Genomic DNA, 61,331 nt, shown 5'->3' with positions numbered 1-61,331 from the left:
GCCGAACTGTGGGGACGTCTGAGGCCCGACCTAGGGGCGATGGCTGGGGACGTGCTCGCCCCCATGCCGAAAAAAATGCCGGCTCGCCCCCAAGCGGCGATTTTCGGCGTGTCTTGGGGGCGCAACGGCTGGATATGCTCTTAGAGAGGGGAGACAGAGAAGGACGCCTCGACCAACACAGTGTTACCAGGGTTTCCTCACCTTTGTCGGATACTCGCAGGGGGAGGGGTGGTGGAAACGACGGGACCTTGTTTTGCGTGTGTCCAATAGTCTAGGCTAGGTTTGTGTCTCACCCGGCGGTGTTTGGATGGTGATGGCATCGGCTGTCGGAATTAAATCTCCCTGGTCTGGCACCCTGATTGGTTCGAAGGGATCCTGAGGCGATTCCAGCCTTTTCCCCGGTTGGGCAAACCACGGGCTAAGTTGCACCTGGGGAAGTAAACAAACCCATTTGGTAGGATGTGAGGGGAGAAGATCCTTGGCCTTTCCACGGCCTGTCCCCGGGTCAGATATCCCGGTGTCGACAGGTCAGGGAGAAAATCCTCGCCTCGTTCGCCTGTGACTCTCCTTGCGACTGAGCTGATGGCCTCCGCCTTCTCCAGCCTCCGTGCTTTGTCATCCAACCAACTTTCCTCAGCATGAAGGTTTCTAGCATTTTTTTCGGGACGTGATCTGATCTTCTCCCCTCTCCCCTATTTTGTCCAAACCAACGTGCTGGTATCCCTGTGCTGGGAGGACAGGATCCCCTACGTCCATGGAAATCCCTTCGTGGGGGATTAGAGCCCTGGGTTACCTCACCCTTGAAACCAAATTAGGCCCACTCTTGAAACCAAATTAGGCCTGAGTGGTGAGGTTGAGGCTGTGAGGGCTGTCTTAGAGGATTTGGTTTACCTTGATGCTACCAACAAGATGACGCCGACAAAGTCTAGGGTTTTTGTTCTCAGGCTTGTACCCTGCTTCAACGATGACTGCACCACTTCGGGTTGACTTCTCCTCGCGCTAGTCCGGCTGAACCATAGCCTCGATGACTTCCCAGCCACAGGCAACAAATCTAGGTTTGCTTCAATAGTGGAGTGGCACTGTCAACGCGCCATCAGTGGAGGTGGAAGACCGTCCGATATCCTCAAAGACCTACATATAATTTCTACTTCGCAAGAAGATTCGTTTTTGGGAGGATCAGTGGTTTGGGAATGCACCACTATCCACTCAATTCTGGGATTTATATTCTTTGGCTAATGAGCACAACATTTCTATTTATAAAATCTGGGATGGAATTGATCTTAAGATCAATTTTAGGAGGTGTCTGAGGGGTGATCAAATCTCTGACTGGATGGACCTTGTCTCCATTGCTGGTACTATTACTTTTAAAGATTGTGAGGATACTCCAGTTTGGAAGTATAGTGCAAATGGGCAATACTTGGTTAAATCCTTTTACAACATTGTAAACTTTAGAGGTATATTCCCTGTCCATACACAGCATGTGTGGAAGCTGAAGATTGTCCCTAGAGTACAAATTTTTCTTTGGTTAGTCTATAATAATAAGATCTTAACCAGGGACAATCTTGATAAGAGGCAGCATGTCCCAGACATGACCTGCGTGTTTTGCTCTGAAGTAGAATCTTGCCACCATCTATTTTTTGATTGTGTAGTGTCGATTGAACTCTGGAGAGCTATTGCGGACATATCAGGAGTTGGCAAGATCTCTAATATTGAGAATCTTGCGACCTGGTGGGTGTCCAATAAGAAACACGCAGTGGTGAATGCTTTACATGCAACTGTGATGTGGGCTCTCTGGAAGATCAGGAATGACCTGTGTTTCAATCGATCTATATGGTGTGGTATGCAGAAAATCTGGAGACAGGTGGCCTTGGAGCTAGCAGCGTGGGAGGTCCTGTTCTCAAGCGATGCAAGAACACAGGTCTCTGCTATGGTGAAAAAACTCGAGAAGCTGGCCAGAGATCCTCCTATGCTGATGTGGCCAGACCCCGGTTGATCCTTTCAAGCTGCACAGGGGGGCGGGACTGATGAGTAAAAAAGAAGAAAGAGGATTGAAAAATGCTGGTGTTACTCTCTTTCTGTCTGTTTGAAGAGTAGACTAGATGAAGATCCCCCTGTGTACCTTTTATATTTTACTTTCTATTCAGTAGACTTGAGCTTGATGTTAGCTGTTTAGCCTGGTGCAGTTTAGTCCCAGGTAGCTTCTATCTTGTGCTGAGACAGCTGTATTGTTGTGCTCCGCGGGCTGTATTGGTGAATGCTTGTCACACTGGTTTCGTTGCTTGCAATGGAATCGGGGCTGCGTGCCCTTTTGCTCTAAAAAAAATTCTACTTCTTTGGAGAGGGGGGGGGGGGGTGTTTGTGTGTGCTTTGTGATGCTAGATTTTGAGTAATGGTATGGTGACTTTTTCCCAAAATAATACAATTAGTTCCACCATAAATCAAAACCTTACGCCCCACTCAACAGGTTAACAATCAATTAGTGGCACCGGTTGGTTGGAGTTTTGACCAAATCTCCCTGCTGAACATTTCAAAAAGAGTCACCACGTTAAAAGGCTGTCCCTATATATGTTCAATTTCCACCTCGTCCCCTTGTCTGGTTACACGCTCGCTTCGCTCCGGCATCACCTCAATCACATCGATCATTGTGCTCCCAGTCAGCCATTACCCCTGGTACGGTACCCACTTCCTTCCGAGATTAGTGGACTTTCTGGATTTTGCTTCTTCTCCCTTTGTTTCTGTTGTTAGCGTTCTAGTTTGACTTGATGGTTTCGATGTTTTCAAATAGCACTCTAGTGTAAATAATATGTGATCCAGTGACTTGGCTCTGATAAAATTGTGGAATCGGAAGTGTCCACAATCCTAATTACTAATGTTCAGAGCTAATTGTTGGAAGCGACCGGTAATAAAGCTAAGAAAATACTAGCATCTAATAAATTCCTAATGTTTAAAGTTCATTTTCCGCTATCTATGTTCCAAAAGTTCTCACCAATTGCAATTAGGACCACCGCAAGCCGCCTTGTAGAGTTGCCTCCCTGACTATGATTAATCATGTAGTACTACAATTTCATTTGGTTCGAACATTAGCAATTTACATGCATGCCATGGAAATTTTAGAAATTGAGAGATAAATATGAAGACACCTTCTAATATATATGTTCTGTGTACTGTCCAAAAAATAATATATGTTTGGTTCCAACATTAGTAATTCACGTTTTGGTTTGGCTTGATAATTTTGATGTTGTGATTCTGATGGCACTTTTTGTTACAACAGTGGTAATTCACATGTCATGGATCTTTTAGAAACTAGGGAAAACTAATTCGTCGTTCCATACAAGGCGTCATATATTTTGGACGAAAGCGGCGCACAACAACCCAAAAGCAAGATGTATTGTTGAACATATAAATGAAATATGAAGAGACCTTCTAATATAATGTATGCTTTGTCTAGTGTCAAAAAGTAATACTCCCCCCGATCCATATTAATTGATGTTGCTTTAGTATAATTTTATACTAACGTTGTACTAAAGGTGCGTGAATTAATATGAGTCGGACGGACTGACCAGAAATTTAACATGCCATTTTTATTTGTAAGATTACTGCTCTTTGATACAAATATTGAAACCCATTCATTCAACCCTGTTCTTATTTTTCAGGTTGTTGTTTCTTTAGCATATATAAAAGTTAAACAAGAACATACACAGGAATTGAAACTTTCAACCTACCAGCCAATTAAAAGTGATAAAATCAAAGTTTTTTCAAGATGTTTTCTGTTCTCCTTTAGCACAACAGACACTTAATTTGGTGACACCAATTTCAGAGAATTAATATGGCCTCGATGATACTGCTCGGCGCCGTTATAATCCTGTTGAACCTCGCATCTATGTCATTGGCGCAACCTAAGCACAGATGCAGAACACATTGCGGTGACATTGAGATTCCCTACCCATGTGGCATTGCTATTGGTTGTGCCATCGAACAAAGGTTCGAGGTCAACTGCAGCAGGACTGTTGATGGAATTGAGAGGCCATTCATTCATGAACAGGAGGTTCTAAACATCTCAGCATCCCGCGGTCAATCCAGAGTTTTAATGACCATCCCATCATATTGCTACAATTCTAGTACAGCAAAAATGGATTTGCGCCCTTGGGATTTTTACTTAGCATGGCCATATCGGTTCTCGGACGTGCAGAACAAGTTCATAAGCATTGGTTGCAACTCAATGGGATACATTTACACAGGCAAATCGAGGTATGTAGCAGGGTGTATATCGGTGTGTTGGAGCCCGGACGAACTGGCAAATGGCTCGTGCGTCGGCATAGGCTGCTGCCAAAACACCATTACCATGGGATTAACAAGCTACCATGCCGTATTCTATGATGTCGACTACCTCAACAGTACGACTAGTTGGCACTTCAACCCATGCGGCTACTCCATGGTGGTGGAAGCGGAGAATTTTGTTTTCAACTCAGTATATAACCACGACAAGGTTCAATGATACCTAAAAAGGGCGGCAACCGGTGGTGCTTGACTGGGCAATTGGAAATGTAACATGTGAGGTGGCGAGCAGAAACATGTCTTCCTATGCATGTCGGACCGGAAACACTGTGTGCGTGAATTCACCCAATGGCTTAGGGTATCTATGCAATTGCTCTAGCGGATACCAAGGGAGTCCTTACCTCTCCAATGGATGCACAGGAAAGCCCCCCCCCCCCCCCCCCCCCCCGGTACACACACCTAGATTGTATTAATTTTCATGTGTACCATTTCCCCTCTCATATATGCATGCAAAAAAATCCGAATAGAGAAATGCAAAGTAGGGGTTATAATATGTAAGTTTTGTCTCTTGAGAATCGAGTACTTATGTAATAGTAGATGAATATGTTGTTGGAAAAACTGTAAAGGAGAACATACCGTCATACTCAAGTCTTGTACTCACTTTTTTTCTATCTCATATTGATCAAATTGTTAGTTTGTTTCATTATACTTGTCTTGCATCTTGAATGCCATTTCAGTTCCATCATTGATTGAAAAATGGTACGTATACCTTTGTTTGTAACTTTTGATGTTGACTGATATATATTCATTTAAGTAGAATTGCAAATCATTTCTTAGAATAAATAAGAAGCCTAGATCAAGTGGTATTCTATAGTTATCTACTAATACCCCAATATCCATATCTTTCTTATCTTACCTCAAAAGTCTCACATGGGATTAGGTGTTTTTTCTTGGATATTCACTGCACATGTCAATGAATGTGAGCATAGTCCAAGTCCCTGCCCTAAGTCTGCAACTTGTTAAAACATAGTTGGAGGATACCATTGTTTATGTCCTTTTGGCGGTAATTTTGCAAAGGAAACAAACTCTTGCACCAATGGATTGATAGGTAAACCTCCTGAAGTTATCACCTTGCTTTATTCGTCTTATAACCATTGACAACATTACAACCATTTTAGAATCTGAAAAGAGATTTTTGCTATTTATCATTTAAATATTATGTTTTGGTGAGAGCAACACGGTAGTTTTCTTTTCATTGCCTGGCAATGTAGAGAGGTTTTGTCAGTTGTCACTGGCCCACTGCCAAACTTTGGTTATTTTTATTTTTAACATCAACTAGGACCAGAGCATTGGTCCGCTGAATCTAAAAACAATGGAATCGAAAGTGTTTTCGGCAACACATAAATAACGACAAAGTAGTTACAGACAAAAAAAAACTATTCACACCCCTCCTCCCTCGACGCGCCCCGCGCGTACGTCACGGGTGCCCTAGATCGACGGCCAGCGACTCGCTCCTCTCCAACGCTTCCTCCCCCCCTCCCGCCTCGCCACCGCCGGAGTGCGTCCGCTGGGCGAAGCCCGTGCGGCGCGGGCGGCGGCGCGGTCTCTTCCTCCTTCCTTTGGTCGTCGTGGCGGCATCATGGGTCGGCTATGCGGCGGCGAGGGGCGCGACGTCTGGCTGGATTCTCGGTGGCGGGGATGGCTGGATTCGGCGGCCTCTTGGCTAGGAGGCAGTGGTGCGTCGTGGTGGCGCTGGTGGCGGGGTTTCGGTCGGGGTCGTCTCGATCTCGATTTGGGACGTCGCCGTCGCCAGGGACGGTGGTGGCGTGGCCGGATCTGTGCCCAGGCGTGGGCTTGGTCTTGGAGTCACGGTCGGCACGGTGGTGGGTGTGACATGTCGGCAGCTGGGCGGATCTACGAGATTCCATCCTTGTCTGGTCCTTGTTAGCGATTGTGTTGCTTTTGTATCGTACCCTCTTCAGGGCATTGTTTTGGAGTTTGCTCCAGTTGAAGGGAGCAGCGACGCCGATAGCGCATGCCCGGTGGTGCAACTGCTGAGGAAAATCACGCCGACTATGGTCATGGCGGACATTGGCGGCGTCTTTGATGTCGTTTCCTTGTCGGGGCATCGTCGTTGCAGTTTGCGTGACCAGGTTCGGGATGCTCTGGGGGAAACCCTAGAGTTGGGTCTCCCAGATCGGACGATGATGGCGTTCTCAGTATCGCTTCTCCTCCTGGGGGCATCGTTTTGGAGCAAGTGATGGCTGGAGGTGACAAGAGGAGGAACGGTGTTACATCTACCGCAAGGCCGACGGCGGATCACTGCGGCATGGCGCTGCGGAGTTTCAGGGATGGGCGTGTGTGAATGGACACGCGCAGGATGGTGGCATTGTCTGACGCCATGGTGGCGTCGACGGTAGGCCTGCCAAGGTTGGTGCATGAGTACCTGCTCTAGAGATGGATACGCGGTTGGAGGTGGCGGCGGCCTATGAGAGTGCGTCAGACCGATGTGTGACCCAATTCCGGCATTGTGGCTTAGTTGGGGCATCCGACATTAGATGTTAGGATTTGATGTGATGTATGTTTGGTATTAGGCTCGGACATTTGGCACATCTTCATCAAGGGGATAGGAGTAGCGACATGTGTGTTGACAAGATGATGGCTTCTAGCATATTGATATATTATTTGTAAGGTCTTTATAAATAATTAATAAAATGGATGCATTCATCGTCCAGATGCAGAGGCTGAGAATATATCCTTTTTTTAAAAAAATGTGTCTAAATATTACGTATATACTTTTGCAGGAGTTATTATTGGACTAAGTTGTGGTACTGGGGTTCTATTTATTGCGTTAATTTCAACCTTGTTGGTCCGAAGTGAAGGAAATATGCCCTAGAGGCAATAATAAAGTTATTATTTATTTCCTTATAATCATGATAAATGTTTATTATTCATGCTAGAATTGTATTAACCGGAAACATAATACATGCGTGAATACATAGACAAACAAAGTGTCACTAGTATGCCTCTACTTGACTAGCTCGTTAATCAAAGATGGTTATGTTTCCTAACCATGAACAATGAGTTGTTATTTGATTAACGAGGTCACATCATTAGTTGAATGATCTGATTGACATGACCCATTCCATTAGCTTAGCACCCGATCGTTTAGTATGTTGCTATTGCTTTCTTCATGACTTATACATGTTCCTATGACTATGAGATTATGCAACTCCCGTTTACCGGAGGAACACTTTGGGTGCTACCAAACGTCACAACGTAACTGGGTGATTATAAAGGAGCATTACAGGTGTCTCCAAAGGTAGATGTTGGGTTGGCGTATTTCGAGATTAGGATTTGTCACTCCGATTGTCGGAGAGGTATCTCTGGGCCCTCTCGGTAATACACATCACATAAGCCTTGCAAGCATTACAACTAATATGTTAGTTGTGAGATGATGTATTACGGAACGAGTAAAGAGACTTGCCGGTAACGAGATTGAACTAGGTATTGGATACCGACGATCGAACCTCGGGCAAGTAACATACCGATGACAAAGGGAACAACGTATGTTGTTATGCGGTCTGACCGATAAAGATCTTCGTAGAATATGTAGGAGCCAATATGGGCATCCAGGTCCCGCTATTGGTTATTGACCGGAGACGTGTCTCGGTCATGTCTACATTGTTCTCGAACCCGTAGGGTCCGCACGCTTAAGGTTACGATGACAGTTACATTATGAGTTTATGCATTTTGATGTACCGAAGGTTGTTCGGAGTCCCGGATGTGATCACGGACATGACGAGGAGTCTCGAAATGGTCGAGACGTAAAGATTGATATATTGGAAGCCTATGTTTGGACATCGGAAGTGTTCCGGGTGAAATCGGGATTTTACCGGGTTACCGGGAGGTTACCGGAACCCCCCGGGAGCCATATGGGCCTTCATGGGCCTTAGTGGAAAGGAGAAAGGGGCATCCCATGGGGGCTGCGCACCTCCCCCCTCCCCTAGTCCTATTAGGACTAGGAGAGGTGGCCAGCCACCCTTCTCCCCCTTTCCCCCTTGGGAATCCTAGTTGGAATAGGATTGGGGGGGGGGGAGTCCTACTCCCGGAAGGAGTAGGACTCCTCCTGCGCCCTCTCCTTGGCCGGCGCCCCCCTCCCCCCTTGGCTCCTTTATATACTGAGGTAGAGGCACCCTAGAACACACAAGTTGATCCACGTGATCTATTCCTTAGCCGTGTGCGGTGCCCCCTGCCACCATATACCTCGATAATACTGTAGCGGAGTTTAGGCGAAGCCCTGCTACTGTAGTACATCAAGATCGTCACCACGCCGTCGTGCTGACGGAACTCTTCCCCGACACTCTGTTGGATCGGAGTTCGGGGATCGTCATCGAGCTGAACGTGTGCTCGAACTCGGAGGTGCCGTAGTTTCGGTGCTTGATCGGTTGGATCGTGAAGACGTACGACTACTTCCTCTACGTCGTGTCATCGCTTCCGCAGTCGGTCTGCGTTGGGTACGTAGACAACTCTCTCCCCCTCGTTGCTATGCATCACATGATCTTGCGTGTGCGTAGGAAATTTTTTGAAATTACTACGAAACCCAACAGTGGCATCCGAGCCTAGGTTATTTATGTTGATGTTATATGCACGAGTAGAACACAAGTGAGTTGTGGATGATACAAGTCATACTGCCTACCAGCATGTCATGCTTTGGTTCGGCGGTATTGTTGGACGAGACGACCCGGACCAACCTTACGCGTACGCTTACGCGAGACCGGTTCCCTCGACGTGCTTTGCACATAGATGGCTTGCGGGCGACTGTCTCTCCAACTTTAGTTGAACCAAGTATGGCTACGCCCGGTCCTTGAGAAGGTTAAAACGGAGTCTATTTGACAAACTATCGTTGTGGTTTTTGATGCGTAGGTGAGATTGGTTCTTACTTAAGCCCGTAGCAGCCACGTAAAACATGCAACAACAAAGTAGAGGACGTCTAACTTGTTTTTGCAGGGCATGTTGTGATGTGATATGGTCAAGGCATGATGCTGAATTCTATTGTATGAGATGATCATGTTTTGTAACCGAGTTATCGTCAACTGGCAGGAGCCATATGGTTGTCGCTTTATTGTATGCAATGCAATCGCGATGTAATGCTTTACTTTATTACTAAACGGTAGTGATAGTCGTGGAAGCATAAGATTGGCGAGACGACAACGATGCTACGATGGAGATCAAGGTGTCGCGCCGGTGACGATGGTGATCATGACGGTGCTTCGGAGATGGAGATCACAAGCACAAGATGATGATGGCCATATCATATCACTTATATTGATTGCATGTGATGTTTACCTTTTTATGCATCTTATCTTGTTTTGATTGATGGTAGCATTATAAGATGATCTCTCACTAAATTATCAAGAAGTGTTCTCCCTGAGTATGCACCGTTGCCAAAGTTCGTCGTGCCCAGACACCACGTGATGATCGGGTGTGATAAGCTCAACGTCCATCTACAACGGGTGCAAGCCAGTTTTGCACACGCAGAATACTCAGGTTAAACTTGACGAGCCTAGCATATGTAGATATGGCCTCGGAACACGGAGACCGAAAGGTCGAGCGTGAATCATATAGTAGATATGATCAACATAAACGATGTTCACCATTGAAAACTACTCCATCTCACGTGATGATCGGTTATGGTTTAGTTGATTTGGATCACGTAATCACTTAGAAGATTAGAGGGATGTCTATCTAAGTGGGAGTTCTTAAGTAATATGATTAATTGAACTTAAATTTATCATGAACTTAGTCCCTGATAGTATCTTGCTTGTTTATGTTGATTGTAGATAGATGGCTCGTGCTGTTGTTCCGTTGAATTTTAATGCGTTCCTTGAGAAAGCAAAGTTGAAAGATGATGGTAGCAATTACACGGACTGGGTCCGTAACTTGAGGATTATCCTCATTGCTGCTCAGAAGAATTACGTCCTGGAAGCACCGCTGGGTGCCAGGCCTGCTGCTGGAGCAACACCAGATGTTATGAACGTCTGGCAGAGCAAAGCTGATGACTACTCGATAGTTCAGTGTGCCATGCTTTACGGCTTAGAATCGGGACTTCAACGACGTTTTGAACGTCATGGAGCATATGAGATGTTCCAGGAGTTGAAGTTAATATTTCAAGCAAATGCCCGGATTGAGAGATATGAAGTCTCCAATAAATTCTATAGCTGCAAGATGGAGGAGAACAGTTCTGTCAGTGAGCATATACTCAAAATGTCTGGGTATAATAATCACTTGATTCAATTGGGAGTTAATCTTCCGGATGATTGCGTCATTGACAGAATTCTCCAATCACTACCACCAAGCTACAAGAGCTTCGTGATGAACTATAATATGCAAGGGATGAACAAGACTATTCCCGAGCTCTTCGCAATGCTGAAAGCTGCGGAGGTAGAAATCAAGAAGGAGCATCAAGTGTTGATGGTTAACAAGACCACTAGTTTCAAGAAAAAGCGCAAAGGGAAGAAGAAGGGGAACTTCAAGAAGAACGGCAAGCAAGTTGCTGCTCAAGAGAAGAAACCCAAGTCTGGACCTAAGCCTGAAACTGAGTGCTTCTACTGCAAGCAGACTGGTCACTGGAAGCGGAACTGCCCCAAGTATTTGGCGGATAAGAAGGATGGCAAGGTGAACAAAGGTATATGTGATATACATGTTATTGATGTGTACCTTACTAGAGCTCACAGTACCACCTTGGTATTTGATACTGGTTCTGTTGCTAATATTTGCAACTCGAAACAGGGACTACGGAATAAGCGGGCACTGGCAAAGGACGAGGTGACGATGCGCGTGGGAAACGGTTCCAAAGTTGATGTGATCGCGGTCGGCACGCTACCTCTACATCTACCTTCGGGATTAATATTAGACCTAAATAATTGTTATTTGGTGCCAGCGTTGAGCATGAACATTATATCTGGATCTTGTTTAATGCGAGACGGTTATTCATTTAAATCAGAGAATAATGGTTGTTCTATTTATATGAGTAATATCTTTTATGGTCATGCACCCTTGAAGAGTGGTCTATTATTATTGAATCTCGATAGTAGTAATACACATATTCATAATGTTGAAGCCAAAAGATGCAGAGTTGATAATGAAAGTGCAACTTATTTGTGGCACTGTCGTTTAGGTCATATCGGTATAAAGCGCATGAAGAAACTCCATACTGATGGACTTTTGGAACCACTTGATTATGAATCACTTGGTACTTGCGAACCGTGCCTCATGGGCAAGATGACTAAAACACCGTTCTCCGGTACTATGGAGAGAGCAACAGATTTGTTGGAAATCATACATACCGATGTATGTGGTCCGATGAATATTGAGGCTCGTGGCGGATATCGTTATTTTCTCACCTTCACAGATGATTTAAGCAGATATGGGTATATCGACTTAATGAAACATAAGTCTGAAACATTTGAAAAGTTCAAAGAATTTCAGAGTGAAGTTGAAAATCATCGTAACAAGAAAATAAAGTTTCTACGATCTGATCGTGGAGGAGAATATTTGAGTTACGAGTTTGGTATACATTTGAAAAACTGTGGAATAGTTTCGCAACTCACGCCACCCGGAACACCACAGCGTAATGGTGTGTCCGAACGTCGTAATCGTACTTTACTGGATATGGTGCGATCTATGATGCTCTTACTGATTTACCGCTATCGTTTTGGGGTTATGCTTTAGAGACGCCCGCATTCACGTTAAATAGGGCACCATCAAAATCCATTGAGACGACGCCTTATGAACTGTGGTTTGGCAAGAAACCAAAGTTGTCGTTTCTTAAAATTTGGGGCTGCGATGCTTATGTGAAAAAGCTTCAACCTGATAAGCTCGAACCCAAATCGGAGAAATGTGTCTTCATAGGATACCCAAAGGAGACTGTTGGGTACACCTTCTATCACAGATCCGAAGGCAAGACATTCGTTGCTAAAAATGGATCCTTTCTAGAGAAAGAGTTTCTCTCGAAAGAAGTGAGTGGGAGGAAAGTAGAACTTGATGAGGTAACTGTACCTGCTCCCTTACTGGAAAGTAGTACATCACAGAAAACTGTTTCAGTGACACCTACACCAGTTAGTGAGGAAGCCAATGATAATGATCATGAAACTTCAGATCAAGATACTACTGAACCTCGTAGATCAACCAGAGTAAGATCCGCACCAGAGTGGTACGCTAATCCTGTTCTGCAAGTCATGCTACTAGATCATGATGAACCTACGAACTATGAAGAAGCGATGGTGAGCCCAGATTCCGCAAAGTGGCTTGAAGCCATGAAATCTGAGATGGGATCCATGTATGAGAACAAAGTATGGACTTTGGTTGACTTGCTCGATGATCGGCAAGCAACTGAAAATAAATGGATCTTTAAGAAGAAGACTAACGCTGATGGTAATGTTACTGTCTACAAAGCTCGACTTGTCGCAAAAAGTTTTCGGCAAGTTCAAGGGATTGACTACGATGAGACCTTCTCACCCGTAGCGATGCTTAAGTCCGTCCGAATCATGTTAGCGATTGCCGCATTTTATGATTATGAAATTTGGCAGATGGATGTCAAAACTGCATTCCTGAATGGATTTCTGGAAGAAGAGTTGTATATGATGCAACCGGAAGGTTTTGTCGATCCAAAGGGAGCTAACAAAGTGTGCAAGCTCCAGCGATCCATTTATGGACTGGTGCAAGCCTCTCGGAGTTGGAATAAACGTTTTGATAGTGTGATCAAAGCATTTGGTTTTATACAGACTTTCGGAGAAGCCTGTATTTACAAGAAAGTGAGTGGGAGCTCTGTAGCATTTCTGATATTATATGTGGATGACATATTGCTAATTGGAAATGATATAGAATTTCTGGATAGCATAAAGGGATACTTGAATAAAAAAAATTCAATGAAAGACCTCGGTGAAGCTGCTTACATATTAGGTATTAAGATCTATAGAGATAGATCAAGACGCTTAATTGGACTTTCACAAAGCACATACCTTGACAAAATTTTGAAAAAGTTCAAAATGGATCAAGCAAAGAAAGGGTTCTTGCCTGTGTTACAAGGTGTGAAGTTGAGTAAGACTCAATGCCCGACCACTGCAGAAGGTAGAGAGAATATGAAAGATGTTCCCTATGCATCAGCCATAGGATCTATCATGTACGCAATGCTGTGTACCAGACCTGATGTGTGCCTTGCTATAAGTTTAGCAGGGAGGTACCAAAGTAATCCAGGAGTGGATCACTGGACATCGGTCAAGAACATCCTGAAATACCTGAAAAGGACTAAGGATATGTTTCTCGTATATGGAGGTGACAAAGAGCTCACCGTAAAAGGTTACGTTGATGCAAGCTTTGACACTGATCCGGACGATTCTAAATCGCAAACCGGATACGTGTTTACATTAAACGGTGGAGCTGTCAGTTGGTGCAGTTCTAAACAAAGCGTCGTAGCGGGATCTACATGTGAAGCGGAGTACATAGCTGCTTCGGAAGCAGCGAACGAAGGAGTCTGGATGAAGGAGTTCATATCCGATCTAGGTGTCATACCTAATGCATCGGGTCCAATGAAAATCTTTTGTGACAATACTGGTGCAATTGCCTTGGCAAAGGAATCCAGATTTCACAAAAGGACCAAACACATCAAGAGACGCTTCAACTCCATCCGGGATCTAGTCCTGGTGAGAGACATAGAGATTTGCAAGATACATACGGATCTGAATGTTGCAGACCCGTTGACTAAGCCTCTTCCACGAGCAAAACATGATCAGCACCAAGCCTCAATGGGTGTTAGAATCATTACAATGTAATCTAGATTATTGACTCTAGTGCAAGTGGGAGACTGAAGGAAATATGCCCTAGAGGCAATAATAAAGTTATTATTTATTTCCTTATAATCATGATAAATGTTTATTATTCATGCTAGAATTGTATTAACCGGAAACGTAATACATGTGTGAATACATAGACAAACAAAGTGTCACTAGTATGCCTCTACTTGACTAGCTCGTTAATCAAAGATGGTTATGTTTCCTGACCATGAACAATGAGTTGTTATTTGATTAACGAGGTCACATCATTAGTTGAATGATCTGATTGACATGACCCATTCCATTAGCTTAGCACCCGATCGTTTAGTATGTTGCTATTGCTTTCTTCATGACTTATACATGTTCCTATGACTATGAGATTATGCAACTCCCGTTTACCGGAGGAACACTTTGGGTGCTACCAAACGTCACAATGTAACTGGGTGATTATAAAGGAGCATTACAGGTGTCTCCAAAGGTAGATGTTGAGTTGGCGTATTTCGAGATTAGGATTTGTCACTCCGATTGTCGGAGAGGTATCTCTGGGCCCTCTCGGTAATACACATCACATAAGCCTTGCAAGCATTACAACTAATATGTTAGTTGTGAGATGATGTATTACGGAACGAGTAAAGAGACTTGCCGGTAACGAGATTGAACTAGGTATTGGATACCGACGATCGAACCTCGGGCAAGTAACATACCGATGACAAAGGGAACAACGTATGTTGTTATGCGGTCTGACCGATAAAGATCTTCGTAGAATATGTAGGAGCCAATATGGGCATCCAGGTCCCGCTATTGGTTATTGACCGGAGACGTGTCTCGGTCATGTCTACATTGTTCTCGAACCCGTAGGGTCCGCACGCTTAAGGTTACAATGACAATTACATTATGAGTTTATGCATTTTGATGTACTGAAGGTTGTTCGGAGTTCCGGATGTGATCACGGACATGACGAGGAGTCTCGAAATGGTCGAGATGTAAATATTGATATATTGGAAGCCTATGTTTGGACATCGGAAGTGTTCCGGGTGAAATCGGGATTTTACCGGGTTACCGGGAGGTTACCGAAACCCCCCGGGAGCCATATGGGCCTTCATGGGCCTTAGTGTTAAGGAGAAAGGGGCAGCCCAAGGGGGCTGCGCACCTCCCCCCTCCCCTAGTCCTATTAGGACTAGGAGAGGTGTCCGGCCACCCTTCTCCCCCTTTCCCCCTTGGGAATCCTAGTTGGAATAGGATTGGGGGGGGAGTCCTACTCCCGGAAGGAGTAGGACTCCTCCTGCGCCCTCTCCTTGGCCGGCGCCCCCCTCCCCCCTTGGCTCCTTTATATACTGAGGTAGAGGCACCCTAGAACACACAAGTTGATCCACGTGATCTATTCCTTAGCCGTGTGCGGTGCCCCCTGCCACCATATACCTCGATAATACTGTAGCGGAGTTTAGGCGAAGCCCTGCTGCTGTAGTACATCAAGATCGTCACCACGCCGTCGTGCTGACGGAACTCTTCCCCGACACTCTGCTGGATCGGAGTCCGGGGATCGTCATCGAGCTGAACGTGTTCTCGAACTCGGAGGTGCCGTAGTTTCGGTGATTGATCGGTTGGATCGTGAAGACGTACGACTACTTCCTCTACGTCGTGTCATCGCTTCCGCAGTCGGTCTGCGTTGGGTACGTAGACAACTCTCTCCCCCTCGTTGCTATGCATCACATGATCTTGCGTGTGCGTAGGAAATTTTTTGAAATTACTACGAAACCCAACACGAAGGTGGAACCAAGGTATTAAAAGTAGAGTTCGAAAGGCGCACTTCCGCAGAAACAAAGGTCTTTTCTTGGAACAACTGATCTCATCGGATGAAAGTGCCATGCATAGCACTAAAATATTTTTTTTGGATGGGTTAGAAAAGGCAACCGGCAATTTTGACTCCACACGCATTCTAGGTCTTGGAGAGCATGGTACCGTTTACAAGGGGATTTTATTAGATAGGCGCGTGGTGGCCATAAAGAAGTCCAAATTGGTTGATCAAATAGAGATTGATCAATTCATTAACGAGCTTGCCATTATGTCACAAATCAATCATTGAAATGTGGTAAAACTTTTTGGATGCTGCCTCGAGTCAGATGTACCTTTGCTTGTGTATGAGTTCATATCCAACGGCGCATTGTCTGAAATCCTCCATGGTGACAACCTCAGTTCCAGGATCTCTTTAACATGGGACGATCGTATTATAATTGCTAGTGAGGCTTCAAGTGCTCTTGCTTACCTGCATTCCGCTGCTTCTATACCAATCTTTCACAGAGACGTGAAATCTGCCAATATACTCTTGACTCATAACTTCAGTGCGAAGGTTGCAGACTTCGGAGCGTCAAGATCCATCTCCATTGATGAAACTCGTGTAGTCACAGCAGTGCAAGGTACATTTGGATACCTGGATCCCGAGTATTACCACACAAGCCAACTAACTGAAAAGAGTGATGTTTATAGTTTTGGTGTGATAATTGTCGAGCCCCTTACAAGGAAAAAGTCGATCTTTCTCAATTCCCATGGTGAAAATAAAAACCTATGCCATTACTTTGTTCAAAGGCAACAAGATAACACCATCAAGCAGATCGTCGATGTTCAAGTTCTTGAGGAAGGTACGGAAAGACAGATCGACGAGATGGCCTCCCTTGCGATGGCATGCTTAAAGCATAGAGGAGAGGAGAGGCCTACCATGAAAGAAGTGGAGCCAAGACTGCAGGCCATGAGAGGGAAGATGGTGATGAAGTGAAAGTGCGTTATATCGACTAGAGGGGGGGTGAATATGTGATTTTGATGAAAGTCTTCAAAACGTGGGAGTTATGAAGACAAACAGCGAAGATATGCCTATTACTATGCAGCGGAAGTTAGATTACACTAGGCAAGCCATGGTCAAGTATTCAATAGAGTGAAAGCACAATGACAAACAGCTGCAGTGTAATAAGGATCAGGTAGGAAGAAGTTATGAAGCCAAACAGATCATACATTCACGTTGTGAAGAGAAAAGATGGAGCAAGCATGCAATGGCTTCACAATGAGTAACAGTAAGAAAAAGGAAGTGAAGATGTAACCAGTGACTCGTTGAAGACAATGATGTGTTGGACCAGTTCCAGTTGCTGTGACAACTGTACGTCTGGTTGGAGCGGCTAGGTATTTAAACCTTAGGACACACAGTCCCGGACACCCAGTCCTGAACACGCAGCTCAGGACACCAAGTCCTCACCGTATTCTCCTTGAGCTAAGGTCACATAGTCCTCGCCCAATCACTCTGGTAAGTCTTCAAGGTAGACTCCCAAACCTTCACAGACTTCGTTCACTGGCAATCCACAATGTCTCTTGGATGCTCTGAACGCGACGCCTAACCGTCTGGGGATGCACAGTCCTCAAGTGTAATAAGTCTTCAGATCACACAGACAAGAAGACTTAAGTGATGCCCAATGTTCTCTGGCTCTGGGTGGTTAGGGCTTTTCTCCTCGCTAGGAATTTTCTCTCAAAGGCTTCGAGGTGGGTTGCTCTCAAACGACAAAAGCCGTGCACTGAAATCTGAGCAGCCAACCGTTTATGGTTGTAGGGGGTGGGCTATTTATAGCCACTTGGCAACCCGACCTGATTTGTCCGAAATGACCCTGGGTCACTAAGGAACTGACACGTGTCTCAACGGTCAGATTTCAAACTCTCATGGCAACTTTACTTGGGCTACAAGCAAAGCTGACTTGTCTGGCTCTGGACAAGATTCGCTCTCATTGTCTTCACTTGAAGACATAGGTTTTTGTTTTAGGCATCACTTCAGTCATTCTGACTGGTTCTCCTGGACCCCACGTATCAGTACGGTGGTTCCTATGACTCAACACAAAAGAAAAAGAACTATGAAAGATCTAAGTCTTCGAGCTCCATAGGCTTCATAACGTGTCTTCTTTTGTCATAGTCTTCAATGTGAATATCTTCATATACCACTTTTGGCTTCAATGTCTTCATACATTTTTAGGGGTCATCTATGGTAGTAAAACCGAATCAATGAGGGACTTCTACCTGTGTTATCCTGCAATTCTCACAAACACATTAGTCCGTCAACTAGGTTTGTCGTCAATACTCCAAAACCAACTAGGGGTGGCACTAGATGCACTTACAATCTCCCCCTTTTTGGTGATTGATGACAAACTAGTTGAAGTTTTCAACGGGGAATATAGTCTGTGAAATTGTAAAGGATAAGGAATTGTCTTCATAAGTTGCAAGGGCTCCCCCTGAAGATGTGCATATAAGTTAATTTGCTTTTGGAATGCAAATGCACATGGCAGGTTGTACTTGGAGATCCACTTCAGCTTATGATGACAATCCACTATGCATGTGAAAGTATATAAAGATAAAGACATGCATAATGGAAAATGGACGTCTGCAGAATGAGATAAGTGCGGAATTTATCTTCGCACAATAGGGTGGCAAACAAGTAGCAGACGACCATCTGGTTTAAGTGTTACAACTCGTAAGAACCAAATGTAGCAAAAAACGAGAGTTGTAAGCACGAAGCAAAATATAACAAAACATAAAGCACCCGCCCATATGGACCCGCTTGAAGACTATCAACCCATATGCTTCTCCTCCTTTTGTCAGTAAGGACCAAAAAGGTTTGAAGACATAGAGTGTCTACTCGTTCCCAGGAGCAGCAGGGTCGTTGGAGGTGTTTGGCGGTGCAGAAGAGCTTGGAGGTGCTGAAGCAGGTGGCGGTGAGGTAGCATCGTCTTCTTCATCAATGATTATGACAGTGACTGTGGCAGCAGATGAAGAAAACTCAGAGTCTTCAAGTGATGGTGTGCTTCGCATCACAGCCCTTCTAGGAGGTGTGGTGTCAAACTTGAATCGCTCAGTGAAGCCATCCTCTTCAAGTTCAGCTTCAGTACACATCATTGATAGCCCTTTCCATGTACGACGACAGGTTTCATGGGTAACGAAAGCATTCTTGGTGGCAAGATTTCGAAGACGGTTGACATCCACCAAGAGGCTTTTCATCTAACGCTTTAGCCAGTCATGATGCCTATCTTGTTTTTGATGAAGGGCCACAAGAAGCTCTCGGTCATTGAGAACACGAGCACGCTTCTTGGGTCTTGAAGCAGTTGCACTATCAGTGGCTTCAGTTGAAGCAGGGTGTGGCGCACGTGTAGTGCCAGCCAAAGGATACACCCTGGAGATGGCTTCAACACCTTCATCGTTCTGAGTGAAGCTCTGGTGTTCTGCATTCTGAAGACTCAAAGGTTGCTTGGCAGGCTCAGGATATATAGCTTCAGCAGAGGTATCCACATCTGGCAAGAAGATCCGATGGTTGCGGGCTGAGGGCTGATATGAGATCGCAGAGTGAAGCTTGATCAGTCTCATTACCCAAGGAGCATAGTACTTTAAACCAAACAGATCTGAGCCTGATGCAGCTAGTTGGCGTATGAAGAGATTCTGTGCGTTGAAGCATTTGCCATGAAGAATACAGAATATCAGAGTCTTCATTGCACCCTCGATCTTGGCATTTGGAGAGTGCCCTTTAATAGGCCAGAGAGTCCGTCGGAGAATGTGATAGATGGTTCTGGGCAGGTACTCAAAGTCTTCAACAAAGAACTCTGTTGGATAAGGAGCATCGTGGGGCAATGGCTTCATCATGGAGAGCATCTGACTCATATTTGGTCCAGGCCTCTGGAATATGCTCTCAAGAGCTTCAGTGTGTAGTGGACAGCCTTCCTCGAAGAGTTCGCCGGGAGTGGGCAGGCCAGTGAGCACAATGATATCGAATGCATTGGCTTCGTGATGGACATTGCCGGTCATCCACTCCAGGGCCCAAGTCTTCGGATCTCTGTTGTATCCTTTGATGTGTAGGGTGGCATAGAATTGCAACAGAAACTCTTCATTCCAGTGCTCTTCATCAGTTATAAACTGCAGCAGACCCACTTGCTTGAAGCAATCCAGTGCTTCCTCTAAACAGGGCAGACCAGCAATGGCTTCAACATCAAGGCGCTTGTGCGGGAAGATGCGACCTTGGTTGTATAGGATGCATGAATAGTAGCTGCGCTGAGGATAGCTCCAGAACCTATCTGATGAAATCCTTTCCCTTGAATAGGGGTTCTTGGAGCTGTTGAAGAACGTATTATCTGCCTTGAAGCTATTGATGTTAAAGGAGCCAGGTGCTGATGCAGGACCTGGGAACCTTGGCAGCCTTGGGGCTGGCTTCTGGACATGAGGCCTATGCTCAACATGGTAATCAAATTGAGGACCTGCAGCAGACTCAGGAATAGAAGTGTCTGGATCAGTAGCTTCACTGTCTTCTGAAGCTTTTGGTGGGGAGGGCTCCACATTGGCTTCAGTGTTGGTTGTGGCAGCCTCAATATTTTCAGCCTCCGCTTGACTAGCTGGAGGGTCAGTCACAAGCACGTTCTCCTAGAGAACTGCTTCTTGGTGGAGCATAGGAGTGGGCTCTTGTGGTGCTTCTTCTGCGGCTGATGCAGCCGGAATGTCTTCAGCATAGAGTTGAGGCCTTGGACCTTTGCGAAGCCTGCGGAATGCAGACGACACCTGTGGGGTTGGTGTGGGCTGGGCCTCATTGTCTTCTTCCTCTTGAGGGCGATCCGCCCATGACGCATCTTGTGCAATTGGCGTCAAAGGACGACCAATGCTGATGAGTTCGCTTTGTTCAGACTGAGGAAGGGCTGCATCATCTTGTACATTGTCCTGATGACCAATGTCTTCAGCAGCAATGGGATCGGCTGCTGGTATGTCTTCAGCTTCAAGAGCCTCTGTGGACACAGGCTCATGAACTGTCAGTTGTCGTTCTGCGTTGGGGTGAACCATAGAAATAGGTTCAACTATCAAGGGCTCTGTGGGAGCAGCCCGAGATTTCTTGATCTTTCGCTTCTTCTTGCTGGGGGCAGTAGGAGAGGCTTCAGAGCTTTTCCTCTTCCTGGCTTCAGCCTCAGCAGTTCTTGTCTTCTTGAGCTCTGAAGCTGTTGACCGGCTCTTTGGCTTCGAGCCAGTCGTTGCAGTTGGGAAGACAATTGGAACTGCTTCTTGCCTAGGTGCCTCTGGTTCAGCCATAGCAGGCTTCTTCTTCTTCTTCGCGGCCATCTTGGGGTCGATGCCAGGACGCCCAAGTGCCTTGCGCTTCTTAGCCTCATTGTAGGCTTGTACACATCTTTCAGCCAGAGACTTCATCCGCTCACGTGAACCCTGAGCTTCTGCACGCTTCTTCAGAAAATTTTCCTTTAGCTCATGCAACATGGTCTTGAAACTCTTCACTTCTTGCACGCTGAGCTTGGCCATATTATTCTTGAACTGAGCCTTTTCATGATCAATTTTCTGCTTCAGTTCAACAATGCGCTGGGCAATTGCAAGTTCTGAAGCAATAGCGCCTTGGAAGGCGACGCTGAGGCCAACGGGCAGCTGCAGATCTTTGAAGCTGATGTTTGGTGTGGCAAACCATTCGTCGATGAAGTTGTGGATGATGGCGACATCAAAGAGAGGCAAATTGTTGAAGATTTCAGCTTCTTCTCTGCTCTTGATGAGCTGCTCTAGAGCGTCATCTCCAAGATGTTCATCACTTGACAGATCAATGGCTTCGCTGCGCAGAATGGCAGCAGCTGTGAGCTCTTTGCCGGTGTGTGGCTGAGGCACCTTGGCCTTCTGGGGCTTGGAGACGCGGAATACGTCTTCAGACTGCACACTGTCTTCAGGAGGTGCAGTTGCCAATGGCTTCGCCCTTGAGATTTTTGATGAAGGGGCCGGCTTTGAAGCTTTTGGCTTCTTCGACTGCTTTGGCTTCAGTACAGCAAAAGCTTCATCAGACTCAGTGTCAGCTGGAGGGTCATTCACGGTAGTCCCTTGGACTAAGATGCGGGTGCTGAGGCCCTCAAGGATGGCATACGGACCGATGATATTGGGTTCTGCGTCGCGTGTGCCATCTGCCCTTGGTGTTGAGGGACCAGGGTTGAAGTCTAACCCCAACTTCTTGTTGTTCTGCTTCGCTGATTGTTGGGCAAACTGGAAGTTGTGCTTGAACAGATTGTCGTCACGACACCAGAGTAGTGACGACGGATGTGCATCATCAGGCTGTGGCCCACGAACCATGCATGGATAGAAGCTTTGGGAAATAGCTTCATCTCTGGACCTGGGTACAAGGTTCTTGTATAAGATGTCTCCCCACGGTCTTTTGATGGCACTTTTCTCAGCATACTCTTGGGTTGTGAAGCGGTATTTGAACCATTGTTCTGCCCAATAGCGTCGAATCCATTGGATTCGGGTCTTGCGCTGCCCATAATTCTTTTCAGGATCTGTTTTATACATTTCTGCCAGGTCTTCAGGCAGATCTTTGGAAGTTCCTCCACGTCGCTGTCTGCCCCCCTTCCTTGCTGCTGCTTCTGAAGCCATAAACTTTAACTTGAAAGGCTTCAAAACTTTCAAAGGCTTCAAAGGCTTTCTTTTGCTGGACCAACAGGAACTGGCTTCAGGAGAATTTATGTGATGCTGTAGGAATTCTGCAAATGAATGCAGACTATGAGAACCAAAGGATTCTCCCACAGACATGTACCTGTGACAGCATTAAGGTGCGAGGGAAGGGGAAGAGGTCATATGCATTCTCAGAAGATTTTGAAGATTAATCAGTTTAGAAGACATTGACCTCATCGTGCGAAGACATTCACTCATAGATAAGAAGTTGGTTCCAGATTTGTACGAACCCACAGATCAGTACAAGTGTGGAATCTAACTACTTCATGAAGCACAAGTGAATATACTAGGCATGTTATGAGATGCAGATTGAGAGATCTAACTTGTGTGAAGAGAAACTTCTTATGGTAGAAAGTGACAGAACCATGAGATCAAAAGGGGCTGTAAAAAGAAGTTTTATTTACCACACTTGGAACTGCTAGATGGAGTGGGAGATGATGCCGAGCAGTTCAATCCTCCGTGCCCTAACTTGGCGACGGAAGACACCTACGGCGACGGCGAAGAGGACGATGTCCGCGATCGGCGTGAAGACGGCGTCGGAGAAGTTGCGGCAGCGAAGCGCTTCGTCGCCGGCGTCGTCGAGAGCTAGCGGTGGCGCTAGGGTTCGTGCGAGGGTGGAAAAAGGAGATAATGACCGCGGTAAGTGTGAATTTATAGGCACAGGGGCGGCACTGTGCTATTACACAGGTGCCCCTGGCGATTCGCATCTGAGGAACGCGTGGCCAGTTTGCGGAAGTTTGGGGTTTGTTCCACATCCCACGCACGCCTGGATTGTCGGGCGGTCGTTCCTGCTTCTCCGGATTTTATGTGGAGGAATGATCATTGAAAGCGGACTTTTATGGTTGTCTCTATATCTTCTGCTGACAACGACGCAGTGAAGACATTCGACAGTTTCAATAGAATGCATATGACTTAGAGAGATAGAGTTTGAGATAGAAAGCATAGAGAAGATTGGGGTCCGATCACATTCACTTAGTTCAAAAGATTCAACACGAAGACATAGCTATAAGTGAATGCTGTAGAAGACAGAACACTAGCATATATATATATCTGTAGTCAACATAGTGAAGATAATCATGAAAATATGTTGAGTTCGAAGCCAAATCAAATGTGAAGACATTGCAGGGTAACGCCATGAGTGAAACACTTCAAAATGAAACGTTTGGTGGTGGCGTTACCCACCGTATAGGAAGTATTAGACCCAGACACGGCGCACAATTATCGTGGCGCTCCAAAGTCAAATTCCACATTAATGTATTCACACTTAGAATGTATGTCTTCATTGATTGAAGATATACTTTACTTTGTGCGTTGTACATCTAAGTCATCATATGCATAAGTGTTAGGATGTGTGCCTGATCACAGGACATTTGAGGATTCCAGGATATTTAGCTCACACCGTAACTTGCAAAACCTCTTCTCATCCAAGGGCTTGGTGAAGATATCTGTCAATTGCTCTTCAGTGTTGACGTGTATGATATCAATGTCTTCCTTCACAACATGATCTCTGAAAAAGTGATGACGAATTTCAATGTGCTTTGTCTTCGAGTGTTGAACTGGGTTGTTGGCAATCTTGATGGCGCTTTCGTTGTCGCAGTAAAGTGGCACTCGCTTCATATCAATGCCATAGTCCTTGAGTGTTTGCTTCATCCACAGAAGCTGAGTGCAGCAAGATCCAGCAGCAATGTATTCAGATTCAGCAGTGGAGAGAGATACACAGTTCTGCTTTTTTGAAGACCAACATACAAGTGATCGTCCCAGAAAGTGACATGTGCCTGATGTAGACTTGCGATCAACTTTGTCACCAGCATAATCAGCATCCGAGAATCCAACCAAATCAAACTCTGAGCCCTTTGGATACCATAATCCTAGAGTTGGGGTGTGAGCCAAATATCGAAGAATTCGCTTCACAGCTAAGTGATGCGATTCCTTTGGTGCCGCTTGAAATCGAGCACACATGCAAACACTAAGCATAATATCTGGCCTAGATGCACATAAATAAAGCAGAGAACCAATCATAGAGCGGTATACCTTTTGATCGAACTCTTTACCATTGTCGTCAAGACCCAGATGATGTTTGGCTGGCATTGGTGTTGTGAAGCCTTTGCAGTCTTGCATACCGAACTTCTTCAGGCAATCTTTAAGATACTTCTCTTGAGATATGAAGATGCCATTTTGTTGTTGTCTTATTTGAAGACCAAGGAAGAACTTCAGCTCCCCCATCATGGACATCTGATATTGCTCTTGCATCATATATCCAAACTCTTCACTGTACTTCTGATTGGTGCAGCCGAAGATAATGTCATCCACATATATTTGGCACACAAACAGTTCACCATCATATGTCTTCGTGAAAAGAGTGGGATCCAGGGAACCAGGTATGAAGCCTTTGCTCTTCAGGAAGTATTTGAGTGTGTCATACCAGTCCCTAGGGGCTTGTTTGAGGCCATACAGTGCCTTGTTGAGCTTGTATACCATGTCAGGATGTTTTGGATTTTTAAAGCCAGGCGGTTGTGCAACATACACTTCTTCTTCAATCTTGCCATTGAGAAAGGCATTTTTCACATCCATTTGATACAGAAGTATGTTATGATGATTTGCATAGGCCAGCAGTATGCGTATGGCTTCAAGCCTAGCCACAGGAGCAAATGTTTCATCGAAATCAATGCCCTCCACTTGAGTATATCCTTGAGCAATGAGACGAGCTTTGTTTCTGACAACTTGACCATGCTCATCTTGCTTGTTGCGGTATATCCATTTGGTGCCTATTATGTTGTGCTTCCGTGGATCAGGACGCTTAACTAGTTCCCATACATTATTTAGCTCAAACTGTTGAATCTCTTCTTGCATAGCTTGAATCCATTCAGGTTCCATGAAGGCTTCTTCAACTTTCTTGGGTTCTGATATTGAGACGAATGCAAAGTGCCCATAGAAATTTGCTAGCTGAGTTGCCCTTGAACGAGTGAGTGGACCAGGTGCATTGATGCTGTCAATTATTCTGTCAATCTGCACTTCATTGGCAACACGAGGATGTAAAGGGCGAAGACTTTGCTCTTGCTGATCTATGTTGTTGTTGGGAGGAATGTCTTCAGGCTGAGCATTGTCTTCATGTTGATCAGGTGCTGAGATGATAAGTTCTTCTTCAGGATGAGCTTCAGAAGGTATAATCTCTCCAGTTCCCATAAGCTTGATTGATTCACTAGCTGGAACTTCATCTAGCACATTTGGCAGTTGCTCTCTTTGTGAACCATTTGTCTCATCGAACCGCACATCCACTGTTTCAACCACTTTGTAATGAAAGAGATTGAAGACTCTGTAGGAGTGCGAATCCTTTCCATATCCAAGCATAAAACCCTCATGTGCTTTTGGTGCAAATTTTGAAGTGTGATGTGGGTCCTTGATCCAGCACCTTGCGCCAAATACTCTGAAGTAACTGATATTTGGCTTCTTGCCAGTTAGGAGTTCATAAGATGTCTTGTTCAGAAGCTTGTGAAGATAAACACGATTGATTGTATGGCATGCGGTGTCAATGGCTTTAGTCCAGAACTTTCTTGGAGTCTTGTATTCATCTAGCATCGTTCTGGCCATCTCAATGAGTGTTCTGTTCTTGCGTTCGACGACGCCATTCTGCTGTGGCGTGTACGGAGCTGAGAATTCATGTGTGATGCCCAAGGTATCAAGATATGTATCAAGGCCAGTGTTCTTGAATTCAGTGCCATTGTCACTTCTGATGTGCTTTATCTTGGCGCCAAAATTGTTCATAACTCGATTGGCGAAGCGTCTGAAGACATCCTGCACTTCAGTCTTGTAAAGGATTATGTGCACCCAAGTATATCTAGAGTGATCATCAACAATGACGAAGCCATAGAGGCAAGCAGTAGTAGTAAAAGTTGAGTAGTGAGTGGGACTGAAAAGATCCATGTGGAGCAGTTCGAAGGGTTGAGTAGTAGTCATGATTGTCTTCGAAGGATGTTTTGCCCTCGTCATCTTCCCTGCTTCACAGGCACCGCATAAGTGATCTTTCTTGAACTTGACTCCCTCGATGCCTATGACATACTTCTTCTTCGCAAGGGTGTGGAGGTTCCTCATGCCAGCATGCCCAAGCCTCCGATGCCAAAGCCAGCATTCTGAAGTTTTTGCAAGAAGACATACTGCAAGTTGTGGCCCTGCTGAGAAATCTACCACATACAAATCATCTTTCCGATACCCTTCAAACACTAGAGACTTGTCAGATTCCATTAGTACCAGGCAACGATATTTTCCAAATATTACGACCATGTTCAAATCGCAAAGCATTGAGACAGACATTAAGTTGAAACCAAGGGATTCAACAAGCATGACTTTATCCATGTGTTGATCCTTTGAGATTGCAACTCTACCTAGACCCAATACCTTATTTTTACCAGTGTCAGCAAATGTGATGTGGCTCTTGTCAGATGGACGTAAGGTTGAGTCCATAAGAAGGCCTCTTTTGCCAGTCATGTGATTTGTACACCCACTGTCAATAATCCATTCTGAAGACTTTGAAGACGCTGGTGTCATACCTATAGTGCAGTTAGGGGGATAGGCTTCACGAAGAGAATTGTGAAGCAAAAACATTTGACGAACCAGTGGGTTATGAAAACTTAGATTCAGATTAGGACTAATAGGGGGAGTAGCATGCGATTCAGGAACGAAGTACATAATGATGCCATTCGGGCATTTTATCTTGCGCCCTACAAGATTTTTAAGGTCCCCAGCAATAGCGTCAGAAGATTTTGGTTTTTTGCTGGAGACCTTTCCCTGCAAAAGAGAGTTAAGCCTTCTTAACCACCTACATCTTCAAGGGTGGCTTAGAAGCAATAAGTCTAAGTGCAGCATCTGAAAATTTTGGCTTTGAAGCCTTAGCAAACAGTCTTGCAGGTGGACAATAGTACTCATAAGAATAAGCAGAATAATTTTTGGTCATATGAACATGACGGTTTGATGAGCTGCTCTCATATTCATATGCCTGAATATGGTTTCCCTGCAAAACATTTGTGTTAGTGTGACTCAGGTGAGTCCTCTGTTTGTATGAAGCCTTTGGACCGTATGAAGCCTTTGGTCTGAGGTTTGTCTTCTTCAAGTGAGGTGTCATGAAGACATTCACAGGAAGATTTTCCAGACACTTTTTCGGAACCCAGATCTTCTTCATAGGCGGTCCATTCCTGCAGTTAGTACCAATGTACCTGGCAAACACTTCACCATTCTAATTCTTAAACAGTTTATAGTTTGCATCAAAGGATTCATCAATAATAATGGGGTTAGCACAAGTGAAGCCAGATAAATTGGATGGATCTGCTGAAAGTTCCTTTGTAGCAACCCATGTGGTTTTGGGGTACTACTCAAGTTTCCAGTAAGAGCCATCTGAATTTATTTTCCTTACGAACCCAACACCCTCTTTCCTAGGGTTTCGGTTCAGAATCTGCTTTTTGAGGACATCACATAATGTCTGATGTCCTTTAAGACTTTTGTACATCCCTGTTTCAAGCAATGTCTTCAACCTAGCATTCTCATCAGCAATAGCAGTGGTATCCTCAGCAGAGGGGTTAGTTACCACATCAACAGTTGAAGATATTGCAACAGCAGTAGCAGTGGAACATTCAGCAACAGAAGTAGCATTATCACGCTCAATGCATTTAAGACATGGTGGTTCAAATCCTTCCTGAGCGGAACTAATCTGTTCGGTGCGAAGTGACTCGTTTTCCTTTTGAAGATCTTCATGAGCCACTCTCAATTTCTCAAGTTCTTGCTTCCTTTGAAGATAATCATAGGAAAGCTTTTCATGAGTTGTTGAGAGAGTATCAAGACGATCTTCAAGTTCCTGATACTTAACGTGAAGATTTTTTATGTCTTCAATTAAGGATTCAAATCGAGTCATTTCAGCACCCAACAGATCATCGCTTCTGTCTAACAGTTTTTGAATATGTTCCATGGCCTTTTGTTGTTCAGTTGCAATTTTAGCAAGTGTTTTGTAACTGGGTTTTGAATCACAATCAGAGTCATCATCACTGGATGTTTGATAGCGAGTAGTGCGTGTGTTTACCTTGGCACTGCGTGCCATGAAGCAGTAGGTAGGAGTGGAGTCATCCTTGTCATTTGCATCGGTGTCGGTGATGAAGTCATTGTCTTCAGTGTTGAAGATGGACTTGGCGACGTATGCTGTAGCCAGACTTGCAATGCCAGAATCAGACTCCTCCTTAGACTCCACCTCTGCCTCCTCAGAAGCGGACTCCTCCTCAGAATCCATTTCCTTGCCAACAAACGCACGTGCCTTGCCAGATGAGCTCTTCTTGTGTGATGAAGACTTTGAGGAAGACTTGAAAGAAGACTTTGAGTATTTCTTCTTCTTCTTGTCGTCAGAGTCATATTTCTTGCTCTTCTTCTTCCTTCTGTTCTCATTGTCCCACTGTGGACACTCAGAGATGAAGTGTCCAGTTTTTTTGCACTTGTGACATGTTTTCTTCTTGTAGTCATGAGCAGAAACTTCATCATTCCTTGAGTTTGATCGTGAAGATTTTCTGAAGCCTTTCTTCTTGGTGAATTTTTGGAACTTCTTCACTAGCATTGCAAGTTCCCTTCCAATGTTTTCAGGATCATCAGAACTGCTGTCAGATTCTTCTTCAGATGAGGAAACAGCTTTTGCTTTCAAGGCACGAGTTCGCCCATAGTTTGAACCGTAGATATTTCTTTTCTCAGAAAGCTGAAACTCATGTGTGTTGAGCCTCTCAAGTATGTCAAACGGATCGAGTGTCTTGAAATCAGGACATTCTTGAATAATCAGGGCTAGGATGTCAAACGAACTATCAAGTGATCTCAGCAGCGTCTTGACGATTTCATGTTTGGTGATCTCAGTGGCGCCGAGGGCTTGAAGCTCATTTGTGATGTCAGTGAGCCGGTCAAATGTGTGCTGGACATTCTCATTGTCATTTCGCTTGAAGCGGTTGAAGAGGTTGCGAAGAACACTGATTCTCTGATCTCTCTGGGTTGAGATGCCTTCATTGACCTTGGAGAGCCAGTCCCAGACCAGCTTGGATGTCTTCAAGGCACTCACACGGCCATACTGTCCTTTTGTCAGATGACCACAGATGATATTTTTGGCAGTAGAGTCCAGTTGAGTGAACTTCTTGACATCAGCAGCAGTGACACCTTCTCCAGCCTTGGGAACGCCGTTCTCGACGACATACCATAGGTCGACGTCAATGGCTTCAAGATGCATGCGCATCTTATTCTTCCAGTAGGGATATTCAGTTCCATCGAAGACGGGGCACGCAGCGGAGACTTTGATTATCCCTGCAGTCGACATAGCTAAAACTCCAGGTGGTTAAACCGAATCACACAGAACAAGGGAGCACCTTGCTCTGATACCAATTAAAAGTGCGTTATATCGACTAGAGGGGGGTGAATAGACGATTTTGATGAAAGTCTTCAAAACGTGGGAGTTATGAAGACAAACAGCGAAGATATGCCAATTACTATACAGCGGAAGTTAGATTACACTAGGCAAGCCATGGTCAAGTATTCAATAGAGTGAAAGCACAATGACAAACAGCTGCAGTGTAATAAGGATCAGGTAGGAAGAAGTTATGAAGCCAAACAGATCATACATTCACGTTGTGAAGACAAAAGATGGAGCAAGCATGCAATGGCTTCACAATGAGTAACAGTAAGAAAAAGGAAGTGAAGATGTAACCAGTGACTCATTGAAGACAATGATGTGTTGGACCAGTTCCAGTTGCTGTGACAATTGTACGTCTGGTTGGAGCGGCTAGGTATTTAAACCTTAGGACACACAGTCCCGGACACCCAGTCCTGAACACGCAGCTCAGGACACCAAGTCCTCACCGTATTCTCCTTGAGCTAAGGTCACATAGTCCTCGCCCAATCACTCTGGTAAGTCTTCAAGGTAGACTCCCAAACCTTCACAGACTTCGTTCACTGGCAATCCACAATGTCTCTTGGATGCTCTGAATGCGACGCCTAACCGTCTGGGGATGCACAGTCCTCAAGTGTAATAAGTCTTCAGATCACACAGACAAGAAGACTTAAGTGATGCCCAATGTTCTCTGGCTCTGGGTGGTTAGGGCTTTTCTCCTCGCTAGGAATTTTCTCTCAAAGGCTTCGAGGTGGGTTGCTCTCAAACGACAAAAGCCGTGCACTGAAATCTGAGCAGCCAACCGTTTATGGTTGTAGGGGGTGGGCTATTTATAGCCACTTGGCAACCCGACCTGATTTGTCCGAAATGACCCTGGGTCACTAAGGAACTGACACGTGTCTCAACGGTCAGATTTCAAACTCTCATGGCAACTTTACTTGGGCTACAAGCAAAGCTGACTTGTCCGGCTCTGGACAAGATTCGCTCTCATTGTCTTCACTTGAAGACATAGGTTTTTGTTTTAGGCATCACTTCAGTCATTCTGACTGGTTCTCCTGGACCACACTTATCAGTACGGTGGTTTCTATGACTCAACACAAAAGAAAAAAAACTACAAAAGATCTAAGTCTTCGAGCTCCATAGGCTTCATAACGTGTCTTCTTTTGTCATAGTCTTCAATGTGAATATCTTCATATATCACTTTTGGCTTCAATGTCTTCATACATTTTTAGGGGTCATCTATGATAGTAAAACCGAATCAATGAGGGACTTTTACCTGTGTTATCCTGCAATTCTCACAAACACATTAGTCCCTCAACTAGGTTTGTCGTCAATACTTCAAAACCAACTAGGGGTGGCACTAGATGCACTTACATGAAGAGAAATCATGAGTTAGAAAGGCATGGTGAAACTGTGACATTGTTACCTTCAAATTATTCCAACTATTTCAGCACTAGTTTTGGGGCTGCTAATTCATCAAATCAATGTGTCACTCGATGTTGTACAATGGAGCGAGAACTAGTTTCTTGGACGGACCTACCTCGCTAAATTGTCACATTTCCCCTTCTTTTGATAGAAAAAAATGCATAGTTTTTTCCTTTGTTCTACTTGCTAAAATACCAATTAGATGAACTTTTTCTACTTTGTTCTATGAACAAGAATAATCTGGGTTTTTTGTAACACGAATATGATTGTATACCAATGTTGGCAACGCTCCAAGAATCATGTCCTCTCCAAAGGTTCGTATCAACTCCCTGTTGTGATCTCTCTTCCTGAGACATGATGAACTCTCCATTTGGCACTATTGTTGGCCAGACCATGGCGATGACAACCCGCAAGGTTGAGATAGCCGAATAAATAGTCTCGACAAAGAAGCATCTCATGTAATGTGATCTAGTAAGCTTATCAAGTGAAGTTTATTCTGAAGAAGGTTATGTAGGCATAGGAGAGCTGTTGGAAGAGAGGGGAGATGGGAAAACTTTTGATGTATGTTTTAATCAGATATAAAGGCATTTGCATGAAATTTGTTTATCTTAGAGCATCTCCAACAGCCGCGCTACACGCCGCGCGCAAAAAAACTACTTTACCGCGCGCCCTTCGCCTGGTTTTGCGCGGCTGGCAGCGTTAGCTCCAATAGCCGCGCTAAAATGCAGCGTGCGCGCGCCACTCCAGTAGCGCGCAAAAAATGCAGCGCGCGACTCGCTGGGGCATTGGATATGTTGCATTTTGGACACAAAATGGATTTGAAACCTTCAAAATGCAATGAACATGACATATAAATTTCACGCAAACAAGTTGATGAATAAAAGTTCATGCCCACAAGTTCAAAATCATGCCCACAAGTTCATCCAACCAAGTTCAAAATGCAAACCAAGTTCATGACACAAACGAAAGACACGTCAAGCCTCGTCCTCGTCTTCGTCCTCATCTTCGGAAGACGATTCTTCCTCCTCCGAAGATGATTCTTCCTCCTCCTCCTCATCGCGCACCGCATCACGTGAAGCTCCGACGGTGTTGGCAAGATCTTCAACGACATCTTCATGGAAATGTGTGTGAGGAGGCACACCGGAAGACATTCCGCCCATCGCGGCTGGCCCATGCCTCCCATGAGAGAAGCAAAACTCATGCCTCCCATGGCGGCCATAGCGTCGGGGGGTGCTCCAAAGCCACCCATGCCTCCCATGGTCTCCATGGTAGCTCCAAAGCCATCCATGGCACCTAAACTGCCCACGGTATCTCCGAAGCCACTCATGCCTCCCATGGCGCCAAAGCCACCGCCACCCATGGCGCCAAGGCCACCGCCACCCATTGCGCGAATCATGGCTCCTTTTTGGATCAAGACTTCTTCACGGGCAAGATTGACATACTCCTTTTGCACCTCATTGAGGATAGATGTGTCCAAGAAGAACAAGTGCTTCTCCCATTCCAACAATCTAGTTCGCTCCTCATTGCTCACCTTCCTCTCCTCCAAAGCCACCTTCCTCTCCTCGGCCGCCACCCTCCTCTCCTCAGCCGCCAACCTCCTCTCCTCGGCCGCGGCATCTTGGTTCCTTTGCTATTTTCCTCACATCGTTGGCTTCTTTTCTTGCCTTCACAATAGCTTCCATATCATTTTTGAACTCATCATCTCCTTTCCTCTTTTCTTTTCTTTTGCGTCTTTCTTGCACCCATCCGGTCGTTTTGGCTTCGAGTATGAAACCGAGTTGGGTGTGGGGCTTCTCTTGCCGTCAGTTGATGCATCATCCTCCTCCTCATCATCATCATTCAACTCAATTGTTCTCTTGCGTTTGTTGCTCAAATGCAAATCATCCAAATCATCACGCTTCTTCCATTTCTCATCATCCTTCAACACTTCATAGCAATGAGGCAAGGTAAATATCCTTCCTTTCTTGATCTTCCCCTTCTTGGTTCTCTTCTCCTCTCCTTTGAACAAGTTTTGTGCAATGTTGTACTACATGAAAACAAAACAAGTTAGCACTTTGAACACCAACAACAAGTATGATGATCATGTATGAAATGCTACTTACTCTATCGTCCTCATTTGTGCCACTTGGGTTCAACTTGTCAACCGCCTTTTGTGCAGACGCCCACCTTTGACAATCCGAGTTAATTGTCGACCACCCGGACCAAAGTGATCTCTCGGAGTGGTCAATTCCACTCACGTTGCAAACATCAAAGTGTTTTTTCATCCGCCCCCAATAAGCATCTCTACTTTGATCACCTCCAACGGATGGATCCCTCGACACTTGCAACCAAGTATTGCATAATAAGATGTCATCGGCGTTGGTGTAATTGCCCGCTTTTCCTTTCGGCGCGTCGACAACGCCCTCACCATCTTCGTCCACCTCGAACTCATGCTCTTCGAAATGCATGTCATTGGTTTGAGACCAATGCGAATTGTTGGAGCCAACACCCATAGTTGGCATGTATGCATCATCGTTGACACTACAAAATATATAGAACAATGCAAATAAGCTATCTATATGGATGCATTCAAAAAATAACAAGAAAAGTTGGAAAAAAAATTCTACCTTTGGGGCACATCGTCGAACACGTTGTGCGCGTCGGCCACCGGCTCAACGAGTGAGCTCGTCGGCGCTTCGGTAACCGTCGCATCCGTCACACGCCCTGCAAGCTTCTTTCTCCTCACCTTCGAGGTGCCGGAGCCGTCCGCCGCCTTGTTCTTCTTCGCGGATGTCTTGCCCTTCTTCGGCCGCGCCGCATTGGGGAGCTTCGGGGGGGGGGGGGGGGGGGGGCGGCACAGGGCGGCGCCGGCGCGACGCCACCCGCCGCCGTGGTCATCCGCAGCGGCATGAAGAGGCCGCGCGCGAGGCCGATGCTCGGAGGAGCTCCGGCGGTGGCGAGGCCAACGCTCCCCGCACTAGGGTTTCCAGCGACGGCGGCGGGAAGGGGTTGCGGCTGTAGGATGGGGTGAGCGGGGTGCCGGCGCGTGCGTCCATCGGGTCAAGTTCGCTGGCGCCGGTGCGCGCGGGGCGAAGGTGGCGGGGTGGAGAGAGTGCGGCGCGAGCGCTCGTGTCTGCCACGCGCGGAAGTCGGCGCCCCAAATACACAGCGCGAGTTGGCGTGTCGGACCGCGCACCCAACTACATATGCCGTGCGCGCGGTTATTGCGCGCCCGCTGGAGCTTGTCTACAGGTTGCGCGCGCGCTAAAATGGCAAAATTTACAGCATGACGCTTGTTTAGCGCGGCTGTTGGAGATGCTCTTAGCTAGTTTAATGACATGCCTGAACAACATTGATTTATCTGCAATATGTTTTTTTTGAAAAGGAGGGTTACCCTGGCCTCCGCTTCAAAATGATGCATGCAACCATCTCTATTAATTTATTCATCATAATTTGACAAATGAATGCAAAGATGAATCCAAAGCCACCTTCGAGGCGAATAAAGTCACTATACCTATAAGTATAAAGATGTGCCCCGACCGCGTCAACTGACACTATCTAATCCAGTGTCCTCCAGAAGCCGCCCGCCTAACAAAGCTGAGAGTACCAACCGATGTAGACGTCTCACAAAATGCATCACATGCGCACGCTCTAGGATCCGCCGTTGTCCCATCTTCAAGAGGGGTCAGGTAATGTTACAATCTAGCTATCTGGACAAACGTAAATGCAGACATGCCTGTCTAGGTTATCTGTGATTTAACCATCCTCCTATACTTCCGTTGCAGGTTCCGTAAACGCAGCAAAATGTTCAGAGCTCACAAAGAAGGCTTCCATGTTGGTGGCGCGTCTCTGAAGCTACGAGGAATCGACATATATTTCATTCGGATCGGATGGCATGTCCTTTTTTACTGGTCTATCTACCGGGGCTATCAATGTTTTATCTTGTCGCGGTTCTTGAAGTAAAATATTTCAGTTTGTGTTGCAGGGTCCGGATCGTACTTCGCCACCATTTGACGTTCCAAGAAATTAAAGCTACAGCCTGATGGAGGTGCCCCGTGTGAAATTAAACCATGATCTGGCACCATATATTTGTCTTGTCATGGACCTTTTGCAGGAGGAAAACAGGAGTTTGCTTGTTGCAACTTGCAATTGATGAATTGACAGGAGTGAGAGCAGTCACACTCACGCCTGAAATAATGCATGTTAGCAGGCACCAACCCGTGGAATTGTTCTTTGGTAAAACCTTCACTTCAGGTGTGAAGCGACAGCATTGACGCGGTGCGCACCTACGTTGCAACGAAAGTTTCTGCAATTTCGATCTACATAGACGAAAGGGAGGAATTATGCCATGAAGGCAAGATTGTCTAAACCCCTTTTTGACACGCAATATCAACCAATATGCCCACTCCACTAAAAAAGTCAACAATTGGCGCCGTCGTAAATCAAACCCTGAACAAGTTACCGGGAGAAAAGTCGCACTAATTAGCCACCATATCCCATATGTCATGAGTGCCACGTTTGGTTGGAGTTTTTGCCCAGTTTAGTCTCCATGTATGCTGAACATTTCAAAACTCAAAAGGAGTCACCACGTTGAAAGGCTGCCTGCCTAGCCTAGAGAAACAAACAATCTTTTACCAGTGACGCCTCTATCACATCATCAGACAACCTCATCCTCTGCTCCGGTTGCACGCTCGATCAACTGCCTCCGGCGCCGGCCCCGCATCGGTCGTGCTCGTGCTCCCAGCTGGCCATACCCCTGGTACGTACCTCCGTTGGAGATTAATGGGATTCACTTCTGCTCCCCTTGTCTACAGCTAGGGCTGGCTCTTTTGCGTTTTGATTTTCACCCTGCTTTGGCCTTCTGATGTTAAGTGATTCGATTCAAATGGCACTTGTGTGTACTAATAGCCTGTGATCCCCTGCCATGAAGGAAGTGTCCGCGAAGAATCAAATCTACTGCCTCTGTACCAAAATATAAGACGTTTTTACCAAAATTTCTACCAAACGTTCAAACTTATGTTTGCGCTATCATTAAGTTCCAAAACAACTTCTTACCATCTGCAATTAGCAGGACCCCTGCAAGCTGCCTGATGGATGGATTGCCTCTCCTTCTCTCCACCCCACCCCACCCCGCCCCGCGTTGTCTTTTGCACGTCCGGCGAGGTGATGACGCAGCTCCGCCATGGCCCAGGTTATCACGCCCTCCGCAGGAGGTGGCGCGGGGCGGCGGTGCCTCCGCGTCCGCGCCAACTCCCCCGGCCCGGGCGACCATGCGCTTCGCCGCCTCGTCAGCACCGCATCCTGCCGCCGCCGCGCGCTCGCTTCCCGCTTCCGGCCGCTCTCTAGGTAAATCCGAACCGAGCGTTCATATCGAGCTTGGCGTATTTTTAGAGAAAATTAGTGGACTGCCATTAATTGATTTCAACATCAGTACACTAATTCACATGTCATGAATCTTTTACAATTTGGGGAAAGTAATTCACCATTCTCTGCAAGGCGCCGTAATACAACAGTCAACAGCCAAAAAGCAAGATGCATGTTGTCGTTTTTTATTAGTACATATTATCATACATTTTTTTTAAAAGGAGGATGACCCTGGCCTTTGCATCTGGACGATGCATGTAGTTATTTTATTAATTATTCACAAAAACCTTACAAAGTAAGTCTGAAACCACCATCTTAACAACATATGTTGCTACTCCTACCTAGTTGATGAAGGGGTGCCGTTTGTCCGAGCCGAATACCAAGCAGACCTCGTACCAAAGCCTAACATCTAAAGCCGGAGGCCCCAACCAAGCCACATTGATGGGTCTGGGGCACACACCGGTTTGGCACAGTCTCAGATGCCGACACTGCCGTCATACGCCGATCCATCTTCTGCAGGTACTGACGCATCGACATTGTCAAGCCTGCCGTCAACGCCACCACGACACCAGACAACGCCACCTCTCTACGCGCGTCCACCATCACACCTCCAGCGCCAAGACCCTGCTGCACCACGCCGTCGAGGCTCCACATCATCGATGCTTGACATGAATCGCCGCTCCACCGCTAAAACCGTCCACTGGTCCCTCGAGGCAATGCACACCTCTAAGAATGACGCCCCCAAGGGGGAACGACACAAGAGCGTTGCCATCACCCGACCAACTGATCAAGGGTTTCCTCCAAAGATAGCAGGAGGAGTTGGGAGCTTCACCTCGATGATGTCTCCATGAAGGAAACGACGCCAAGGGCATCACCATCACCAGCCGAAGACCAGGTTTTCACTCGGATCTGTCCTAAGAAAATCCAACCGACAGCCTGTGCACCATCCAGACCGCCTCAAAGCCCGAGATCTAGCCACCCAGATCCGACGACCATCCACAACAACACTACCACCGTGCGAGCCCTGGCACACTGGCCAATGCCTGTGTGTGCTACTACTGGAGCCTGCGAGGAGGGCTGCCACCCCACCTCGCCAAGCTGCAAGAGCCACCGAGAGGGAACCCGCGCGCTCGTCACCGTCTCTGATCCGAACCAATCCAAAGCCAAAGCCACCAGATCGCCGGCGCAGATCCGCCTTGGACAGGGACAACACCACGCCATGCTGCCGCGAGAGGTCCGAGCTTCACCTGCCACCACCTTCCAGGGCCGCCGCCCCAGGATCCAGGCCGGACGTCGCCGCTGCCACCAGTCACATCCTGCCGCCGCCGACCACCGTAGCCATGGCCGTCGTGACCGCGCGGACGCACTGATCGGCCAGCACCACCTGCTCTTCCACGTCGCCATGCAGCGCCGCCGCCGCCTTGCGCCGTCGCCGGAGGCGATCCGCTGCGCCGCCGTGACCCAAATCCGGGAGATAAATAAATATATACTTATGTTTTATTTGCAAGGTTAGCATATCATTTTATTTGCAAGGTTACTTCCGTTTGATGTAAATCTCTGAACCCATCCAACCCCTGCTATTAACTTCAGTTGTTTCTATAGCATAAGCATACACAGGTGTTTTCACTTTCAACTTTCAGACAATTAAGAAGTGATAACATCGATGTTTTTTCGAGATGTTCTCTTTTTCCTTCAGCATAGCAGACAATTACTTAATTTGACCACACTAATTGCAGTTGCAGGGACTTGATATGGCGCCGGTGCTAGTGCTCGGTGCCATTGTACTCATGCTGAACCTTGCATCTATATCATCAGCGCAGCCTCACCACGGATGCAAAACGCGGTGTGGTGATGTAGAGATCCCCTATCCATTTGGCATTGGTGCTGGCTGTGCTATCGAACAAGGCTTCGAGATCAGCTGCAGCAGGACCGCCGCCGACGGGATCGAGAGGCCATTCATAAATTACTGGGAGGTTCTAAGCATCTCAGCATCAAGTGGCCAATCCCGAGTTTTGATGTTCATCCCGACATATTGCTACAATTCTAGTACAGGAGAAATGGATTCCTACATTTGGGATTTTTACTTAGTTTGGCCGTATCGGATCTCTGACTCGCAGAACAAATTCATAAGCATTGGTTGCAACACAATTGGGTACATCTACAACACCGAAAAATCCACAAGGTATGCGACAGGGTGTGTGTCGGTGTGTGGGAGCCCGGGAGACCTGAAAAATGGCTCGTGTGTTGGTGTAGGCTGTTGCCAGAACACCGTCCCCAAGGGCTTAACGAGCTACCATGTCTACTTCTATGATGTAGACTATGTGGATGTTTCAAATAGTTGGCACTTCAACCCATGCAGCTATGCCATGGTGGTGGAGGCAGAGACATTCACTTTCAACTCCGAGTACATAACCACGAAGAGGTTCAAAGATACCTACGAGGGGCACGCAGAAACATGCCTTCTTATGCATGCCGGAGCGAAAACACCGTGTGCGTGGATTCATCCAACGGCCCAGGGTATCTGTGCAACTGCTCCGTTGGATACCAAGGGAATCCTTACCTCTCTGGTGGATGCACAGGCTAGTTTCTCCCCTTATTTCAAAAGGATTTGTGGAATGGAAAAATGTGTATAATAGCATTTTCTCTCTGAAGAAAATCAGGGGTTAAACTGTGGATTTTATCTCTTGAGCAATGCGGGTCGCAAATCAACTTTTATATATACTTATGTAGTATGTAGACGGATATTAATGGAAACCACCAACATATAAAAAAGGAAATGGAGAACAGACCAGTATACTACAACTCTTTTTTTTTCCATCTCATGTTGATCAAATTGTTACATTAGACTTGCCTTGCATCTTGAATGCCATCTCACTTCCATCGTTGATTAAATATGGTGCAGAAGTACCTTTGTGCTTAACTTTTCACTTTGACACCAGATTACTCACTCGAGTAGAATTGCAACCCAGGTCGTCGAAAAAGAAGTTTAGATCAAATGCCACTTCATAGTTATCTATACTCCAATCTCCTTCAAACGACTCACTTGGGTTCAGATATTTTGTTTGATTTTCACTGCAGATGTCAATGAATGTGAGCACACTCCAAGCCCCTGTCCTGAGTCTGCAACTTGCCAAAACACAGTTGGAGGGTACCATTGTTCATGTCCTTTTGGCAGCAGTTTTGCCAAGGAAACAAACTCTTGCACCAACCAGTTTATAGGTAAACCACCAGAAGTTAGCACCTTGCTTTATTCATCTTATTACAAACAATGATGCACTGTTTTAGAATCTGAAGAATGATCTTTCTATGTAATCTGGTAAAATATTTTGTGTTTTGTTGAGAGTAGCAGAGTTGTTGTTATCTTTATTGGCTAGTACTCCCTCTAAAAAAATATAAGAGCGTTCAGATCACTACTTTAGCGAGCTAAATGCTCTTATATTTCTTTACAGAGGGAGTACTAATGTATAATAGGCTTGTCACTGTTGCACTCTGGCATGGACAAAATTTTGTTTTTTTACTTTAGTGTATACTGGGACCAGAGCATTAGTCCCTGGATTGTAAAAACGATGCAATTGCAAGTATCACCAGCAATCCACACAAAAAAGAAAAGAAAAGTAGTTACCTACACAAGGAAGACTTTTATGCGCCTAACTGTTACATATGCTTACTTTTTCAGGAGTTGTTATTGGACTAAGCTCCGGCATTGGGGCTCTATTTCTTGCGTCAGTTTCAACTTTGTTGGTTCGGATGTGGAAGAGAAGCATGAAAAATAGAGTTCGAAAGGCATACTTTAGAAAAAACAAAGGCCTTGTCTTGGAACAGTTGATCTCATCTGATGAAAGTGCCACACATAGCACTAAAATATTTTCCTTGGATGAGTTAGAAAAGGCAACGGATAATTTTGACTCCACACGCATTCTAGGCCTCGGAGGGCATGGCACTGTTTACAAAGGGATTTTATCCGATCAACGTGTTGTGGCCATAAAAAAGTCCAAAATGGCCGATCAAAGAGAGATCAATCAATTCATAAACGAGCTTGCAATTTTATCACAAATCAGTCATCGAAACGTGGTGAAACTTTTTGGATGTTGCCTTGAGTCAGAGGTGCCTTTGCTCGTGTACGAGTTCGTCTCCAACGGGACATTATCTGAACTTCTTCATGGTGACCACCTGAGTGGTAGAAGCTTGTTAACCTGGGGCGATCGTATCAGAATTGCTAGCGAGGCGGCAAGTGCTCTTGCTTACCTCCATTCCGCTGCCGCAATACCAATCTTTCATAGAGATGTGAAATCTACCAACATACTCTTAACAGATAACTTCACTGCAAAGGTGGCAGACTTTGGTGCCTCGAGGTCCATCTCCATCGATGAAACTCATGTGGTCACAGCAGTGCAGGGCACATTTGGGTACTTGGATCCTGAGTATTACCACACCGGCGAGCTAACCGAGAAGAGCGATGTTTACAGTTTCGGTGTGATAATCGTCGAGCTTCTGACTAGGAAGAAGCCGGTTTTCCTCAATTTCCGGTGTGAAAAGCAAAACTTATCTCATTACTTCCTTCAGATGCTACAAGATAACACTTTGACAGAGATCGTTGATGTTCAAGTTCTCGAGGAAGGCAACGACAGACAGATCACTGAGATGGCTGCCCTTGCGAGGGTATGCTTGAGGCACATAGGAGAAGAGCGGCCTACCATGAAAGAAGTGGAGCTTAGGCTGCAGCTCCTGGGGGGCAAGATGATGATGGAGAAAAAACACGGGTTAGAGAGCGATGGTGAAGCCATGCCATTGTTACCTTCAAACTGTTCCACTTATTTCAGTGCTAGTCCCGGTCCACGGCATGGTGAGTTCTTCTCTGCTGCCAATCATTCAGCTCAGGATGTCACCAGATGCTACACTATGGAGCAGGAGCTTGTTTCCTGGACCGACATACCTCGCTGAATTTTAATGGACTCCCTTAGTTTGCTATGGTAACAATTTTGATCTTTTATGTATCACGAACTGGATTGGTGTGCTTCGATTTCCGACTTTGTTTCAATCTCCGAGTTGCAATTCATATTTGATTGGGATATATGTTTGGCTAGTGTGGGGTGTCAGAGACAATCAGTGTCAGACGTCGTAATCTGAAAGGTCTTCTCTTCTGTGAAACAACTTACCCCCCAAAAATGTATGGTTTTGTGAGTTTCTAGCCATAATAGTTACGATTTTGTGATATTTGCTCCGAATAATTCCTGTCCATCTCCTCCTGCATTTGTAGTGGTCGCCTCTGCTAGTAGTTCCTGAGCAAGCCAAGTCTCATGTCTTAGTGTGCAGTTTCAGAAGAAACCAACAAATAAACAGCTGATCCTTCAATTCCCAAATCTGTGTTTTGGCTCGCTGAATCCTTTCTTTTCTGTCATTTTCCAATCGAACTGGAGTCCAAAAACCAGGCATTTATATATGTGCCCATCTCTGCAAGAGCCATCGGAAAACTTCTCCGGCCGGCGTTTGAGCTGGCGGTGGACGGCAGCAAATTATCCATAACACGACTTGTATTTTTTTTCTTGTTTCTCAACATCTGTGAACTGAAATCGGATCTGAATTTCTGTGACAAAGTAAATGCACATAGTATTTAATTTACACGCAGTGTTTATCACAATAAAAGCCTTAAGAGCATCTACAACCGGACTTGGCAAATTCGGCTCCTCAAGCGCCCGCGGACGCGACTGGGCACACGCGGCGGCACATCCGGACGGGCCTTCATATTTTCTTTCGGGTATCCACATATCTCAAATACGGACTCTCAAATCCATACAAATACATGCACGTCGATCATGCAACACAATGTCGCACGTAAATAGCAATTGTTGGTACCAAGCATAGATAGCGTTTACATAAAATTTATTTTAAGTGTGAAATCAAGCATTGTCTCCTTAGTTACCATTGTGGGTCCATATGTGCTTCACAAGATCATTGAGTAGTTGCGTGTGCACCTGCTGATCTCGAAGATTCTGATGCATCTGCAGGAAGTTCATCAGCTGAGCCACATCTTGATCTTCCGGGATTTCAATTTGTTCTCCAGGTGCTTCGAAATCATGGGTTTGGGCTACACCATCACCCTCATTCTCGACAATCATATTGTGCAGAATAACACAACATGTCATAAGCTGCCACAAAGTTTCTGATTCCCACATCATTGCAGCGCTCCGCATAATTCCCCCACGAGAACCAGTTACTAGGAAAACTCACTAGATCTTTTTTTGACGGGGACACTGGATTTTTTTCCCTTTGTCAGCTTTCATATGTCAGTACTCATGAGCTGGTTGTAGTTTTGCCAAGCCCATGTCCACGTGTATTTGTTCTTTGGCGAGTGAACAAGTCTCCACGTTGAACATTTCAAAAGGGGCAAAACCATGTCCAAAAGCCGCGCGAGAAGAAAACAAGCAGTGCTCTATCACTCGCGCCTCTCTTATCAGACAGAAACGACGTCCTTCCCATTCATTTTGACACCAACTGCCGTTCCTTCTGCCGTCTGCTTCGGCCCCGGCGCGGCCTCGATCACATCTCGGCCGGCCGTGTTCGCTGCACCCAGTTTGGCCGGCCATTTTTCACCCCAGGTAAGGTAATTCTCCAGTTCGGGATCAATGGATTTCCAAACTTCACTTATAGTACTAACTACACATGCTCCTCTGCTGCAAATTAAGTGGCTAGCCAGCTCTTTGATTTCTCTTGGTCGATCATCGTCCTGGTTTGGCTTGGTGATTTAATTAGGTGCCAAATGAAATGAAACCAGTTTGGCTCTGCGTAAGCTCATCTCAGAAGAGTCTACTCTGCTAATGTTTTCTCCAAAACTGAACTCTAATGTGCAAAGTCTGGGGTAGTAATAGTATTTATTTCTGTTTCCGCCGTCAAGTTGAAAAAGTTCGTTTTTGCTATATCTCAAGTGCCTGAATATTTTTTTTCGCGTCAGTCGTTTTTTTTAGTTCATGCAAGCTCGTCGGAGAAAAAGGGATCTCAGTGGAGGAGAGGCACTATGTATCTTTGGGGGAAGCCATTGCCCCATTATCTATTCTTAAGGGTGTTTGGGGGGGGGGGGGGGGGGGGGGGGGAGGACCCAAGGGATCGCCGGAGTTCTTCATTGGGGCGAAGGGGCTTAGAGGGAAGGCCGGAACGGCGACCAACAATAGCTGTGGGAGGAGGTTGAGGGGAGGGCGGGGAGGCGAGGCAGTGTGCAGTAGTGCCCACCGGCTACGTGTGGTGAAGGCCGGCGGTTAGGGCGGGGCAGGCTGGGGGTACCCTGAGGAGGAATAAGATAAACAATGCGCGATCTATTATGGGCAGTTGGATGAAGATCTGATTGTCCATATAAAAAGGTGACTAATGTAATCATATTTTTAAGTACATGACAAATAGAGGCCCTCGAAAAAGTTTCCACCTCTCCCAGTTAGAGCATCTCTAGAGATCCCGCAAAAACTCGCTGACCTGTAAACTCTAGCCATTTTGCGGGATCTCATGTTTTTTCGGTCCGAATAGATCCACTAATTGCCCAACCCATTAAAAAATTAGAAGTGGCCGGCAAAAACATCCCTCTGACGCTATATCTACGGGCCTGGCTAGGATTTAGGGTTACCAAACCCTATCCCTCCGTCGCAAAATCGCCAGCCCCGCTGTTAGCCATCCCGACCTCCAGCGTCAAATCTCCCTTAAATCCGCCGTTTTTCCTCAACCCCCATGGCCGGTGCTGCTCACGAGCGTGGCGGTCGTGGCACGTCGCCGCCGCGCAAGCTCACCCGGCACGACGCCGAGGTCGACAGCTCCAGCTGGCCCGCCATCGAGCCATGGCGGTCTGAGTAGGTGTGCGATCACAGCCGCCTCCCCCGTAGTGGTGGGTAGAGCCCGTGGGCCCGCTTTTACGAGCTCCACGATGTCCTTTTCCTGCACACCCTAAGGTGCCGGGAGGTGGATGTGGAGTTCTTAGCTGCGGAGCGCGTGGTGGCGGCCGGAGAAGAAGGCACCGCCTGCCGCAAAGGAGGATCAAGCTTATGCCCACGCGTGCCGCAAGTCGGCTCGACGTAGAAGTTCTACCTTGGCATCGATGATTGAGTCGGTCTCCCCTAGGTTTACTTTGTAGTATGAACTTTGTATTAGCTATGTACGAACTTGGGGTGTTTGATGAACTTTGTATCATGAACTGGTTTTTACATTTGTTGTACCTCCTGCAAAATCATTTTAGGCGGAATTATACCGGATTGCTAGAGATGCTTTTGTGGGTCTAAGAGCATCTCTAGCAGATCCCGCAAGCCAGACGCGCTACAAGAACATATCCCGCATATGATACAAATTTAAACAAACTATTTCGTGTTAAAAACATGTCGCCGGAGTTCATCAAATCAACATAGCATAGCATAGCATACGGGAGTTCACACACATAGCATAGGTAGTTTTTAGTACAAACCATAATTAAACATAACGGAAATTTAAAAACACATACCTTGAAGATCTACTCGTCGCCGGAGTCCTCGCTGGAGCCGTTGTCTCTACCGTGGTTCGGCGGAGGCTCGTTGCCATGCAGAGTGTTGTACGTCAGCATGGAGCAGAGGGTTGCCTGCAGAACTCCTTCAGGAGCGCCGGCACACCCGCGACCGCAGCTACATCTCCGGCCGTGGCGTCCTCCTTCGCGTTGAACCACGCGACCACCATCTCCCTATGGCGTTGTAGTGCCGGATCAAAGATGTCGCAGAGGTGACGGAAGTTGGCCCAACGCCGGCGCTGCGGGACTTGGCGCCACGCTTGCGCGCCGCCTCCCTCTGCTTGTCCGACACGGGAGGGCGGAGGCCGGAGCCGCCTGCCTTGTCGTCGTTCCTGCGCTTGTGGGTGATGAAGTCGTTGCGGCCGCCGCCTCCACCGCGGCACCCAAAGCCCCGGCGGTCGCCGAAACCCCTGCCGCCTCCACGCTCCGCACCCGCCGTCGCCATCGCCGTGAAGATCCGTTCGAGCAAACCGCGGCAAAACGCTGCCGAAGAGGGATGATTTGTGGCGGAGATGGAAAGGGAAGAAATGAGAGGGATACCCTAAATTGGCAAGTCATCAGCATATATACCCCGGATGTGAGGGCGGTTTACTGACCTCCCGTAAACCTTTTACGGCCAAGCCGTTTTTGCGGTATTTGCTCGGGCCGAATTTTTTGGGCGGTCCCATAAATCGGCCGGAAAAACGTTGTTCGCCGGGCCTTAAGGGATTCGTTAGAGATGCTCAAATCTTTGCTTCAGTAGACCCCTTTCCGGAATTTCTCAAAAAAAAAGTAGACCCCTTTCCGGTTACGCAAAAAAACTAGACCCCTTTCCATTTCCCTCTTCTACCCCTCAAAAAAGTAGAATCCCTCTTCTGCAGCCCTCTTCTACACCGCCGGTGAGGTCACACGGCCTCTCTCCCTCCCGGCACACTACCACAGGTCCGGCGCCTCCCTGTCCAAATCATGCATTCGAAGCTCGCCGCCTCGCCATGGCGCCCTCTGCAGTGGGGCGGCGTCGTCGGCGTGTCCCCGGACACCCACGCGCATTTCCGCCTCATCGACACCGCATCCCGCCGCCGCGCTCCACCTTGCGCCCTCCCTCCGCTTCCCGCCTCCGAACGCTCTCTCTGTAGGTATAGCTCCCAATCTCTCATCCAAATCGAACAATTAATACCGCCAAATGTTTTCTTCTGAGTGTGCGTATTATTTTTATCTTATCGTGCAAAATTACTAAATTAGTGACGAGGGGCATAGAGCAATCCAAAAGCAAGAAACATCCTTGAATCTAGAAATATATAGAAATAGATGAAGAGACCTCTCCTAGTATATGTTGTTACCTGATATCAAGCCCACAAAATCTCTGACCAGAATTTTACCTAGCTTTGCATTCGCAAGATCACAGTCCTCATCCTCTGACATGTACCTTAAACACAGCTCAACACTGTTATAGTTTTCCAGGTTGTTTCTACGTACAATGTATGTATAAACAAAATAATACATAGAATTTCTCAGTTGCAAGTTTTAAAATAGTTAACAAATGACTGTTTTTTTCAGGGAATTAACATGGCGTCAGTGCTACTGCTCGGTGTCGTTGCGGTCATGCTGCACCTAGCGTCTATATCAGCGGCACAACCTGACCGCGGATGCAGAACACATTGTGGTGATGTCGAGATCCCCTACCCATTCGGCATCAGTATTGGCTGTGCTATGGGCCAAGGCTTTGAGATCAACTGCAGCAGGTCCGTCGATGGAAATGACAAGCCGTTCCTTCTTGGACGGGAGATTGTAAGCATATCGCTGTCCCGTGGTCAATCCCGAGCTTTATCATGCATCCCATCATATTGCTACAATCCTAGTACAAGAACAATGGATAGCAAAGTTTGGGATTTTGAATTAAGTTGGCCTTATCGGTTCTCAAACGTGGACAACAAGTTCGTTACCATCGGTTGCAACACAATTGGGTACATCTACAAGACCAACGGCATGACGAGGGATGCAACAGGATGCGTATCGGTGTGTGGGAGCCCAGAAGACGTGACAAATGGCTCGTGCGTTGGTGTTGGCTGCTGCCAAAATGTTGTCCCCAAGGGCTTAATGGGCTACAATGTCTATTTCTATGATGTGGATTATGTCAATAAAACAAATAGTTGGTACTTCAACCCATGCAGCTATGCCGGCTTGGTGGAAACAGAGGCGTTTATCTTCAGCTCCGATTATGTAACAACTACAAGGTTCAATGATACCTACCACGGCCGCCAGCCGGTGGTGCTTGACTGGGTGATTGGAAATGCAACATGTGAGGCGGCACGCAGAAACATGTCTTCCTATGCGTGCCGTGGCGGGAACACCGTTTGTGTGGATTCGTCCAATGGCCCAGGGTATCGTTGCAACTGCTCCGTCGGATACCAAGGGAATCCTTACATCTCGGGCGGATGCACAGGCAAGTTCCTCCTTGCTCAGCATGGATCTTTAGTTCGTAGAATTTTTTTAGAGAAATCTAGAGAACGGATTTCTGCAATGGACAGATGTGTATAATAGTATAAAAAAAGTCCTTCTCAAGCATGCAGAAAATCTAAATAGAGAAAGGAAGTTCTTAACAACGAAGGTTGCAGATCAAGTTATATATGTATTACGTCCGTCCAAATTTTTTTGCCTTAGATTTGTCTAGATACAGATGTACTGTATCTAACAATAAAATGTGAATAGATACATCCGTATCTAGACAAAGCTAAGGCAAGAATTTTGGGACGGAGGGAGTATAATTTTGTTGTAGTAGATCAGTAGATGTATATGTAAATGGGAAAAAAATTAGAACCAACTGCCAAAAGAAGGGAAAAGGAGAACAAACAATTATACTAACAACCTATTGTACTCATCTCATAATGATCAGTTTGTTATAGTAGACTCGATGTTCATTCCACTAGAACTGCAACCCAGTTAACTGAAAAAAAAGTCTAGATAAGTGTCATTTTATTGTAATCTACTGATACTCCAATGTTCGTATCTGTTTATCTTTATTATATTATCTTCGAAATACTCAAGTGGGACAGGTATTTTGTTTGATTTTCACTGTAGATGTCAACGAATGCCAGCGCAGTCCAAGCCCCTGCCCTGAGTCTGCATCTTGCGAAAACATAGCGGGAGGTTACCATTGTTCATGTCCTTTTGGCAGCAATTTTTCAAATGAAACAAACACTTGCACCAACCGGTTTATAGGTAAACCACCAGAAGTTAGCGCTTTGCTTTATTCATCTTACATCCACTGATGCACCGTTTTAGATTCTGAAAAATGATCTCCGTGCTGTAACCTGGTAAATATTTTGTGTTTTAGTGAGAACAGCAGAGTTGTCACTGTTATACTCTGTTGTGTAATCTGGTAAATATTTTGTGTTTTGGCAGGAGCAGCAGAGTTGCCACTGTTATGCTCTGTCACAGACGGAATTTCTTTTTTGCTTTAACTTAGACTGGGACAAGGTGTTAGTCCTTTGATTCTAAAAAAACAAAACAATGCAATTGCAACTATCACTGGCAACAAACAAACAAAAGATAAGTAGTTACATAGAAAAAGGGAAACTTGTATGCCTCTAACTATTATGTATGCATACTTTTGTAGGAATTGTTATTGGACTAAGCTCTGGTATTGGAGTTCTGTTTCTTGCGTCAATTTCAGTTTTGTTGGTTCAGAAGTGGAAGAGAAGTACTAAAAGGCGAGTTCGGAAAGCACACTTCAGGAAAAATAACGGCCTTCTCTTGGAGCAATTGAACTCATCCGATGAAAGTGCCGCACATAGCAGCAAATTATTTTCCTTGGATGAGTTGGAAAAGGCAACGGATAATTTTGACTCCACGCGCATTCTAGGCCTCGGAGCGCATGGTACCGTTTACAAGGGGATTTTATCAGATCAACGTGTGGTGGCCATAAAGAAGTCCAAAATGGTCGATCAAATAGAGATTGATCAATTCGTGAACGAGCTTGCCATTTTGTCACAAATCCATCACCGAAACGTGGTAAAACTATATGGATGCTGCCTTGAGTCGGAGGTGCCTTTGCTTGTGTACGAGTTCATCTCTAGCGGCACGCTCTCTGAGCTTCTTCATGGTGACCACCTGAGTGCTAGAAGCTTGTTAACCTGGGACGATCGTATCAGAATCGCTAGCGAGGCGGCAAGCGCTATTGCTTACCTCCATTCCGCTGCTGCAACACCAATTTTTCATAGGGATGTGAAATCTGACAATATACTCTTGACGGATAACTTCACCGCAAAGGTTGCAGACTTTGGTGCTTCAAGATCCATTTCCATCGACGAAACTTGTGTGGTCACGGCAGTGCAGGGTACATTTGGATACTTGGATCCTGAATATTACCATACATGCCAACTGACTGAGAAGAGCGATGTTTACAGTTTTGGTGTGATAATCGCTGAGCTCCTTACTAGGAAGCAGCCAATCTTCCTCAATTCCAGGGGTGAAAAGCAGAACTTGTGCCACCACTTCCTTCAAAGGCTACAGGCTAACACTATGATGGAGATCGTCGATGTTCAAGTTCTCGAGGAAGGTAATGACAGGCAGATCAGTGAGATGGCCGCTCTTGCGAGGGCATGCTTGAGGCACAAAGGTGAGGAGAGGCCTACCATGAAAGAGGTGGAGCATAGACTGCAGCTCCTGAGAGGCAAGATGTCAATGAAGAAAAACCATGAGTTGGAGGTGGACACTGAAGCCGGGCCATTGTAACCGTCGAATTATTTCGCATATTTCACCATATGCTTGTTTTTTTGGACTGACTTACCTAGCTAGCCGAATTCAAATCAGACTCTTTTAGAACAATTTTTAGTATGTATCACGAATTGGATTGGTATATACCTATTTCAGTTGCAATTTACTGTATAATGCATTCGGACTCTGAAACCATAACCGACTTGGCCCTCCATATACCCGCCAGGTCGGAGTTTATTTTATTTTTTTGAAAACCACCTCATATTGATTAACCAAGATTGTTATTACAATCATTCATTATAAAATTCACCACGCGGGGCGGAACATTATTAACAAGAATACCATCCGTCTATTATCGAAACTAAACTTTGCAATCGTATGGGCCACAACATTAGCCGAACGATTAATCTTGGAGTATTTAAAATTATTTATAAGCTTTGATAAACTCCTCGCTTCCTTTTTCAAATCTGCCATTGGAGACATGTGTCCTAATTCATTTGCAAGGGACGCAACCACAAACGCACGGTCAATCTCCAAAATTATAGGATTGTGAAAGGTATTCCCTTCTTCCGGGTTTATTAGGCCTCTCAACATCACAAGCATGTCCTTTTTTTATAAGGCCTTGCTTTGGAAAGATGCATGCATGCAACCATTTCATTGGTTGTATTGAAAGCCATTATTATTGGTGCCATGGCTGGGAAATTAATACACTTCATGCATATTTTTTCATTGGCTGCATGCATGTGAGAGAGTGCATTGGGAGTGGAATGGAAGAATTAATGTGAGCAAATTACTTTGTGTCTTGGTCTAAGAGAAGTTGTCTTTAGGCCTAATAAACCCGGACGGAGGGAGTAATACCTATATATAGACCCGCAATGCATGCTCGGAGTTCCGCCTCCTCCACGCTTTTACAAAGCCCAATGTAATCCCAAGAAGAGACGAGGACCTTCCCCAAAGAGTCCCTGACCATCACACCCACACTTGCAGCGCTAATGCTCTTCACATTGCTTGCATCGACATTGATCTTAATATACTACCTCCGGTCCTTTTTACTCCGCATATTAGAGTTGTGTCAAGTCAAACTTTGTAAACTTTGATCAAATTTATATTAAAAAATATCAACATCTACAATATCAAATATATATACTATGAAACTACATTTCATAATGAATCTAATAATATTAATTTGACATTGTGAATGTTCATACTTTTTTCTATAAATTTGGTCAAAGTAGAGATGCTTTGACTTCAGACAAAACTTATATGCAGACTAAAAAGGACCGGAGGGAGTACTCCGAAGGAGGGGGTTGCCATAACACCTGAGTTTCCATATGATTAGGAACAATTTTTAATACAGACAACAGATCTTTACCTTTATTTTTGAGTCCACCTCTGGGCAGGATTGAATTGCGACAAATGACGACCAATAATTCTTCACAAAATTAGCTGAGGCCGAGACAAGTTCCTTCACCTTACCAAATATCAAGTCATTCCTCAAGTGCCAAGCTCTTCAGAAAAGGAAAATAATTTGGTTATGCAGAGTAGCATTCAATTGGTCCAAAAGAATAAGAAACCAATCAGACCCCGAATGCTTAAAAACCTCCTCTCCAGGAAGATCCCATATATTCCTCATTGTCATACGCAATGCATATGCCTTAGGGCACTTGACTAGCGCATGAAACTTATTTTCATCTTCCACTCCACAAATAAAACATGTACTAAGAGTGGCTTGGTGGTGCAGGACTCTGTTTACCTGGACGGCCAAGCTGTTCGTAGCGACACACAAAGCAAATATACGAATCTTCTGAGAAACATTGGCCTTCCAAATAATATCTCAAATCTTTCTCTCCCCCAACACCGCGTCACTATATTGCCCTTCATCTTCTTTACGTTCCTTTAAATTAAGCATAAGCATGTACGCGCTTTAACTAAGAATAAACCATTTTTCTCGAAATGCCAAGCTATAAAATCTGCTTCCCCTGACAACTAAAGACGTAGACTTAAAATCTCCTCTGCATTATGTGGATAAAATAAGTGCCTAACCAAATTCTAATCCCATCTCCTCGGTCCACTCAAAATTAAAGCAGACACCCATTTGATCTTGGTCCTGTTCTTTGCAGTAACCTTAAGACCAGAGATTCTTGGTAGCCAATTATCTCTTCAAATATTAATATTAAACCCATCACATACTCGCCAAATAACACTCGATTTAAGGAGGTCCAAACCATGCAGAATACCTTGCCAAGGAAGCGAAGTTGATTGTGGAAAAACAGTGTCAAGGATATGCCCCTGAGGATAATATTTCGCCTTCATCACCTTTGCGCATAAGGACTCGGGGTTAACCACCAATCTCCAAGCCTGCTTAGCTAGCAGAGCTTGGTTAAATAATCTGAGATCGCGGAAACCCATACCTCTCTCACCTTTAGGCCTAGTGAGTTTGTCCCAAGCCAACCAGTGAGTTTTCCTCCTATCCTCCTCGTCACCTGACCAAAAGTTCCTTATAATATGAGACAGCTCCTCACAAAGCTCTTAGAAATACCCATGGCATAAACTGGAAGAGACTGGAGAACTGATTTGATCAACTTTTCCTTCGCCCCACTAGATGCATATTTTTCAATCCAGTCCGATAAAATTTCAAGAGCTTTTTCTTTAGTTGATTCATGATCCCTGATCTCTGCCCATCGATGGAGTCCGGCATGGCCGATCTCGCCGCCCGCCTCACCAAGCGCCTCGCGGACGCGAACAGCGACCGCAACCTGGTCTTCTCGCCGCTCTCCATCCACGCCGTCCTCGCGCTCCTGGCCGCCGGCGCCGGCAGGGACACCCTGGAAGAGATCCTTCGAGTCCTGGGCGCACAGTCCCGCAGCGAGCTAGAGGCCTCCGTGGCGCTTCTCCGGGACGGGCCCCTTAGGGACAGATGGGAGTCCGGCGAGCCGAGCGTGGCGTTCGCGTGCGGCGTGTGGAGCGACCTGACGCAGCCGCTCAAGCAGGCCTACGTCGACGCCGTCGTCAGCAGTTACAAGGCCGATGCCGCCGCCGTCGACTTCCTAAGAGCTCCGGAGTAAGCGACGGCGCAGATCGACGCGTGGGCCGCGGCGGCCACGAGGAACCTCATCCGGTCCGCCGTCCCCCCGGGAGCCATAAACCAGGACACCAGGCTCGTGCTGGCCAACGCCATCTACTTCAGGGGCAAGTGGAGCCTGCCGTTCTACGAGCAGCGTTTTGACTTTCGGTTTGAGATTTTTTTTCGCCCCAAGCCGAGATGGCCGAATTTCGGTCATTTTCAAAAATTTCGATCAAAATTTGACCAAACTTTGACTAAAATTTGACCAAAATTTGTCAAATCGGACCAATTTCGGCCAAAGACAGATTTCGCCCCAGGCCGTGATGGCCGAAATTCGGCCGAAATCCGTTTTTTTCGGCCGAAAATGAAAACACAGTCTACGAGAGCTCGACCAAGAACAGGCCCTTCTACCGGCTGGACGGCACCGCCTCGACGTCCCTTTCATGTCGAACTACAACCGCCACTACATCGCCGAGCACGACGGGTTCAAGGTGCTCAAGCTGCGCTACAAGAGCAGCTCGCCGCCCTACACCAGCATGTGCATCTTCCTCCCGGACGCGTGCGACGGCCTGGGGAGCCTGCTGGAGAAGATGACGTCGTCGCCAGGCTTCCTGCGCGAGCACCTGCCGACGAGCATGGCCGTCGTCGTCGAGTTCGGGGTGCCCAAGTTCGAGCTCACCTTCGAGGGCAGCGTCACCGACGTGCTCAAAGACCTGGGGCTCGCTCTTCCTTTCGGCGAAGGCGCCAACCTCTCGGAGATGATGGAGGACATGCACGTGCAGGTGCAGGACGTCTTCCACAAGGCCGTCATCGAGGTGAACGAGGAAGGAATCAGAGCCGCCGCCGCCACGATGGCGTTCCCCGCTCCTGCGACGTGCTCTGCGCTCCGGCCGCCGGTGGTGGACTTCGTGGCGGACCACCCATTCGCCTACTGCATAGTCAAGGAGGGGTCGCACGCGGTCCTCTTTGCAGGGCATGTTGTCGACCCCGGCAATGGCCACGTTCAAGCGTGCGTTCTTCGATGATGGCCCGGGGTCGCCGGTGTTGCCAATTGTTCCGTTTGACTGCCCGACGACATACCCAGGACCGCCGTATAGAAACCTCACCTCACAAAATCCAGCATATCCACGACCACCAAAAATGCTAGACTCGCGGGGCCCCGTAAGGAGCTCAGCCTACGGATGGAAGTCACGGGATGAGGTGTTCTAAGTAGTCCTGGCCATGAGAAGTCCGGCCCGGCCCAACGCTGCTTCTGGGCCAGGCTCGGGCCTAGATTTTCAGCCCAATGGCCGGGCTCAGGCTCGTCGTTTTTGCGATTTCCTAAAAACCGGGCCCGATGGCCGGGCCCGGACCTGGGTTTTTTGCCTCGGGCTTGGCTAGGCCCGGCCTGAAGCCCGGCCCGGCCTGAGGTTTGGTCAGGTATAGTTCTAAGCTCGATTGATAACATTTTGTAATGGTTAGTCCTACACTTACGGGGCATATGGCACGGGGGAGAGGCTACATACTAACTTGTCGGCTCCTTATTAATCCCCCCCCCCCTAGAATTTCATTGGGGGCATCACCACTAACCAATGATGGATTTACGCTTCAGTCCGTAACTCCTTCCGTGTCAAAATAGTTCGTAAGTGTAGCATTTCCTTTTTGTAATACAAAGGGAAGGGAGAAAGTGGTGGATGCCTCAGGCAACATTGCACTAGTTTTTAAGCACTAGTAACCAGTGACAGAGGTAGGAACCATGGGCATGGTATTCATTGAAATTTGTTTGTACTAAATACCAACAATATACAGTAAATATAGCTACAATATACACACACATCACCAAATCTTTGGTATTCATGTGAAGACCTAAGAAGACCCCTGATGCCACCCCTGCTAGTAACGATTTTGAACACTTTTTCTTTGCCCTACGAGCCACAACAATACATTGATAATATTTTCTTTTATCATAATTCCAGACTGGTTTTACTTCAGTATATAAGAATTCCTATAGTTGATCCATGGAGTTGGTTTTTGGCAAAATAATTATAGACAACAATAAAAGGCCAGCTGTGGAGGTTTTAGAAGAAAACCGCTGCTTTCCTAGGAGAAATCAACTCAAATTGGCTCAAAGAATTCTTTGTTGCAGCCTCCCGTCGGTGCCATCCCCGTTGCTGCCACCAAGCCCAGCCGCCCGGCTTTCTCTCTCATGTAGAAGTTATTTTGGTGCTCTGTTGATGCTTTTTTCTTTAAATCCCATGTACCTTTATTCAAACTTGACAACCAGTACATGCACAATATGCTTTGGATCATTAACTTAAGGAATTACATAAGTAACTCTTATGAATAAGAATCACACTGAAATCTCTCGGAGGCTTATTCTTCATGGTCACAAACTTTGCAATAAGAAATATTTTCAAAGACTCAATAAAGACACTGCAATCAGACCATCGTAATGGCATCGCCACCCATATACTTGCAGCAACTTCTCAAAGTTTCTGAAAGCCCATGAGCCGGCCAACCAAAAAGATGGGAAGCCGAAAAGTACTTGTATTTGAACCACAAAATCTCAACCAAAATATCATAGAAGCTCTCCAAATCCACGAAAGATCATAGAAAAAAAGCACCAGATACTAGCCCAAACTCATAACATGGGCATGAACACATTTGTGAGGACAAAAACTCAAATTCTACAAGATAGAACCTGCGGAGACAAGACATCCCTAGATCCATGATCGTTACCCGGTAAAGCAACATCACGGCAAGAGAAGAATCAAACGAAATTTGTTCTCAGCGGCATCACACTCTCCGCCTGAGCGCTGCCGACATAAACTATAAATTCATACTAATGTAACTTCTTAACATGGAAAGAAGGACCCGAGTCCTCCCCGCCATGGTAGGTTGAAGGTGAGAGAGTCAGTTGAGATTGCAACAATCATAGTCGTCGCTTGTCTTCCGCCACCCACTTTAATACATCATTTGACACTCTCTCACAAGATAGGGAAAGATTACAACAGATGGGAGAGGTAAGAGGATGCGTTCTTTTTTTGGAAAACCGATAATATTGTAGTGCTTTCTTATATCCAACCACATGGGATAGGCCGGGCCCAAATAGAAGGAAATTGATATCCACTCCCCCCCCCCCCCCCCCGTGCGCGCGACACCGGGCCCATAAATCATGAGTTTTTCGCCCGGAGAAAACAACCCCCATGTCCACCATCAATTCTTCATCCAACTCTCCATCGACCCAGTCACACAGAACTATCTGACCAAAGGAGAATTCATCGGTGGAGAAGACACCATCATATTAATTGCTTCCGGATGCTGCCACACGACCTCTATGGCATCGTCGTAGGAGAGAGCCACGAGCCACACATCGCACCACCTCACGCCCGACCGACCATCGCTGCTTGTTGCCATAATGTGTTGCCACAGCTGGATGAGCCACACCGCAAATCTCATATCTAGGGCCATTGCCCCTAGGGCAGATCCAACTGTTTCTGATCCCTTTCTAGCTGATGTGGCCCTTGTCTCCCACGGCCGCGAACAAGAATGTCGCACCTGTGCCACGACACCATCTCCTTGGCCACCGATGGGTCAGATAGTGAAGGAAATATGCCCTAGAGGCAATAATAAAGTTATTATTTATTTCCTTATATCATGATAATGTTTATTATTCATGCTAGAATTGTATTAACCGGAAACATACTACATGTGTGAATACATAGACAAACAGAGTGTCACTAGTATGCCTCTACTTGACTAGCTCGTTGATCAAAGATGGTTATGTTTCCTAACCATAGACATTGTTGGGGAACGTAGCAGAAATTCAAAAAATTTCCTACGTATCACCAAGATCTATCTATGGAGAAACCAGCAACGAGAGGAAGGAGAGTGCATCTACATACCCTTGTAGATCGCTAAGCGGAAGCGTTCAAGTGAACGGGGTTGATGGAGTCGTACTCGTCGTGATTCAAATCACCGATGATCCTAGCGCCGAACGGACGGCACCTCCGCGTTCAACACACGTACGGAACGGAGACGTCTCCCACGCCTTGATCCAGCAAGGAGAGAGGGAGAGGTTGATGAAGATTCAGCAGCACGACGGCGTGGTGGTGGATGCACGGCGTCACAGTAGCAGGGCTTCGCCTATACTACGAGAGAGAGACGTAACGGGGAGAGAGGGAGGCGCCAGGGGCTGGTGTATGAAGTTCCTCCTCTCCCCCACTATATATAGGAGGGCCAAGGGGGTTGGTGCGCCAGCCTAGGAGATCCAATCTCCTAGGTGCGGCTGCCCAAGGGAGGTTTCCCTTCCCCCCAAGGCACCTCGGGGTGCCTTCCACCACTTGGACTCCTCCGTGGTGGAAACCCTAGGCGCATGGGCCTAGTAGGGCTGGTGCCCTTGGCCCATATAGGCCAAGGCGCACCCCCTACAGCCCATGTGGCCCCCCGGGACAGGTGGCCCCACCCGGTGGGCCCCCGGGACCCTTCCGGTGGTCCCGGTACAATACCGATGACCCCGAAACTTGTCCCGATGGCCGAAATAGCACTTCCTATATATAATTCTTTACCTCCGGACCATTCCGGAACTCCTCGTGACGTCCGGGATCTCATCCGGGACTCCGAACAACATTCGGGTTACTGCATACACATATCTTCATAACCCTAGCGTCACTGAACCTTAAGTGTGTAGACCCTACGGGTTCGGGAGACATGCAGACATGACCGAGACGTTCTCCTGTCAATAACCAACAGCGGGATCTGGATACCCATGATGGCTCCCACATGTTCCACGATGATCTCATCGGATGAACCACGATGTCAAGGACTTAATCAATCCCGTATACAATTCCCTTTGTCTAGCGGTATGTTACTTGCCCGAGATTCGATCGTCGGTATCCAATACCTAGTTCAATCTCGTTACCGGAAAGTCTCTTTACTCGTTCCGTAACACATCATCCCGTGATCAACTCCTTGGTCACATTGCGCATATGATGATGTCCTACCGAGTGGGCCCAGAGATACCTCTCCGTTTACACGGAGTGACAAATCCCAGTCTCGATTCGTGCCAACCCAACAGACACTTTCAGAGATACCTGTAGTGCACCTTTATAGTCACCCAGTTACGTTGTGACGTTTGGTACACCCAAAGCATTCCTACGGTATCCGGGAGTTGCACAATCTCATGGTCTAAGGAAATGATACTTGACATTAGAAAAGCTTTAGCATACGAACTACACGATCTTTGTGCTAGGCTTAGGATTGGGTCTTGTCCATCACATCATTCTCCTAATGATGTGATCCCGTTATCAACGACATCCAATGTCCATGGTTAGGAAACCGTAACCATCTATTGATCAACGAGCTAGTCAACTAGAGGCTCACTAGGGACATGGTGTTGTCTATGTATCCACACATGTATCTGAGTTTCCTATCAATACAATTATAGCACGGATAATAAACGATTATCATGAACAAGGAAATATAATAATAATCAATTTATTATTGCCTCTAGGGCATATTTCCAACAGTCTCCCACTTGCACTAGAGTCAATAATCTAGTTCACATCGCCATGTGATTAACACTCACAGGTCACATCGCCATGTGACTAACACCCAAGAGTTTACTAGAGTCAGTAGTCTAGTTCACATCACTATGTGATTAACACTCAATGAGTTTTAGGTTTGATCATGTTGCTTGTGAGAGAGGTTTTAGTCAACGGGTCTGAACCTTTCAGATCCGTGTGTGCTTTACAAATCTCTATGTCATCTCCTAGATGCAGCTACCACGTTCCATTTGGAGCTAATCCAAATAATTGTTCTACTTGGAGCTATTCTAAATTGTTGCTCCATTATATGCATCCGGTATCTCTACTCAGAGCTATCCGGATAGGTGTTAAGCTTGCATCGACGTAACCCTTTACGACGAACTCCTTTACCACCTCCATAATCGAGAAAAATTCCTTAGTCCACTAGTTACTTTGACCGCTGTACTGTGATCCATTCTTGGATCACTCTTGTACCCCTTGACTGACTCATGGCAAGGCACACTTCAGGTGCGGTACACAGCATAGCATACTGTAGAGCCTATGTCTTAAGCATAGGGGACGACCTTCGTCCTTTCTCTCTATTCTGCCGTGGTCGAGCTTTAAGTCTTAACTTCATACCTTACAACTCAGGCAAGAACTCCTTCTTTGACTGATCCATCTTGAACACCTTCAAGATCACGTCAAGGCATGTGCTCATTTGAAAGTACCATTAAGCGTTTTGATCTATCCTTATAGATCTTGATGCTCAATGCTCAAGTAGCTTAATCCAGGCTTTCCATTGAAAAACACTTTCCAAACAACCCTATATGCTTTCCAAAAATTCTACGTCATTCTGATCAACAATATGTCAACAACATATACTCATCAGAAATTCTATAGTGCTCCCACTCACTTCTTTGGAAATACAAGTTTCTCATAAACTTTATATAAACCCAAAATCTTTGATCATCTCATCAAAGCGTACATTCCAACTCCGAGATGCTTACTCCAGTCCTCAGAAGGATTGCTGGAGCTTTGCATACTTATTAGCATCTTTCAGGATTGTCAAAACCTTCCAGTTGTATCACATACAACCTTTCCTCAAAAATCGTCGAGGAAACAATGTTTTGACATCCTATCTGCAAGATTTCATAAATAATGCAGTGATCGCTAATATAATTCCAACAGACTCTTAGCATCGCTACGAGTGAGAAAGTCTCATCATAGTCAACTCTTTGAACTTGTCGAAAAACATCTTAATGACAAGTTGAGCTTTCTTAATGGTGACACTTACCATCATTGTCCGTCTTCCTTTTAAAATCCATCTGTACTTAACAGCCTTACGACCATCAAGTAGTTCTTCCAAAGTCTACACTTTGTTTTCATGTATGGATCCTCTCTCGGATTATATGGCCTCAAGCCATTTATCGGAATCCGGGCCCACCATCGCTTCTCCATAGCTCGTAGGTTCATTGTTGTCTAGCAACATGACTTCCAAGACATGATTACGTACCACTCTGAAGTAGTACGCATCCTTGTCATCCCACGAGGTTTGTTAGTGACTTGATCTGAAGTTTCATGATCACTATCATAAGCTTCCACTTCAATTGGTGTAGGTGCCACAGGAACAACTTCCTGTGCCCTGCCACACACTAGTTGAAGAGACGGTTCAATAACCTCATCAAGTCTCCACCATCCTCCCACTCAATTCTTTCGAGAGAAACTTTTCCTCGAGAAAGGACCCGATTCTAGAAACAATCCTTTATTGCTTTCGGATCTGAGACAGGAGGTATACCCAACTGTTTTGGGTTGTCCTATGAAGATGCATTTATCCGCTTTGGGTTCGAGCTTATCAGCCTGAAACTTTTTCACATAAGCGTCACAGCCCCAAACTTTTAAGAAATGACAGCTTAGGTTTCTCTAAACCATAGTTCATACGGTGTCATCTCCTCGGAATTACGTGGTGCCCCTTTTAAAGTGAATGTGGTTGTCTCTAATGCTTAACCCATAAACTATCGTGGTAATTTGATAAGAGACATCATGGTATGCATCATATCCAATAGGGTGCAGTTATGATGTTCGGACACACCATCACACTATGGTGTTCCAGGCTGTATCAGTTGTGAAACAATTTCCACAATGTCTTAATTCCGTGCCAAACTCGTAATTCAGATATTCATCTCTATGATCATATCATAGACATTTTATCCTCTTGTCACGACGATCTTTCAACTTCACCCTGAAATTACTTGAACCTTTCAATAATTCAGACTCGTGATTCATCAAGTAAATATACCCAACATCTACTCAAATCATCTGTGAAGTAAGAACATAACGATATCCACTACACGCCTCAGCACTCATTGGACTGCACACATCAAAATGTATTACTTCCAGCAAGTTGCTTTCTAGTTCCATTTTACTGAAAACGAGGCTTTCAGTCATCTTGCCCATGTGGTATGATTTGCATGTCTCAAGTGATTCAAAATCAAGTGAGTTCAAACGGTCCATCTGTATAGAGTTTCTTCATGCATATCTACCAACAAACATGGTTCGCATGTCTCAAACTTTTCAAAAATGAGTGAGTCCAAAGATCCATCAACATGGAGCTTCTTCATGCGTTTTATACCGATATGACTTACGTGGCAGTGCCACAAGTAGGTGGTACTATCATTACTATCTTTTGGCATGAACATGTGTATCACTACGATCGAGATTCAATAAACCATTCATTTCAGGTGCAAGACCATTGAAGGTATTATTCAAATAAACAGAGTAACCATTATTCTCCTTAAATGAA

General features: G+C 46.0%; 2 protein-coding genes and 3 pseudogenes across 4 annotated transcripts; 4 read left to right on the top strand and 1 right to left on the bottom strand.

Annotated features, from left to right (window-relative positions):
• The first annotated feature begins 3,826 nt into the window (after positions 1-3,826).
• LOC125507239 (wall-associated receptor kinase 5-like) lies at positions 3,827-31,539 on the top strand (annotated as a pseudogene).
• Positions 31,540-32,390: 851 nt separating this feature from the next.
• On the bottom strand, positions 32,391-33,098 carry LOC147972393 (uncharacterized; annotated as a pseudogene).
• Positions 33,099-35,934: 2,836 nt separating this feature from the next.
• Positions 35,935-41,830, top strand: LOC125510130 (wall-associated receptor kinase 5). Of its 3 annotated transcripts, none has more exons than XM_087521447.1 (5): positions 35,935-36,154; positions 36,467-36,741; positions 38,496-39,249; positions 39,838-39,978; positions 40,436-41,830. In XM_087521447.1, exons 3-5 carry the CDS (start codon positions 38,511-38,513, stop codon positions 41,698-41,700), a joined length of 2,145 nt encoding a protein of 714 aa, XP_087377573.1. In that variant the 5' UTR covers positions 35,935-36,154; positions 36,467-36,741; positions 38,496-38,510; the 3' UTR covers positions 41,701-41,830. The 3 variants fall into 3 exon arrangements, with proteins under 3 accessions (XP_087377573.1, XP_048531177.2, XP_087377572.1); XM_048675220.2 differs by having other exon boundaries at positions 35,937-36,154; positions 38,496-39,338; XM_087521446.1 differs by lacking the exon at positions 36,467-36,741 and having other exon boundaries at positions 35,937-36,154; positions 38,496-39,338.
• A 4,983-nt stretch (positions 41,831-46,813) lies between these two features.
• LOC125510129 (wall-associated receptor kinase 5-like) lies at positions 46,814-50,092 on the top strand. Its single transcript, XM_048675219.2, has 3 exons — positions 46,814-47,690; positions 48,326-48,466; positions 48,864-50,092. The coding sequence occupies exons 1-3, from the start codon at positions 46,814-46,816 to the stop codon at positions 49,979-49,981; spliced, it is 2,136 nt and encodes a 711-aa protein (XP_048531176.2). The 3' UTR covers positions 49,982-50,092.
• A 2,551-nt stretch (positions 50,093-52,643) lies between these two features.
• On the top strand, positions 52,644-54,236 carry LOC125556451 (putative serpin-Z8; annotated as a pseudogene).
• The last annotated feature ends 7,095 nt before the right edge of the window (positions 54,237-61,331 follow it).

Source organism: Triticum urartu, chromosome 5A (genome assembly GCF_056163025.1).
Source record: "Triticum urartu cultivar PI428250 chromosome 5A, HENAU_Tu73, whole genome shotgun sequence".
NCBI lineage: Eukaryota > Viridiplantae > Streptophyta > Magnoliopsida > Poales > Poaceae > Triticum > Triticum urartu.
The sequence above is the reverse complement of the archived record's forward strand: the minus strand, read 5'-3'. Positions and strand labels throughout refer to the sequence as shown.

Coding starts and splice junctions, on each gene's coding strand:
- LOC125510129 (XM_048675219.2), top strand. CDS start 46,814: ATGGCGTCAGTGCTACTGCTCGGTGTCGTTGCGGTCATGCTGCACCTA. Junction 47,691..48,325: donor CATCTCGGGCGGATGCACAG/GCAAGTTCCTCC, acceptor TTTTCACTGTAG/ATGTCAACGAATGCCAGCGC. Junction 48,467..48,863: donor TTGCACCAACCGGTTTATAG/GTAAACCACCAG, acceptor ATACTTTTGTAG/GAATTGTTATTGGACTAAGC.
- LOC125510130 (XM_087521447.1), top strand. CDS start 38,511: ATGGCGCCGGTGCTAGTGCTCGGTGCCATTGTACTCATGCTGAACCTT. Junction 39,250..39,837: donor TGCCGGAGCGAAAACACCGT/GTGCGTGGATTC, acceptor TTTTCACTGCAG/ATGTCAATGAATGTGAGCAC. Junction 39,979..40,435: donor TTGCACCAACCAGTTTATAG/GTAAACCACCAG, acceptor TTACTTTTTCAG/GAGTTGTTATTGGACTAAGC.